Below are 60,948 nucleotides of genomic sequence, written 5' to 3'. Positions count from 1 at the left end.
CATCCAGGGTTCATTTATATGAGCATCAATTTATATATTACATTATTCTGTTCAGTATATTGGTCTTTAGCATTACGCAACTTTTCTAAAGAGTTCACTCTCGTAGCCAATAGAAAGCTGCCACATTATTGTGAGATGACACTGAGGCTTTCTATCGGTATATACTACGTCTTGCCGTTCGAGAAGCAGGGGGGTACCCAGCAGTAGGTCAACGACGGATACAAATTCTGGATAACCCAATTCATTTACTCTCTTTTTTTTTTTTTTAAATCTATTTAGAGAACTGCTGCTATAACTGACTAAATGCAGCCTTTTCAAAACTGGACAGTTCAAAAGTGTGTACAGTATGGAACCTAAACAATAATAAGTTAAGGGCTTTATGTATATTTTCTCTAAACTTGTAACCATGCTAAATTTCATTAGATGTACTTCCAATATTGAGACTTGTGTACACCTGCATTTAAATTTAAAAAAAAAAAAAACCCAGGTAGTAACTTGCCAATGCCATTGCACTGTAAGATTATACAGAGTACAACTACACACAGCCATCTATAAACCAAGAGACGTTATATGGAGCAACATGAGTTAGAAGTAGCGATTATAAAGAGCAATAGCAAGAACTCTAGGGCACACTTATAAGTAATAGGAAGAGCTCTAGGGAGATGTTATATGAACCAATAGGGTCTAGTGAGGCATTATAGGGGGGTAGTTGTATGGAGCAACAAGTCATTTTTAGCGAGGCTATATCCATAATCCCCCACAGAGCAGCATCAACACCCGCCAGTGCCATTAATTTCCCTCATGAGCCACATAAACTTGATTAATGTTTTTCATTTCATTGACAGAACTGCAGTGCATCACTGCTACCTTTGCTCTGCCTTTATAAGCCCTCATTCAACACAAAATGATCTTCCCTGTGCCTGAGAAACCTTCACTCTTACTTATTTGAATGGAGTTAATCCCTTGTTCAGCAGAGGGAAGCTGTGTCACTGCATATTCAATAGGGGCCACAGACCTTTCCAATGTGTTATTGTGTCAATGACAATAAAAGAGCCTGAAAGTGTATAGGCATACACTATGTCTGTATACAGTGCTGCATGAGCCCTTTTAGGGTAGAGCAATATAATAGGATGTGATAACCTTTTGTAAAATGAATAAACGCACTAAAGAAATTAAGGTGCAGGATACAGAATTCCTTAACTCTTTCCCTTAAATATGAATACAAAAAAAATAACATTTCACTTTGTCAGCACACACACAAAAAAAAAAAAGCATATTATGCCAAACTAAAAAAAAATTATTTAAACACAACAAAAAATACCCAGGGGGGTGGGAGGGAGAAAAAAAAATAAAAAAAGAAAGAAAAACCAGAAGTAGGAATATTCAGTTTATAACCAACAGGTTTTCAGTCTTTCAGAGGATCTCGCTCCTTTTTCAAGAGCAAAGTGTAAAAGTTTGGGGCTGGCCCATTTTCTCTTTCCTTTAATCCAGAAGGTCGTCAGTGTCAGCCGCTGTAGGAGTTATGTTATTCCTGCTCAGTGAATGAGCAGGGAGAGGAGAGAGGGAGGAGGAATGCAATATGTACATCACTATTTTTGTGGTTTAGCAGGAAACAAGGGCACTGACATTTCTGTATAAAAAAGAAAAATTACATTTTTTAAACTGTGTTTCAAATTCCGCTGCCAAATTCAGGCTAAACCCCTCAAGTGCTGGAAGGGCCAGCACCAAAGGGGTTAATAAGGGGAGAAGGGGAAGAAAAAAAAACTAAATAAAAGATTTTTCTTGGCTCATCAATATGATGAACCGTTATTTTCTCAGACATCCAGGCAGGCTTTCGGCCTAGTGTTTAGTTCAGGCTGATACAAACACCTAACCACACTTCCGGAAATAGATAAAAAATAAAACAAAAACAAAAGTATATTGTATTGTAAGGGAATCCAAAAGTTGTTTTTTGTTTGCTTTGTTTAAAGTGAACAGAGATCAACAGTTCCTGGGATCTCTGCGCCCACGGCGCTGCCTGGATTTCAGGAGCTGGTCTTGAGAAATCCTCGCGATGAAGAGAGAACGACGTGCCGTCGCTGGCATAGCCCCGGCTTTGCGAGACAGAACAGGGCGGCCTTGGGAGAGGGTTGGTGAGGAGACTCTGGGTGGCTGCTATGTGCTGGAAGCAGGTGGCCTGTCTCCATCGTCGCTGGTAGCTGGGACAAAAACAGTGATGCTCGTTAGGTTGTAAGCTCGGCGCGTGAGGCGCCCAAACTACACTACACTACGTGACATCACCAACAGAGGAGACAGAATTAAAGCAAGTATAAAAAATCATCAAGTCTTTCCTGGATATCAAAAAGTGAAGAGTCTACATAGTTATGGTAGGCAAATCCATTAAAAACTGGTTTAACCAATTTTGCTGCCAGGGTTAAGATTGTCTGCAAAGTGGATCTTGCCCCCTCAACTATCTAATTGTAGAATAGAAAGAATGGCGATTTTATACTTAAAAACACATGGATGAGGTTTTTAAAAACTTCCCTAGCACACCACCCTTATACTACAGGGGACTCCCATCTCCCAACCCCCTACACACACGCCCTTAGTCAACACCCTACAGGGTCCTTATCCTGCATCCCCAAAGGGCGCTATTACACGATCTCACCCTTTATGGGGCACACCCCCAAAGTCCCTACATGGTCCCTTACCATGCCACGGCACACCCCACAGGGGTTTAGTCCCACGCTAGTTAACCCACAATGATGCAGTTGGGGCAACAAAGATCTCCCTACCGCCAGCAGCTGCCCCCGAGCTGAGGACATCATCGTCGCTGTCGTCCTCGTTCGATTGGGTAACCTCCCGCTCTGGCTCCGGGAACTTCACCTCTAGCTCCTGCTCCACTCTGCTACGCAGGGCTTGAATCCGGTGATGCAACGCGGCGTAAAGCTGCCCAGTGTCTTTAGAGCTCGCCTGGGATTCAATAAAAGGAAGTGGATGAGCAAGAGCAGCGCCCCTTTTAACCACATTGCTCCCAGAGGGGCCTACAGGCACTTCTGGCTGCAAAAAGGTGAAAGATCAAGCCCTACCAGGTCTAAAGTGCACGAAAAGGCAGTTACGTGTTAAAGGGGTCAGTCCCTACTAAGTCAAAGGTGCTCTAATGACAGTAATGTTTAATGGGTCAGTCCCTCCTCGGGCCAAAGTGCATTAATGGTAGAAACATGTTTAAGGGGGTCATATCTGGGTTTCAACAAGGGTGATGAAACCACTTCATTCACCCCCCCCCCCCATCCTTCCCCATTCAGAGGCCACAAAGAAATGCAATTTGTAATTAATTTCCATCCAAAAATGAAAGCAGACATATTTGCTATTTGCACGATTAGATTTAGTCGATGACTACGTGGGATTCCACCTCCAAGGTAAACACTATAATCTAATAATCTAGTACCACTGCAGTATAATATTTTGGTCAAATTAGAATACGCTTGAAATTACAACTGTACAGATGTAGCCAGGCCCATTGTTCCTAGCGCTAACCCAATAAATCCCGTTCTAACGCAGAATATCAGAGTTCACATGGGATTTCAATAGCAGCGATTGCAGAATTTTCTCTGCGGTAGGAAGGACTTGAGAGGGTCCTGGTTTCGATCACTTACCGATATGAGAAAGACTTTGACCCCCTGGTCTTCGGTGTCCATGGCTGTGATCCGGATGCTCTTCTCGCTGGCTTTGTCGATCTGCATCTGTGCCCACAGTTTAGTGTTGAGGATTAGACGCAAGCTGCCCTGGGTGCGCATCACTGAGAGGAGACAGCAAAACCAGGCTGGTGACAAAACCCCATTTCAATTCCAAACAGATTTACAGGGACTAAGCGCGACCGCAGAATTTAAATGTGCAATCCCACCCGGTCCTGCCCTGCAGGGAGTGTGCAAACGCTTGTGTGCTATTGCTGTGTAACAAACAAAAAAGGAGCAGCCAGAGGAAACCAAACCGCTCCCAAGTCTCAGCTCACCCTGTTTCCAAATGGACAGTAAAAAAAGGATTTAAACAATATTTGCAGATATTTTCTAGACATATATTTATTTATTTTTAAACAAAATTATGAGTCCATCACCCAGTTGTGACCCTTTAAATCACTGCCATTAATATACATTGCTCCTAGGAGGGATTGTTCATTTTAAAGGTGCAGTAGCAATCAACAAGAGTGTTGATTGCTACTGCAATCAGTGTTGATTGCTACTCTAACAGTACATGAGAAACCATCCTAGTGCCAGCTACTTTGCACAAACCCCTTCATCTCAGGCATAAAAATAATAATTAAGAGTGTGTAAGTTCTATGGCAAGACTTGTGCATGAGCAACAATTGCGGGGGACGTTGCAGTACAATGGAAGAGAATACAGACAGAAGGCAGAGCCCACCACCAACATATTCAATATACAGAGTGTTCCCCGCCCACTCCCTGCTCACCCAGCCGAGATTGTAACATCCCATCGTCAGTGGAGGCCATGTCATTGAGACGTAGCAGCCCTCTGCCCCTTTCCACCCAGGACTGAGACACTTTGTCGAACACGAAAAGTTTGCATTGAATCTGCAAAAAAGAGAAATGCATATTTGTATTCTTCTATTACAATGAACATTCGTTAAGCAAGGGGGCACAAGGTCAACACAGGAGCTGGAGTGACTGGCTCAGTGGCAAGAACACTGCCTTTCAATTGAGTTAACACATGTTGGTTCTCCTTAGGGGACAAATTACTAATATTTAGAGCTTTTTGAATTTTGCGCGTGCGTGAAAATTCTATGTACAGCACTGTGCACTCTGTCAGTGCTATACGATAAACTAATAACCACATACGTTTGTAAATCTTTTTCCTAAAAGAAGTAAACATTACCATCATGAATTAAAACAATCCCTGGCCCAGAGAGCTCATGCTTCCTTCAGCATGTTGAACTACAGTGTTTTCCAGCCAGAGGGGCTGCTCTTTCAGGGGGGGGGGGGGCTTAGTTGAGACTAAACACTAAACTTCAATATATACAGCTTGGTGAGAGGGGGGGCGGGGGGAGATGTAACAAATGTCGAGAAACTGCAAATAGCAAAAATAAACAAGGACAGCGTGACCAAAAAAAAAAAAAAAAAGGGGGGGGGGGGGGAATAATAGAGATTACATTCACCGCTCCGTCACAACACTGGGACACCCAAAGTCGATCATCCTTCTGCACCATATGGGTTAATATATTCCACTATGAATAAGGACTTTATTCTTGGGGGCAATGCCTAATCTTAGGATTATGGGGTCCCAAATACAAAACAATTGGGGAGAAGTGTAAAGAGACTGAGGTCACACTAGTACAATATGGAGTCTTATTCCTCCTGTGTAGGTGCTTTTGACCGTCTCATTAAAGCTTAGCTTTGCTGTCCCCCTTTTGCATTGAAGGCATTAACACTGGGGGTGCAGTGCCCCCCCCCCTCACCTGTAACACGTTGCTCTCTGCCTCCTCTCCAGTGATGACCTCCACTTTCTCCAGTAAACACCTCTTTGCGGTTGCTTTTGTGTATGCGGCTGCAGACTCTGCCAGTGATTCGGAGATGTTATTTGCTGCAGAGAGAAACACCATTATTCTGCTGCCTGCTTCCTTTGAAGATGCAATCCCATGTAAAAACAAAAAAAGAATTAAAAAACGTTTGTAAACAATTTATACAGCTTCATTTAACCAATCTAACTGTGCAAAAAGCAAAGATTTAGCTGTTTTGATTCTCTTGTAAGAATTATATATTGCATTTTTCATGGTCCTATCAATGTAGGAGTGCGTCTATGAAGTTTTTTGTTGCATCATTATCAGCTCTCTGATAAGGACAGGATGGGCTAATGGTAGAGATTGGGAGAGGGGGCTTTGTCTGTGCAAATGGTTGTTGCACACTGACAGACATCAGGAAGGAAGAAAAAAAAAAAAAAAAAGTGCAGCCAGAGGAAATTAAATCCTTCGAAAGACTCAGCTCACAATGTTTATAAACAGACTTTAACAATACTTGTCAGATTTGGGTAAAAATGGCAAATCACCCACCCAGATGTAACCTCTTAAACGTGTCACTATTCATACACTTTGGCCCAAGAGAAATACCCATTTAAAGCAAGGGGAAGCAGCACCGAAGAAAAAAAATGTAGTCAGCGCCAACTGCTGCTTTAACAATTTAAGAGTAGGAAAGGATTGCCCCTTCAAAGGAGAAATTGCTCCTAGGACCAAAGTGTTCTACAGCAACAACATGTTCAAGGGGTCACATCTGAGTGGTCACTGCCTCTCTTATCCAAATCTAGCATTTTAATGTTGAGACTTGAAGGGTTGGACTTCCTCTGGCTGCTCCTTTTGTCTGATGTCACCGTGTTCAATAAGAGTTTGCTCAGGCAAAGACCCCTATCACTCACTTATCTTTATTGGGATACGGGTAAGTAAAACCAAAAGAAATTCAATTTGTCATTAACCCTCCCCTTTCCCCCAATTAAATATTTGCTATTAGCAGGGTTAGGTTGGTTTAGGGAAGCCAATGGAGACTTTATTTACAAGATCTCTTTGGTTATGTGGTTTTGCACCTTTGAAGGATTTTATAATTCTGTGTGCAGTGGGGATTAGAAACGGCCAAAATGTTTGCATGAGTATGCAAATCAGTTGGTTTTTTTTATTTTAAAAAAACGGGCAAAACATTTTGCGGCCTACTCAGAGTTGGCAAGTATTTCGCCAAGCATTAGGTCAATGTGCATTGCAATTTTGCTTCGTATACAACATTTTGCAGAGAATATAAAATTGGGCACACATGTTTTGCTCACTGTGATATTTCGCTGAAAGTTTGCAAAATCTAAGACTAATCTAGCAACATTATCAGCACTTTCATATACGACTACATATTGGATAGTTTGGGTCATCTTTAGTGGGGATATACATGGCCTTGCACGCCCCTCCAATGGTGGATGAAAGACTGAGCCGTTTACATTTCTCTGGCGTGGCTTCGAGTGAGGAAGTCTCTGATCCGGATTCTACAGTCGCGTTCTCCTTGTTGCTGTCCGAGCTTGGCTCTGTCGTTTTGGGCAGACTCTACGGCAGGGAGAAGAAAAGGTGCAGTTGAGTTTGTTCGTAAGCCAAGTGGAGGGAGAAAATCCGGCTCTTAAAGATGACCAACCTTAAAAGTGAGATGGATGGGATACCCTTTCAAGCATATCCCCAACCTGATTTTAATTAATTATTTTCCCTAGCTTGTGTTTATAAATACAACCAAAGGCCCCAACGCCTTCTGTAGAGTCCACATGACAATGTTTTATTCTCACTTGTTCCACACCAGAAGACAGCACAAAGCTGTTTCCCATGCAGACGTCAAACTTATCAGTGACGCTGTCTCATCCGGAGCTTCTCTGATAGGGCTCTTTGAAGTCCAACAATGTAAATGTGAGACGGGCTTAGCAGCCATTTTAATTTCTGTTTTGGGGTCATTATAGGAATAAAAGCGTTAAAACAAACAAAAAAAATGTTAAATTGTTTTTTTTTTTTTTAAATAGCGTTTTCCCTGCTCACTGAAATTCTATTTTACAATATGGGGAAGAAATAGTTAACAAAAAAATAAAACATGCAGGGGAATGGCTAGCTTTAACCCTGACAGTGCTGGAAGGTCTGCAGCATGATTGTACAGGCCCAACAGCACTGCAACCATGTGACCAGCTGAGTAGGTGCGGTGAACGGAAGAGCCTCTCTTGCTTTCCGATCATCCTGTAGAAACTAGCGAGAAAGTGATCCATCAAAAAGTCACAAACCAGATTGTGTAGTCAGTAGGGGTTGCCTTAAGGGCAAGTACAGCCCCCACTTTTTTGGTTTGTTTTGGAGTGGGATAGCAACTGTGATGGGTTTGCAGGAAGTGCTGGAGCCAGAAGCATTCAGCGTTGTTAACCCTTATGCCATTATTGGTCAGACATCGTCTAGAGCCCCGGGCATCCCTTTAGGGTTCCCTGCAATTTTCTGATCATTTGAAAATTGCATCAAATACAGAAGAATTTATAATGCATGTGATCTCAAAGAGTTGCATTTAGAGGGGGTTGCTTAGAATTTCATTTAGGGTTCCTTAACCAAATTTTTTTTGGGGAAACAACTGGTCTAGAGTACAGGGGTTCGGTCTGGAAACCCAATCTCCAGAAGCACATAAATAGAGGAGAGGTTGAGCAAAGAAGGGCTATTAAAATGGTGCATAGTCTACAACACGAAACTCATCCGGAAAGACTAAATTACCTCAATATGTATGGCCTAGAGGGGAGAGGGGGGATATGGTGAAAGTTACAAATACTGCAAGGGTTTCAGTAAGGTGCAGGAGGGAAGTATATTTCCAAGGAAGATGTGCTAGAACAAGAGGTCATGCTCTGAAACGGGAGGGTGGGAGGCTCAGTGGGAATGTGAGGACGTTCTTCACAGGAAGGGTGGGAGATTCATGTATTCATTTTCCCAGAAGTGGTAAAGACTAACACAGTAATGTAATTCAAAAAACACTTGAGATTGACATAAGGGGATCCTAAGTATGAAAGAAATCAAAATGATCTAATGGGATCTGAAGTTTAACAGCAGATCGGAAAATGGGCAGACTAGATGGTTCAAGTGGGTCCCAACTGCCATCAAATTCTACAATTGAAAGGGGCCTGCAACGCATCGCAAAGACCGCAAAAGGATTAAAATGACAATACCGCATTTCAGTCTCCAATACCTTGAGTGTCAAACGACATCACACAACCAATGCACTCACCAAAACTCTCTCGCTCATGTTCTGTCCGAATACAAACTTGCTGCTCGCTGCCTCTGCTTTGTGTGCCGAATTCTCTAGGCTGCAATGGAAGAGCCTCGTTAATCGCTGCCTACAGAGCAGCAAGAACTTGGGTTCACAATATTGCTACGCATGATGTATACAAGTGCTGGCTAATTGGTTTTAGGCTGGAAGGAGTAGCCATGGGGTATAAGCACCGATTTAATGTGGGTCAATCTGCTTTCCCTGCTTTCTTCAGACAACCATCTCCCTGGGAAAGACTGAAATGTTATGAGAAGCCAAGACTTTTTATGCAGGGAACAGCCTCACAGCAGATGTAGGGGACGTTAATAAAGTAAAGTAGTGGTTTTCGATCGGTGTCTAAAATGGGTAATGACATTTTAATTTTTATGCAGTCATTTGTTTTGCTATTTATTTAATAATTCAAAAAGGATCATTAAACGTTATATTAATTTAGCCCAGTAATTATTAATATAGGATATGAACATTGGTATACACACAGACCCACATGTACATATATTTAGATTTGTATTTACAAAAAGGAAGCCGTTGCCGCAACATAAGTTTTTAAGTATGAAGAGACTACAGCTCCATCTTAATTCTCTAAGGGTTCAAAGTGCCTAAAAAAAAAAAAAGTTGAAAAACCCTGCAGTAAAGGTAATCAAAGCTGCCTGGGAGAGAGACAAAGGTTTCGTGCGTATGTGTGTGTATATGTATATGTATATGTATATGTATATGTAGGCCTCAACAAATTGTAAAAAAAAAAAAAAATGGCACTCACCCGGAAAAAAAATAAAAAAAAATAAAGAGGTAATCGCGGCCTTCCCCCCCCAAAATGTAACCCTGCTCCCACTGTTGACTGCTTACCGGCGGCGGGGTCTCCTGGCATTCTCCTTCAAGTCCTGTGTCTCTCCCTGCAAATCGCATGAAAATGGCTGCGTAGTGTCAAATAATGCCGCGTTGCCATGACAACGGGATGCTACGTGACATCCCAACGTCATGGCAACACGGCAGCCATTTTCATGGGATTTGCAGGGGGGAGACATTGGTCTTGCAGGAGAATGCTGGGAGACGCCGCACCCCGCTGCCGGTAATCACTCTACAGCGGGCAAGTGCATTTGTCGAGATATAGCTATAGATATAGTTTTAAGATCGCATCAGGAAAAGATACTAGAATACAGAGAATTATAATACAATAAGTGCAAACACACAAGCACATGATTGAAAATAGAGTGTAAGCTCTGTAGGGTATGGATTCTAAGTGGGATGTTGAGAGACTTATAAACATAGATGGGAAAAGTGTAAGTGCAGTGAATGGCAGTGCCTGGTCTTGATGGTGGGTAAGTGCCCCTGAGTGTGGCTAGCAGCGATCAAGAGCCCAGGCTACAGAGATGTTTCATTCAAGCAGTGTTTTTAGGTTTGACTGTAAGGTGCAGAGAGAAGGTGCTTATATACAGTGTGAGGAAGTTTTACAGGTAAGGAGCAGTTACGGAGGACACGGTAGAGATGGAAAGGTTGGAAAGGAGATAAGGAAAAACAGCTAAGGATCCAATTAGGTCTGAAGGTTAATTTCTAGCATCAAATGCCATGTTATGTTTATAGGAAAGCCTGGTTCCAAATGTGTTACATTTACTTTGCTACCTCTCAACACGCCACTACCAGCTAAAACAGGCTCTGTGGCATCACAAGACTGCCTTCCAACAGATAGGAAAATGGGCTGATTAGGTGGGCTGTCAAGTTCTATGTGTCCCTGTTGAAGCAATGCTTCAAGAGTGAACCTTTCAGCACCAAAACATTACTCCTACACTCATCCCAGACAAGTGAGGGGAGTGTCTTCCACAGATCCCCAAACCGGCTTCATTCAATCCACTGACATATGCCAAACAGCGCTTAGGCTGCAGAAATGGTTTCTCGGTGCTGCCATGCAAATGAGTACCCTGGGCACATCACTTTGTAGCTTCCTACCCATTTGTACACGGATATTTCACTTGAACTTTTACCTGCTGCATTAAACATGTAAGGCCAAGTCTGGGACATGCTTACTTTCACTTCATTACCCAGAATCATAGTTACATAGTAGATGAGGTTGAAGAGACACATATACAGCCATCCTTTGCTAAATTTAGACAGATACTTTATCCCATATTTGTATATATTGACAGTGTATTGATCCAGAGAAAGGCCACAAAAAAAACAAAAAAAAAAAAAAAAAACGTGAAGTATCATCTAATGATCTCATAAGGTGAAAAATAAATTCTTTCCTGACTCCAAGAATTAGCAATCAGATTACTCCCTGGACCAACATCCCTCCCATGTTTACTTATTCGGTATATCGCTGTATACCTTTCCTTTCTAAAAAGATGTCCAACATTTTTTTGAATATATCTATTCCATCAGCCATCACAGTCGCCATGGGTAATGAATTGCACATTTTAACTGCCCTCACTGTAAAGAACCCTTTTCTTTGTTGCTGGTGAAATCACCTTTCCTCCAACCTTAAGGGATGACCCCTTGTCGTTTGTACTGCCGTTGCTATGAATAGTTCTTTTGAAAGCTCCTTGTGTAGTCCCCGAATACATATATATTGTATTGTAAAATTGTACTCCATATTCAAGGTGTGGTATTACTAAAGCTTTATGAAGGGGCATAATTATGTTTACTTCCCTTCCATTCATTACCCGTTTAATGTACGATAAGATCTTGTTTGCCTTTGCAGCTACTGCATGACATTGGGCACTATTGCCAAGCCTGCTGTCAACAAGCACTCCCAAATCCTGCTCCATCAAGGATTCTCCTAATTTGTCCCCATTTAATTTATAAATTACCTGTTAACTCGTTTCCCAAATGCATAACCTTACATTTATCTGTATTAAACCTCATCTGCCATTTACCCGCCCAATTTTCCAGTCTCTCAAAGTTCTTCTGGAGGGAAATTACATCTTGCACTGATTCTACTACCTTACACAATTTAGTGTCATCAGCAAAGATGGAGACTTTGCTCTCTATGCCAACCTCAAGGTCATTAATAAACAAGTTAAAAAGCAGGGGGCCCAGTACCGATCCCTGAGGTGCTCTACTCAACTTTAGCCCAACCTGAAAAAGTTCCATTTATGACAACTTTGTTATTTATCCTTCAACCAGTTTTCAATCCAGGTGCAAATATTTTTTACAGAGTCCAATTTGCTTTATTTTGTACACCAACTTCTTTTATGTGGAACCGATTTGCAAAATCTAAGTAGACAACGACTGCATTACCCTGGTCTAAATTCCTACTTACCTTCTCAAAGAAACTAATAAGGTTAGTTTGCTACGACCTATCCTTCATAAATCCATGCTGACTATTACTAATAATCGTGTTTTCCATTAGGTATTCCAGAACATTATCCCGTACTAAACTTTCAAGTGGCTTCCCCACAATTGATGTCAGACTAATAGGTCTGGCATTCCCCGGTTGTGATCTAGCCCCCTTTTTAAATATAGGCACCACATCTGCTTTACGTCAATCTTATGGTACTGAGCCTATGGAAATGGAGTACTTTAATATTAAATGTAATGGTTTGGCTATTACTGAACTTAGCTCCTTAAGAACTCTTGGATGTATGCAATCGGGGAAGGTGCCTTATTTACTTTAATTTTATCAAGCCACCTATGAACTTCTTCCTTCGTTAACCAATTATTCGTTAATATAGGAGGTTGTGGCTTCCTCCTGTGGCACTACTATTGAAATTGATTCTTCCCTGGTAAATAAAGAGAAAGAATTTGTTTAATACCTCTGCTTTTTCCCCATTTCCAACAATTTGCCTATCCATCACACTAAAAGGGTGGTATATTTTTCTTTTCTAATTTTTTTTTGTTATAGAAGGGTACTGAAAGAACATTTTAGGATTTGTCATTATATGAATCAGTTGGGTTAAAAAATACAATATTTGGGGTTTATGACATGTCATGAATCTGTGGGAGCTTCACAGGGGCTTGATTGAAGTTGGGTGCAAAAATACAAAGCAATGTTTTTTGGCCTGGTAACACCTTTGGCAGGCCTAGTGTTAAAAACGGATTAGAATCTAGAAATAGGAACATATGTTTTGACAGCTGGGAATAAAATATGGCCTTTGTGACAATTTTCTTAACATGATCTTCTAAGAGCTAGCTTCAAAGATATTCTCTGTAAGGTTCTGCGCGGTTCAGGGGGCATGGCTTAAAAAGTATTCAACATAAGAGTGACTTTATTAAAAATGAGAATATCATGTGGTCATCTCCTCTGCATAATAAGAGATACAAATCTGTAATTGTGTCTCAGAATGGCATGCTCTGAAATCACACACACTGCATGCTTAACAGGTACTGGGGGACAGATTTCATGTGTCGCTCAGGTTTAGGGGTAAGACAGTCATGCTTAGTCTGCCATGAGTGCCTGAATGTATTGATGTGACTCACGTGTGTGCAAGTATTAGTTAAGGAAAGTTATGAGTACATTTAGATATTGGAAAAGTTTAAACGTTGTCGTTTGTAACAGTGTTTTTTATCCTCTTATAAAACGGTCAATCCAACGGCTGATTTACGACGGGGTGGGCTTATGTTGTTTCCATGGAGAAAGTATGTATTTAAGTAATAGCGATGTATTAGGAATTTAATTTTCAACAGAGGTGTGTTTGGATCAAACACGTGGTATCTCATGTTCAGTACCAGTGACATCTCTGGGAGAAAACATATGACATCTGGTAATCTATAGGGTTTTCTTTTATTTTGAGAAACTGATCTGCATTTATTATAATTATATGTACTTGTAATCCTTTTTTCTGTAATCTGTCACTGTATTTTTATATATGTATTAAAACTTTGGGCTCTGAATGAACTGAACGCCCTGGAGAGTATTTACATTTTCGGACTCATTTTGCTAGTGTGTGTGTGTGTGTGTGTGTGTGTGTGTGTGTGTGTGTGTGTGTGTGTGGTGTGTGTGGTGTGTGTGTGTGTGTGTGTGGTGTGTGTGTGGTGTGTGTGTGTGTTAAAGTGCATAGTTTTTTTCCCATAATAAACAGGGACCCCAACAAATATTAATTTGACATCTTTTATTTGCGTAACTATCTCGGGTGGTGGCAGAGTACAGACATGATTGCAATTGAGTATGGGGCTAATATTAACTCATTGAAGGTACCTTGCGCTGGCTAAAAGGTGAGATGGCTAGAGTAGCCGTTTGTATTAACCTTGATTGCATATCTAAAGTCACGTGCCGACTTGTGTGCTGTTCGTGACAGGTGGTATATGGGGAAGGATTTAGGGGAGATGTTACTAATTTGAGGGACCTTTGCAAAGGTGAAAAGTGGGCCAGCTTGGGAGCTACGTATTAACCCTTTCCCATATGCAGGTCACGTGCTCACAGGTGGTCTGCTTTTGAGCTCAACTAGGCCTTCATCTTTTCTTCTTCACCAAGGTCAACAATTTCCCATTTATATTGCAGACACCTTACAATTTACACCGTTAAATTGCCCCCCAAGCCCACCCTCTTGAAATCCTAGTTAGAAAAATCTGCCTCCCCTTTTCTAAGTCCGACCTGATTGCTGGCATTTACCGCCCCCCTAAAGCCTCTCTACAGTCCCTGACTGATATCAACCAGTTTCTTGGCTCCATTTCCTCTCGATATGAGAGGAGTGAGCTGCTAATTCTTGGGGATTTCAATTACAATTGGCTCGACCCTAAAAACACAAAATCCAGATACAACTCAAGTCACTTAACCTAACGCAACTCATTTCCCAACCCACACAGACAAACCTGAAATCTCACAAACATTCCTTGCTAGGCTGGATTCTCTCAAATCCCAGCAGAATCCAATCCTCTGGCATCTTTTCTGACATTTTTAGTGACCATGCAATAGTGTACTGTGTAAGGAAAATTAAACCACCCTCAAGCCCTAAAGTTTTCCTCACTGGAAAATTTTGAAACTTTAAACACACAACAGTTTCTGGCTGACCTTACCAACTGCCCTTGGTACTGAATTGACTTAATTCTCAACCCTGATTCTGAGTTCGACTATTTCCAATCCGAGTTCTTAAAACTCTGTGATACCCATGCTCCACCACGTAGAATAAGAGTACAGAGGGCCCACCTTCCGTGGGTTACAACTGACCTTATTGCACTCTACCATTTCAGAAATGCCTTGTGGAAAAGCTACAAAGTAACTGGCACTACCAAGGATCTTAACTACAGATGCCTGCGGAATATGTGCACAAGGCAAACAAGACATGCAAAAGCACAATATTACTTTGACAATCATCGCCAGAATACACCAAACCTAGCTAACTTCTGGAAGTCATCAACAATATATTCTAGCCTTCAACAACCAAGTAATATCATTAAGGAGAGGATATTACTCTGACAAATCCCACCAACATTGCAAATGCATTCAATGATTACTTTGTGGGGTTTGCTACTAACTTATTAGTGAAACGCAACCCAAACCACAAACATGAACCTCATTCTAAGTACCTCTATAACCCCACCCTCTCCCAACACTGCCCACAATTTTCAATTTATCCCAGCATCCGAAGAGGAGATTACACAAGCGCTCCTCATACTAAAACTAAGCAGCCAATGTGGACCTGACTTACTGCAATCTAAGTTCCTAAGACTTGGTGCCCCAGCCATTGCCAAACCAATTGCTTCCATAGTCAACTCTATTCTGTCTGCAGGCCATATCCCTTAGGCTGCCTCAGCGTGCGCTGTGTGTTCAGGCACCACCCCCCCCCCCAGTCAGTCCAGTCCCAGGTATTACCTTGTCGCGCACATTTCCCCAGCAGTGCGCAACAGGTTTTCAGTAAAGACTGTGAAATTGATTTTACAGTGTGCGACGGAGGCGTGGCCACACCCTGCCACGCCCCCTCCTGTCGCAAACTCTCCCTCTGTCCCAGGACCGCAGACCACGCGCCCCCCTCCCCCCCGAGCCGGATGCGCGTGCTAGAGTGCTGACTGGGACCGCACCCTAAGACCTGGAAAACTGCCAGAGTTGTCCCAATCTTCAAAAGTGGGGACAAAAACACTGTCTCAAACTATAGGCCAATCTCTTCCCAAAGTCATGGGAAAATGTGTTCACTCCCTACTAAGTGATTACTATACCAAGACAAATTTCCCTAGCCAATTCCAATCTGGCTTTTGCCCCAAACACCCCACGGTAACTACACTGCTAAAAGTTTGCAATGAGATACAGTGTGGAATAGAACTTGGACAACTAAGTGGTGCAATATTCCTAGATTTTACAAAGGCTTTTGATACTGTTGATCATGTTATCTTGCGCAACAAACTCCAGTGCTCTGGAATAGGGAAGCATGCTTTAAACTGGTTTCATTCCTACCCATCAGGTAGATCCCAACATGTGTCCATCTCAGGCGCTAACTCCAACCCCTTGGATATCACCTGTGGTGTCCTGCAAGGCTCTGTTCTGGGGCCCCTACTCTTCTACGTGTTCATCAATGATCTTCCTACAGCTTTTAAGGGAGCTTCAATGGACATGTATGCAGATGACAATCTTATATGCACACAGCCATAGCCACCACGACCTTGAACACATACTTCAATCTGACTTTGGGACTTGAAAATTGGATTTCCCAAAACAAACTGTTTTATAATACTGACAAGACTGTAACAATGTGTGTGTTAAGACTGTAACAATGATATTTGAGACCAAGAATACATTTTAAAACTTCCAATGATTGAGCTCCAGATCAGAACCAATGCTAATACCACCCTAACTGCTGTTACTAGTTTTAAATACTTGGGCATATGATTTGACTCACATGTAACATTTGGAATGTACATTGATACCCCGATATCCAAAACCTATGCCAAATTAGGTCTGCTGGTCAGAAAGCGTATTGCACAGAAGATGCATAATGCCAATCATCAACTATGGGGACATAGTATACGGCTCGGCACCCCAAAACCACTGTAGCAAACTTTATATCCTCAACAATTCAATATGCCGTTTTGTTCTCCAATGCAACTACAACACACATCACTGCGAAATGTTCAAAGAACTAGATTGGTCATCACTAGAGTCTAGGCGCAAAGTTCATCTTTTCCGGTCTTGCCTTCAAATACTTTCTGGGCAAGCTACCCGCCTATCTGAACAAGCTCCTCACCCCTACCACATGCAGCACTTATCATCTGAGATAAGACTCCAAAAGACTGTTCATGGTCCAGCAAAGTATCCGGCCGCTCCTCCTCTTACCGTGCACCCCAAAACCGGAGACTCTCACAGCCACCACCAATCTAAGTTCTTTCAAAACAAAGGCCGTCTCACATTTTAATCTAGTCTAACGGTTACATACGCCTATAATATATATTATCTCTAACTGTGCATGCAATGTCTTGTATATAATGTATACCCTGTTCACTTATGTAACTATTTGTAACCATGTATTATTTGTTATCATAACTCTATGCCCAGGACGTACTTGAAAATGAGAGGTAACTGTGTATTACTGTCCTGGTAAAACATTTTATAAATAAAATAAATACAATTTGATCTTTTCAAGGTCGTTTTCCATTTCTTGCAGTGCTGCTTCACTGGTGCAGAGGTGAAAAGTGGAGCGGCTTGCGAGCTGTGTATTAACCCTTGTCCCGTAGGGGAGATATTAATTTGGGGAACCTTTGCGGAGGTGAAAAGTGGGGCCGCTTGCGAGCGAGTATTAACCCTCGTCCCGTATGCAGGTCACATGCTCACAGGTGTGCCATACGTGACGGGGTTGATCTTACTTTCTATTGCAATCCTTTGTTCATTAATCAATTTTTGCTAATTTGATTGCCCTCTAGCAAGTTTTCTTACATTCCTTATAACTCTGACACGATGCCTCCATCCATTCTGAATTTAAGAATCTAAATACACTACCTGCCTCTTCTTTTCCATCTCCTCACCTACTTGTTTATTTTGCCACATTAGTTTAAATTTGTTTCTTTTATATTTATTACCCAAGGGTATACACTGATAAGTGTGCTTTTCTAACAATGTTTAAAGACTGCCCATTTATCTTCCACATATTTCTCTGCAAAAACATCATCCCAGTGTATTACTTGTAGATTAGTTTATTAAAATCTGCCTAAAATGTAGTGTCTTTGTTGAAACCAAATAATATAGTTTGATCATTTATTTCACATGAGACCATGTTATGATCACTGTTACCCAAATGTTCCCGGACTTGAATATTTGTTATTACTTCTACATTGTTTGATATTACCAAATCCAGTATTGCCCCTCTCCTGGTTGGTTACTCAATAATTTGGGCCATGTAATAGTCTTTAAGCACCCCCAAAAACCTGTTTCCTTTTGTTGTAATGCTAATACCATTTCCCCATTCTATGTCTGGATAATTAAAATCCCCCATTATGCAAACATGACCTAGTTTGATGCCTTCTCCACTTGCAAAAGTATTTTGGCTTCCTTAATCTCACAGATATTTTGTGGTTTATAACATATCTATATTTACCTCCACTGCTAATTTCAATCCACAAGGTATCTACATTTTCATAACTCCCTTCACAAACATCTTCCCTTATAACAGGTTTTAGATCCAGTTTAACAAACATGCTCCAAAAAAGGAATAAGCCTCTAAGTTAACTGCCCAGTCAGTCATGAGTTTAATCCCACCATGTTTCAGTAATGCCTATGATATCATACTGCTCCCTTGTAGCTATTAATTCAAGCTCAATTTTATCTGTCAGGCTTCTTGCATTAGCAAGCGTGCAATTAAGTTTTTTTTCTCCAGTCTGTGCTATTATCTTATCTGCTCCTGCCTTTCTACTCCAATTGTATTTAGTCTTTAGAAGTTTTCTAGTATTATCTGCATTTAATATGGGTGTCTCGCTGCTTGCCAGACTCCCACTTGCCCCCATTCTACCTCCATGACCGCTTGCTATTTTATCATCCCTATTTAGTTCGTAATCTATTCCTTGTCCCTCCCCCCTCCATCCTATTTTAAAAGCTCCTTATTTTTCCCAGCCCTGATTAAGATGGATGGGTTGTGGCGCAAAAGTGACACATGCACAAAGCACGGACATCCAGTGTCATGATGACCTCACAAAGCATAGCCTACAGAAGACAAAGTCTCACCTGGAGCTGATATACTGCAGGAAGTAGTTAGTCTGTGCTGGCGCGTCTGCACCCAGCAGCCCTGCGTTTTCACCGTCGGCAGAATCTTTACTCTCCTCTCCTAGCTGTAATCACAAAGAGGAAACACTGTTTGTGCTATATACTCAAGAGAACTCCTCATTCAGCTTGGCATTACCATCTACTACACCAAACTCAGAGGTGGCACACGCAGAGAACAACCTCCCATTTGAGTTTATTTAGCACAGCATCTTAAAAATACATCTCTACCTAGCAGGTAACAAATATCTGCATCAGTAACTTGCTCCTTAGAAAGATTGGATCCCCCTTGAAGTAACTGTATAAAATTGTATCTTATGAAAAATTAACGTTTTGCTTATCCTCGGGGACACTGAATTCAAGCACATCAGCTACATCCATTTACCTTTTTGGTTAATGACAGTTTCATAATTACTTTGTAAACAAAAAGGAAGAGCAAGACCAAAAATTTTGATGACTAACAGTTTCATTCAAAAGACCGGATACAATTTGCACAAAAAAATAAAAATGCACCACAGAATATTTTTTTTTTTTAAAAAGGCCAAATTTAGCTGTAAAAATAATTGCTCATTTTTACAAACAGCTTTCTTGAAAGCTTGAAGCCCAAACCATGAGACCCCTGATGTATGCTGTGTGCTTATGTACGCAGGGTGATGAATCAAATCACATACTTTGACTCTGTCCCGCAGGTTCTGCCCAAACACAAAGGACTGCTGGGAGTTTTGCTCACTCCTGTCAGAGTCCTCGCTGCAGTCCTTGACAGTACAGGACTCCGTTTGCACATCGTTGTCCTAAAGCAAGAAAAGGCCATATGAAAAAGGCGCCATTTCCCTCTGGCGCATTAACCTTTGTGCTGCCAGAAGTCAAAATGTCTTCCCCGTACTGTCCAGTAGGGGTTTGTTTCCCCCTCCCTAGATTATTTAAGCGGTGCCATTTGTTACAGGAAAATTTGAGCCCAAACTGAAATTAACATGTTCCAAGGTCTCCCTCTTTGTCATATCACTGAAACATAAAGGGCCTCAGCTGAAGCTCAAGATAAGACAGCCTCTCTGATGAGGCCCTTTGAAGACTGCTTGGAAAAAAACAGGTTTGTGCTGCTTGTTTGAGTGTAGCAAACAAAAATAAACAGCAGAGGTTGTCATGTGGACACTACGGCAGGCTTTGAGGCCTTTGTAAAACTAAAATTGAAAACAAGCTAGGAAAAATAAATACAAATATGGTTGGCATTCGGATGAAAGGGCCTCACTATGAGCTCACTTTCAAGACAGATCATCTTTTGGTGGAACTGCACATTTTAAAGATGCCAGAGTTCATGCAGACTATCTGCTCAGCCCTAACAAGGGCGAGTCTAGAGATTAGCTCACCGTTTTCTCAGGGTCCGAGGTAATTTGATGTGCAGATGGGCTTCTGGCAGGGTCATCTGGGGGGGAGGCAGAGGGTTCTGGGGACATGTTGATACCGTTGGTTCCACTGCTGAGAACTGGAGGGGTAAAAACAGACCGATTAAGAGACAAATGGAGCCATCAACCCTTTGCATCAGTTTAGCAAAGACACAGAGAACCAATGAGTACCTGACCGTCTTCTACCTGCTTCATTCACCCGATTGTCACATGCCATGTGGTTAAGCTGCAGACAAGGATAATGCGTAGTGAAAGGCAAAGGTGTACTCTGGGCGTGCCGCTTCCTACTCATTTTTACATTACCTACATTTTTTACCTGCTGCAAGACACAGCTTTGACCTGCTGCAATACACAGCTTGTATATTTGCATGTCATTACCAAGAAACTCTTGCCTGCAGCCTTAACACTGACATAATAATGGGGTAAATGAAGCAAAAATACTCACCTGGCACCATAACATGTCAGCCCAAGTGGGGAGGAAACTAAATGCAGCTATCCCTTCAATATTTTTTCACATACAGGTGGTTTTTTTTTTAAATGCATCTTACATATAAAAACAGAACTCCAAGGCAGCTAAGAATCATAGTCTGCCCCTTCAAACTGATGTGAAACCTCAAACCCTACTGAGATCCTCTGCTTCCTTTCACACTTATGTCTATCCCAAACATTTTGTAATCCCTTTACCGTATTAACCTCAGTCTATCACCTCTGTTGTGAGGCTGTTGCACAAATCCACCAACCCTTCAGAGAAGTATTTCCTCACATCTCCCAAGCACCCACCCTCAAGCTAGCTTCAGAGCACAACCTCTTCTCTATGCACCACACATCTTGATACATTGATGCAGAGTGAGAGTCAAAATGGTGCAATCGGCATCATTTCTGGAACACTGTGCTCCACATAGTAGATAAAGTTGGAAAAAAAACATACGTCCATTAAGTTCAACCTATGCTAAATTTAGACGACAGATACTTTATCCTATATCCGTACTTACAGTATATTGATCCAGAGGAAGGCAAACCAAAAAAAACCCAGTGAATTTTCATATAATGATATCTCATAAGAGGAAAAATAAATTCCTTCCAGACTCCAAATTTTGCCTAACAGATTACTCACTGGAACCTCCTTCCCATGTTTACTTATTTGGTATATCCCTGTATACCTTTCCTTTCTAAAAAGATGTCCAGCTTTTTTTTATAACAAATCTATTGTATCTGCCATCACAGTCTCCATGGGTAATGAATCCCACATTTTAACTGCCCTTACTGTAAAAGAACCATTTCCTTTGTTGCTGTGAAATCTCCTTTCCTCCAACCTTAAGGTATGACCCTGTGTCCTTTGTACTGCCGTTGGGATGAGTAATTCTTTTGAAAGCTCATTGTACTGTCCCCGAATATATTTGTACAAAGTTATCGTATTCCCTCTATATACCTATATCGCCTCTATAGGCGTCTAGCCTCTTTTCTAATGTAAATAAATCTAATTTCGCTAGCCTCTCAAATCCGATTATTCATCCCCTTTATTAATTTGGTGGCTATTCTCTGAATCTCTCTAGTTCCATAATGTATTTTCTAAGGCGTAGTGCTCAAAATGGTACTTCCATATTCATGGTGTGGTCTTACTAATGCTTTGTAAAGGGGCATAACTATGCCTACTTCCATCCATTGCCTGTTTAATGCAAGATAAGATCTTATTTGCCTTTGCAACTACTGCATGACTTTGGGCACTATAGCTAAATCTGCTGTCTACAAGCACTCCTAAATCCTTCTCCATCAAGGGTTCCCCTAATTTATCCCCATTTAATGTGTAAGTCACCTGTTTATTTTTGTTTCCCAAATGCATAACCTTACATGCATCTGTATTAAACCTCATCTGCCATTTACCTGCCCACGTTCCCGTCTCTCCAAGTTCTTCTGGAGAGAAATTACATCCTGCTCTTATTCTACTACCTTACACAATTTAGTATCATCAGCAAAGATGGAGACTTTGCTCTCTATGCCAGCCTCAAGGTCATTAATAAACAAGTTAAAGCATGGGTCCCAGTACAGATCCCTGAGGTACTTCACTCACAACTTTAGCCCAACCTGAGAAAGTTCCATTTATGACAACTCCGTGTTGTCTATCCTTCTACCAGTTTAAAATCCAGCAAATATTTTGACCATGTCCAATTTGCTTTATTTTGTACAAGAACCTCTTCTGTGGAACCGTATCAAAAGCCTTTGCAAAATCTATGTAGACCACATAATTGCATTACTCTGCTCTAAATTCCTACTTACCTCCTAAAAGAAACGAATAAGGTTAGTTTAGCATGACCTATCCTTCATAAATCCATGCTGACTATTATTAATAATTTTGTTTTTCATTAGGTATTTCTGATTATCCCGTACTAAACCTTCAAGTAGTTTCCCCACTATTGATGTTAGGCTTAAAGGTCTGTAATTCTCCGGTTACGATCTAGCTCCCTTTTTAAATATAGGCACCACGTCTGCTTTACGCCAATCTTGTGGTACTGAGCCTGTGGAAATGGAGTCCTTGAATATTAAATGTAATGGTTTGGCTATTACTGAACTTAACGCCATAAGAACTTTTGGATGTATGCCAGAGGTGTGCAAACTTTTCCCCCTGCCAGCTCTGCTTACCGGCTTGCGCCCCCTCTTTCCTTGTCCTCTGTGTCAAATGATGCCGTGGGGTCACGTTGCCACGGCAACATGATGCCACGTTGCCGAAGACAAGGTAGGAGACAGTGCAGAGGCCTCACGCGATCCCCCGGCATTTCATTTAAATGCAGAGGGGAAGAGCACGGGCCCTCTGCACCGCACCTGAAAAATCTTGTGCCCCCCACTTTGCGCACCCCTGATGTATGCCATCGGGCCAGGTGCCTTATTTACTTTAATGTTATCAAGCCGCCTATGAACTTCTTCCTCAGAGAACAAATTGTTCGATAATATAGAGGTTGTGGGTTGCTCCTGCGGCACTACTATTGCAATTGATGCTTCCCTGGCAAACACAGAGGCAAAGAATTGGGACAACATACTTCCCCTCCTGTACCATGTTGAAATCCTTGCTATATCTGAAAGTGCATCATATCCCCCCACTCTCCCTTCACTTTTTGTTGAAAACCTCTAAGACAATATGTATTACGGCAACATCCTGGTCTTAAAAGATGGAAAACGTATTTCACAGCTCACTGCTCCCTTGGTTAAGTCACTTCTAGGTACCAAAACGTAGCCAGTCTTCATGCTCTTGCACTGCCCACTGAATTACACGGCAGGTGTAACGCAGCTCCGGCTGCTCCTCACTTACCAGACGATGAGAAACTCTTAGGCTGTGGAGCTTGCAATACTGCCGGACGTAACACGCTGCGCTGCAGCTCTTTAGGTTTCTGGCTGGGGAGACCTGAAATTTTAAAAAGCAGAGTATCAGAAGCTGGCCCTGAAGGGGTCTTTAATCCTTTTGAAGTCCTAGCTACCATGTCATGGGCTCTGGCACACCTGGGGCCACAAGCTACGTCAAACACATGGCATGGCGCTCTCTCCTGTGGAGCACAGACTGTTATCCAACAGGAAGAAGAATGGAAGAGGGGGACGACTGCTAAAGAAACTCATTCTCAAATAAAATCATTTATATTAAAACCCCGCTCCTTCCATACAACCCCCTCCTGATGTCACCAAATGGTCTCGTCACAGGCAGTTATAAATCACATCACAGGAGGTGACAGTGGCAGAAAACTGAACATGGCAGCACACCGGGAAATAATGAAGGTCATTACTAGGGAGGACGTTACTAGACTATTTTGTTGATACTCAATTTCTTGATATATTAAAACTGAGAAGTTATTACTTGACATGAAAACATACAGATTACATTTTTTCATAATCCAGGTGCAGCCAAACAAAGGTGTCAATCAACAAGTGATAAAGGATTTCATTAGAAGGCCAATCATTCTTGGAAGCAAAGTGACCTAATGGCAGCAACATGTTTAAGGGGTCACATTTTGGCGATTGACATTTTGTATCCAAACCAGAGTCTGGAATTTTGTAATCATTTTTAAGGTTCGGTTGCAAACATAGGCCCAGAGCCACAAAGGGTGCTACATTTTAACACGCTTTTACGCACAATCATATGTATGGGACCTGGTGTGTGCTAAAATGTAGCACTTTTGTGAATCTGGGCCATGAGCTTGGGAGGGCTTTGATTTCCCCTTTTGTCTGATATCATGGTGTTCAACAACAGTTTGCATAGACAAAGTCTCCCCCTCCTTATCTTTGTCAGATAAGGACCAGGAGGGAGAAGGGTAAAGAGAATTATTTTTAAACAACCATTCAAAGGCCCGAAGAAACGCAATTTATAATAGAAAAAAATCCAGTTAAATATAAACTTATATTCTTTACAAAACGGCTGTCTGACCGGCTATGTGGGATAACACCTTTAACAGGCACATTCTTACCTGCGCTGGGGGCTTGGCCGTGGATAAGCGTTGGGGGTTTCAGCCTGAATCCGCTGCATTTTTCCTCTGAAAGACAATTATTATTTGATCTTGCAACTAAACAAGAGGAAAACTCCTAAACCTGCAACATGTCCCCAAACTAAAATCATGTATCTGCTCTGCACAGGTGATAAGCATGTAGTTTCCTCCAAAATAACCTCCATATGATGTCCTCTAAAACAGATTACAACCTTAATTCCCCCCACCTGTTTTTTTTTTTTTTTTTTTTTTATTCTTTAAAAGGCCCAAAGCCTGCAGTAGTGTTCACATGGCAACTCCGGCTGTTAATTCTCCCTCAACCAGCTAGCACAGATCTGTTAGCCATGCAATTACAAAGGGTCTTCAGATTAGGTTCTTTGAGGTTTTCCAATGTCACTAAGCGAGAGGGGTCTAGCGGTCATATTCCTTTAGTTTAAGCTCCTCTTTTGGGAACAAAAATAAATAAATACAAAAAGGTCAGCGAGGGAAAAAAAAAAAAACTCCTGGTGTGAAAACAGACGCCATATTTACAGTACAATGAAGACATCTTTAAACAATACACATGCAGGAGAAACTGACTCTTTAATGACTCCAACCTTTTCAAGCAGTGCTTAGAAAAACAATAGGTTTGCTTCCATTTCAGAATGCCCTGCAATAATTGTGATCCATTACTAATCCTCCAGCTCGACCTGGAAGAGGATACACTGTCCTCCCCTCCCCTCTGTTCTTTTACAGCAGCAGCGAGGATTTGCAAGGAACCTCAGCTTTGAAGCGCCTCTCAACACTTGTGTATGTCTCTTTATTTTTACCACGGTTTGTAAAGGTCAGCAAGGCGGTACTCGCTTTGAAAACCGAGCAGTAGAAAAAGAGCTGCTTTCATCAGGGAAGGGTTAAGGGGTCTGGCATGAGGGAGGTAAGAATGCTACAGACAGGGGTTATAAAGCAGTCCTTACAAATGACAACTACTAAAGAGCAAAGAGACCTGGGAGTCATTATCTCAACTGACTTAAAAGTAGACAAGCAATGTAACAAAGCAATGGGGAAAGCCAGCAGAATCGGATTGGATGTATACTGAACTTGGCAGGCTCAGGGGAAATGTGAGGGAGCGCTACTTCAGTGAAAGGGTGGTGGATTTGCCAAATAACCTCCCAGTAGAGGTGGTAAAGACAAAATACAGTAAGGGTATTTACAAATGCTTGGAAGAGGCACAAGGGGATCATAAATATACTGCAAAAAACGAGAAAGTTTCCCGCTCAACCTAGAGAGAACAATATAGAGCAGGTAGGTGCACTAGGGAAAAGCATGAGCTAAACAAAAGAGAAGCGTCCTGTCGGCAAGAACTCACCTGAGGAGAGACAGCAGGAAAGTCCCAATAACATGCACTCAAACCGCTCGCTAGAGGTCTAATGATGGAGGGAAAACCGGAGTGGATGATCATGGCTGAACCGTACAGATAATCGCCAGTGATGGTGACACAGAACAATGTGTCTGTGGGAATACCAAGGAGAAGCCCTAGAGCAATCCAACCAATTAAAGTCTCCAAGAAACAGATGGTGTAAAGTAAAACATATTAAAATCAATTTAATAGAAATATATATATATATATATATATATATATATATATATTAAATACAAGGGACGATGAATAAAACGAAACTACTACAAAGCTGTATAGTAACCAACCAGGTATAGATGGCATTATTTAAGGCTACTTTGTCGTGATGACTCGTAGAAGTCCGACGTGCTAGTGTGCCACGGGGTAGCAAATGGCGATCGGGCGTTTAAATAACTTGCCCTAAACACCTACCCCTACACACATAGGAACAAATGGATAGGGAGGGGGAGGAGTAGGGAAGCAGGACACTGAGGCCAGGGGGACAGAACCCTAATCTCAATGACTCAGCTTGCCCTAAGTCCAAATCCCAACCCAAGAACAATGAGTAGTCTGCCAACTAGGGCTAAATATCCAGTGGGCAACGGTATCCCCCTGTGGGGTAAGAATCACCCCGCATAATGGCAATATGGATGTCTAATAGAATAATAGCCAGAGGAGTGATACATCAACAGAGCCGTGGCTAGCCACTAGTGGAGAATAAGACCGTAATATACAGCAGCAAGTATGTGTAGCTTCTGCTAACTGCAATCCCTGAGCGGCTCACCACATTCAGGTTTGACCTTGCGGCAGTAGGAAAAGCCAAGTCGTAGAGACTAGGAGTTTCCCTCCCAGCTTCCCCCACCCCTCCCGTTTTGTGTAGGGTCATGTAAGTAGGGTGAGTTTCTTCTGGGTCTTCTGTTCTGCATGCAATCTTGACTGCATTCATTTGTATTCATTTATGGAGAGGGAGTGGCTCAGTGAGTAAAGACACTGAAAACTGGCACTGAGAGCTTGAAGCAGGGTTCAATTCCCGGTGTCGGCTCCTTGTGACCTTGGGCAAGTCACTTTATCTCCCTGTGCCTCAGGCACCAAAAACATAGATTGTAAGCTCCACGGGGCAGGGACCTGTGCCTGCAAAATGTCTCTGTAAAGCGCTGTGTACAACTAGCAGCGCTATACAAGAACATGCTATTATTATTATACTGCACGATTCATTTGTTTTCATACAGTCGGTTGAATCCCTGGTCTAATCAGGTATATACAATACACATACTGGCTGCCTGTATATTACGGTCTTATTCTCCACTAGTGGCTAGCCACGGCTCTGTTGATGTATCACTCCTCTGGCTATTATTCTATTAGTAGACATCCATATTGCCATTATGCGGGGTGATTCTTACCCCACAGGGGGATACCGTTGCCCACTGGATAGTTAGTCCTAATTGGCAGACTACTCATTGTTCTTGGGTTGGGATTCAGACTGAGGGCAAGCCGAGTCATAGAGATTAGGGTTCTTTCCCCCTGGCCTCAGTGTCTTGCTCCCTACGCCTCCCCCTCACTTTGTTCCCATGTGTGATGGGGTAGGTGTCTAAGGCAAGTTATTTAACCGCCCGATCGCCATTTGTTACCCCGTGGCACACTAGCACGTCGGACTTCTACGAGTCATCACGACAAAGTAGTCTTTAATGCCGTCTATACCTGCTTGGATACTATACAGCTTTGTATTAGTTTAGTTTTATTCGTCCCTTGCATTAATTATTTATTTATTTATATATATATATATTAAATTGATTTTAATAGTTTTCACTTTACACCATCCGTTTCTTGGAGACTTTAATTGGTTGGATTGCTCTAGGGCTTCTCCTTGGTATTCCCACAGGCCCATTTACTTGTTGGGCATATATTGTTCTGTGTCACCATCACTGGCGATTATCCGTACGGTTCAGCCATGATCTTCCACTCCGGTTTTCCCTCCATCATTAGACCTCTAGCGAGCGGTTTGAGTGCATGTTATTGGGACTTTCCTGCTGCCTCCCGCAGGTGAGTTCTTGCCGACAGGACGCTTCTCTTTTGTTTGGGATTATAGAGCGACTAGGTGGGCCAAGTGGATCTTATCTGCCGTCAAATTTTATGTTTCTATGTTACAAATTTATGATGGTAGCCATATTTATGACGCCTTACAAAAAGGAGGTTACAGCAATAGTTCAACAATTCAAAATTGCTGGGGTATTTGACAATGAGAATCAAAATCTCCCAAATAAGATTTGAAGCATTTTATTTGGATTAAGGATCTTAAAGCATTAGATCTGACTGATCCTGGATTATAAAAAGACGAGGTAGACATGCACAAAACGGCAATACCCGTTATCATGCGCACAACTAGAAAATAAATGATTCACAAATTTGATGCTACATGTATACTGGGATTGGTTAGGCGCAGTCTTACAATCAGAAGTGAGATATTACTAATGTATAATGAATATGTCAAATCGTTGCATGTATAATGGATATATAGATATCAGTATTAACCCACACACGGGGCTTGCCACGGATTAGATTTAACATTAAAGGAGGCATGCAGACTGCCTGGGTATCACATTCTAACCGGAATTAAAAAACGATGCCCTTAAAGCGAGAAACTAGGGCAGATAAGTGGGACTGAAGCTCTACATTGAGCATCCCAGGAGAGAGAAGCTGTGCACCTGCATCACAGCTCCCATTAGGTCACGATGTTGCAGCTCACCTGGTTCGGAGTCGGAGTTACCGGTGGAAGGCTGACAGAAGCTGGATGGCATAAATACATTGTTCTTTGTTACTGCAGTCAAAAGGAGAATACGGTAAACGCACGGTAATGCACCAACAACAAGAATCAACAAATGCTGGACAATATAGTGACATCTCAATATAGATATATTTTTTTATTATTGTGTTTTTTTTTTTTTTTTTTAAATGGCCGCCAAGTCAATATTGACATTTTTATCATGGCAGTATTGCCATCAGTTGTGGGAGTCATTGACATTTCAGGGACTGCTGGTGACTGACCGTTTAAGATGTGTCAGCTTTAAATAAGACAGGCATGTGAGAGGTAAACGAGGTGTGGCAGCTCTCCTCGCTTGGTTAGGGGCACCCCTGCCTCAGTAATCGCTTTTCACTGCGTTTACCCTCTTCTGAAGCACTTGTTTGCATTGCAGTGCTGGTCCCTCTGGCAGCTAAAGGGCTAAAGATAGCAGGACATTTTAACACTAGCTACCAGCGGTGCCTCAAACATTTCTTTGCAGGCACCGTTGGTAGCGAAAGCAACCAAGCTTGAGGGTGGACAAGGGCTACATATTGCTGTAATTTCAGGATAACCGGAGATGTCCCCTTTCTGATTGTACAGTCATATCTCAGTCCATGTATAGTCATATCTCAGTCCATGTATTGGGAGAGGAGCGTCTCAGAGTTACCTGACTGTGAAGGAGGGAATTGTGTAAAGGACGATGTTCGTTCCCGTTTTATAGGTGGGCAGTAGCTCCCGTCCTCCCGGTCAGAGTCTGAAGAGGGAAAGCAGAGGTGTGAATGCGACATCAGCTCTGCTCAGGTTTTCATACACAGAACAAACTAATTAAAAAGGCAACAGTGTGTGTACACACACACACACACACACACACACACACACACACACACACACACACACACACACACACACACACTCCCTCCCCTCATGTACCAACTAAGTGCCTCTTGAGAGGGTCTAGGTAGCCCCACTAGTACTCAAGGGGCCAATACCACCTGATGTATATTGAAATGCAATACTGTTTTTTTTTTAATGTTGATATAATGGCTTTATTACTGTAGCTAAATTTGGCTAATTCCTACGTTAGGGGTGTGTGATGGGCAGTGTTCGACAAACCTATAAATTTGCTCGCCCCGGGCGAGTGGATTTAACCCCCGGGCGAGTAAATATTGGCCCAAGCAGCACACGTTTGGTACTAGGTGGCGAGTAGATTTTTTTTGTGTGGCGAGTAGATTTTTTGGTGATTTGTCAACCACTGGTGATGGGTATGGGGTGGGTGATCAGCATAGGTACCCAGATTGGGAGGTTGGCCACCTTCTCTCCCCCCCCCCCCCCTCAGGAAAGGAACATATGGGTTATTAGGTTATTGCCATAGGAACATATCAAGTCCTTGGTAGGCATGGGTCAACTAGTTATGGATTATTTATTTGTTTCTTCTATAGTTAGGGACCACTGGATTCAGTGACCCCAGTGCACTGGGGAAACTATATGGCCATGTTTGTAGCCCACCTCCATATTGGTACTGTGTGTCAAAACTGGAACTAGGGGGGTCTCCAGATGGGGTACCAGCCCAGCTCAGGTAAGATGGTGGGAGGGGGGGGGGGGATAAATAAATATGTCCCAGGCAGAATTGCGGCTTAAAAACAGTCTTTGCTGATACAACCTGGAATTTACACAAACTATACTCAAGTAGAAGAGAATAGGTAGTGAAAAATACACCCAGTGAGGAATTACACTTACATTCAACTAGTTCAAATAGATTGCAGTAAAGGGAAAGCTAAAGAAATATGGGTTCCAAGAGGACGAAGTCTTACCATTGTTACTAAATCAGGTCCAAAGCAACGCCCCCCCCCCCCCCCCCATAGTCAGACGAAAGTGATTAAGGCTGAGATTTAACTCAAGTTTCTCTGTTGAGCACAACGCAACCACAACCTTAGCCACTGTGCATTCCTCCGCAGAAACGTCTGCACATAACGGCAAACTCTTACCTTCTCCTTGTTCTGGACTGGAGTCATCCGCGGATCTCTGGAACAGAAGGTAGACGTCAATTAAGTTGCCTGCTCACCCACCTACCCAGCATGTCTGCCATCTTTTAGCAGTATACATCTCTCGTACACTATTTTCTATTCGTCATCAACTTTTAAATGCACATGAACAATGGAGGTCCCACCCTACAAATTAGCTCTTTTAACCCCTTTGGTGCTTTTACCCAGAAGGGTTTAAATATTGAATGTATACTGCAGGAGTTGCCATGGGGACCCATTTAAGGACAATATTCTTTTATTTTAATCAGAGACTGTGGCACCTGTTTCTGTTTCCTTTGTGCAATTCCTGGAAGTCAGAATGGCAAATATGCATCTAAGGATCTTGTGCAAAGAAAAAAAAAAATCTCTCCATGCAAAGCCTCTGGAAAAGATTTTAGCCCATTCAAAGGAGACAGATTTCTCCAGCACAGGGAAAGCAGCTTCCCAAATTCTTTTTTTCTAAAATAGGTACCTAAGAGATTCCACATTGGCCAATTCAGGACAGTGCACTGCAGGTCTCCTGGATTGAATATGGTAAAAGTGTTCCATAAACACCATAGGCCCTCCACCACCAAGAAAAAAAAACTGGACACAGAGTCAATAAACAGAACAGAGTTTTTATTAAAAAAAGTATAACTTACTGGGTCAAAAAAATTAAACAACTTATCAGTGGTATCTGCTCGGTTTTGACCTTACTAGAACCGCAGTAGCTAATCAGTGGTCCCCCTCACTTGCGGGAATCCACAAACTACAAACCATGCAACACACACACACACCTAAATGCTTTTATTTGTCCGAGCTTTAGAGATACACTAATCTCTTCTTCGGACGATATTACAATGGATTAAGCTAAATAAAAATAAATAATATATATATTTAAAAAATCTTTGAAATAGGGCATCTTGGAATGTCTGTGGGTGAAGCCTACCCCTCCCTCCTGTGCAGTCTGCGATTTACTACATAGGTGAGACTGGACTGGGGCTAAACAAGAGAATGAATCTGCATCGCCACAGCATCACACGCGGAACAAGAGACGGTCCTGTCGGTGAACATTTTTCTGACTCTTGCCATAAGACGAATGATCTAAAGGTGGCCATACACAAAGGCAATCTCAGAACATCAAAAGAGAGACGTTGCATGAATACAAATTTATGAAACGGTTCGGGACACTCACCGGTGGCCTAAACCAAGGCCGCAGCTTCATGAGCCACTACTCTTACAAGAGAATTCTCTTCCCACGAGTGCTTAGGCTCATATCTATAAACACTGCGCTATATGAACACACCCGGGGGGGGGGGTTTGGAGAAGGGTAGGTTTCACTCTCGGATAACATTCCAAGCTGCCCTGTATGGCTTAATCCATTGTATCATCGCCTGAAGAGATCGTATCTCGAGAGCTCGCACAAATAAAAGCATTTCATTAGCCACAGAACGGTAGACCATTTGTTTATGATATAGATATACATACACACAAAAAAAAAAAAAATACTTATGTTTAGCTATTTGAATAACGGTGGCACTATAATTATACAGGTATGGCAAACATAAGAACAGAGCTAAGATAACAATTTGAATGACTAACATTTGGTAATAAGTGTTTGCCAAAGACTGTAAAAACCCTGCAAAGATGTCTACTGAGGAAATGTTCAAAAGTTTAATACATTATTTTACAATGCCTATACTTTTTTTATTTCTTTTACAAAAAGTGCTAAATTGGATTTTAACATACTAAACATGTTTCAGTCCTTGGTATACCTTCAAAATGCTCTCTAAAGGAAACTGTCCCTTTAAAATGAGTAGGAAACAGAGCATAGCTATGAGTTTTTGGCCCCTCCGGTAGCATAGGTGAAAATAATTCAGAGAAATTCAGGGCCTTATGCTATAGCCACAGAACCGGCCGATCAGGTTGTTTCTGTCCAAAACACCCCATTGAAGTCAATGGGGAACTACGGCAGAAAACAGCCAGTGTCACCAATTCAGAGGATATAAACAAGACCCTAAGAATAAATTCTATGAGTGCCAAAGGGGCCCGAGCGGCTGCTTCAGCATACATAGAATTTACCCTGAAGGAATTTAACATAACAGAGAACACAAAAATATCTCTCTCCCGAGGTCAGGAATAATTTAATCTAGGAAATACTCGTCAGGTCAATTAAAAGCTATAGAAAGGCTACAATTTTCCCAGGATCAATACAGCTATGGGAACTATCATATTCTTAATGTTTTCATTTGTTGTATATCCTCTATCTTCTGAACATGATAATCTTAAAAAAAAAAAAAAAATTATGCATTGTTACAGTTCCATAGCGACTAAATTACTTTACTGGGAGACTGGAACTTGTACACATAAGGTTTACTATGCAACTATAGAACCCATGGAATCTTGTTTGCAAGATCAGAATAATATATTGATTTTTGTAGGAAAACATGAAAATATTTAATTAAAATACTGTGACATTCTGTACCCAGTTTATAAAAATGAAGAAAAAAAAACAAAATATAAAAAGAACACCCTGGGAAAAAAGTCTGTACTCTATACTCATTTATATATAAGCAATGTAGCCGCCTCTGGGCTGGTCCTGAAGCAGGGTTGCCCATGACATTCATTCTGACAGCTACAGGATAAGATTAACTTAAAATAGTTCCGGCAGGGCCAATCCAATTAAAATTGCAATCCATGACATTCCCAATACATTTCTGTGATGTTGCAACCTTTTGATGCCTTTTGTCAACTGATGTCCATTCCTCCCTTACCTTCTGTCCCTTGTCCTTTTGAAATACAAACACTGGAGGAGCTATAGCAGGTTTTTCTGTTTAAAAGAAAACGAAAAGTACATATTAACAGTATTATTAATAAATAATAAAACAGCAACAGATTACTTCTGCTAATCTATGTACGTACTTTAGTTTTATACATGCAAAAGAAGTCTTACTGCATAATAAGAATATATAGCCACAATCTTTGGGAAATGGAATTCTCACGTAAACATAATTATAACACTTTATTCAGCCCCTCTATAATGTAAGCAGGTTTCCTTCTTACGGGTCACTCTATACAAACACACAACCTCAGAGTACCACAATTTTTTGGGGTAACCAACAAATGTATATTTTAACGCTCAAAACAAAAACAAACCTTTAGGAAACCTTTTCCCCCTTCTATACGCCAAGCATAATTGTTCAGTAAATCTTCGGAAAAGTGCGGTCGGGAAAAGCCTTTCAACAATGTTACATAAATTTGGAATCATTTGAAGTCCGTTACAGTACATTTTTTATCTATTATGCGAGATAGAAACACACACACACTTTGTATTTATTGAACTATATATACATTTGCACACTTGGATATACGGACGCGACACACAAAAATATAAGTTAATAAAAATTCTTTACACTGAAATTACTGTACTTGTCAAGCATGTAGCATCTAAATACTGTATGGTTTACTTTGAAAACGGATCCAAGATGGTCAGGAAAGAGTTTAACTAGAACCATAGCACCTTATAAATATTCCCATACATGAATTGAAAAAGATTTTACAAGTTTGGTCCTGTGTGGCAGGTAAATAAAAAAACAAAACAAAAAACCATTTACACAATTTATAAGTGTTATCTGTTTCCTTAGAAAAAGTCAAATCATTCTAAAAATGGTCTTACCCATTTGTATCATGTGAAAAATAAATGTTCTCACAGGATTCCAGCAGATCTGCTACTTGTTTGCCTGTCTGAATAATAGTGGCTTAGAACAAAAAGTATTTACCAGTGCCTTGAAGAACAGTCTGATCACCAAAAGACATTAGGTAGACTGTAAAAACCATCTGAAGCGCTTACAATCTAAGGCAGAGTTTATAGTGGGGTCTACGGCAACGTGTGACATCATCCATCGCCGTCATACAGCGATTACTGCACTCCGGTGCTGAAGACAGAGATCGCGAGCGGGGGGCGTGGCCGTGAGCGGTTCGCCCTCATTGGCTTAACCGCTCACGTGCCGTCACCCCTTGATCGCTGGAAATTTCACTATCTTCTGGCTTCTAGCGATTGCGACGTCACGCGATCGCCATCGAGCCCACTATGGCCACCCGCGACGGACACGATGTACTGCGCAACGTCGCCGTAGCAAGTACTATACACGGCCTAAGGCTTGTCGATAGTGCAGGCTATGGCGCGAACAAACACTAGGACGGCAATGTAATAGTGCATAGTGCACATGTACTACAAGGAGAATGGCACTTCGCAATACAAACAAGTTTGTTTTGCAAGCGCCACGCCGGTAAGAAGCACGGAAGCTAGCGCTTCCTACTATGGAAAAAGCCTTATTTTGGCAAGTGAGGCACAGTGACATGCCCATGGAAAGCAGGCACTGGGGTTCCAACCAGATTCACCTACTTCCAAGGCAGTGCTACAACTAAGCTAGCCCAAAGAAAAAATAAGTTTCTCTGGATCCTGAAAAACTAAAGCTTTTGCAACTATAGGGTTAAAGGAGTAGTTAAAAACAATGATTAATTAAGTATTTATAACTCGTAGTGCTGTGTGAAATTCCATCAACAGCTTCGATGTCAGAGCGCAACTGTTGGCAGAGATGGGGTTCAACAGTGATTACACAATCTGAGCCAATATCTTGGAGGAATCCTTTCAAAGACCAAATCAAAATAACAGGTTTACCAGACAGTGAGACACCCCACGTTAATATCTGAGGGGGAAACAGTGTCATCTTATGATGCTAGAAGTTAATACTGTAGTTCCCTCGATATAACCTATATTAAAAAGAAGAGCTCCATGTGATGCCCTTTAAAGCAGAATAACCAACTGTATTTAATTTTTTCATGGCTGTATGCTATTTTTATTTTAAAAAGAACCAAACCCTGCAGTTGTGTCTCCACATGGCAACTCTTGTTGGGCACTCCACAAAGCCGTGGGCAATGAAAGGGTTTTTATCAGAAAAATAATAATTTGTATAACATCCTAGTGATTGTTTGATATCTGCCAGTGTCACTAAACTAAACAGTTACAGGCGGTCCTCTGTTATCCGACGCAATGCATTACTCAAAATGGCGTCGGATAGCGAAACGTCGTAAAGCGAATCACATTTTCCCATAGGAACACTTTAAATCAAATGTTCTGTTTCTGAAAGCATTTTTAATGCTAAAATACACAAAATATTTTAAGCAAGCAATAAGATATGCAGCAGACACAGATGTAAACATATTTATGGATTCCAGAACTGTATATAAAACTATTTTCTGTAAATTATGAGCAAAAAAAAACCATCAATTACTGGAGTAAGATGATTGGGATGGGGGGGGGGGGGGGGAGAGACATCTTCAACGGATAACGGACTTCTTGGAGGTGATGTAGGTGGACTTGAACGTTTGGGCCTCTTGAAGAAGTTCTTCAATGAAGTCTGGACAGATCCTTTCCTTTTCGGCCTGTAGATCTCTCTACAGCAGCTGATTTGTATTGACACCCCGCGACTGACTGTTGAACTCCGTTCAATGTTGGGTTCATTTTCCTCAAATATGGCCAGTGCGCTATCAATGTGCTTGAATGCCGCAGTGAACATTTTGGTTGATAAAGATTTACGTGGCTGTGCCTCTTCAGCAGATTGATGGGCCTCACTTAAACCATTTTTTGCTCTTCTAATTGCATGAGGTCTTCATTGCTCAACTCGTTAGAATGTGAGGCGATCAACTCCTCAATATCCTCGGTTTCCACCTCCAAGTTGAGATCTCTGGCCATTTGCACAACAGTTTCTGTAACCTCTGCAACAGTCTCTATACTGCCTTGGACATCTGACACAAAATCAGGGCACAAATTACACCAAACCCCATTTAAATTGGATTGTTTGACCTCATACCATACCTCTCCGATGTTTCTTACTGCATGGAGAATGTTGTAACCCTTCCAAAATTCTTTCAAGGTTGGATGGACCTTCTACATCAGTTGCTCTGATGGCCTGGACAAATGTTCGCCTAAGATAGTGGGCCTTGAAGGAAGCGATAACCCCCTGGTCCATCGGCTGTATCAATGAGGTGGTGTTGGGGGGCATGAACACCACCATGACGTTTGGATGGTGGTCATCCAGGTACACGGGATGGCCAGGAGCAGCAATACTTTAAAATCAAGGTTCTACCTTGTGCAATATAATTGCACAGTTGGGATAAAATGATGCTGGTACCAGTCCTCAAAAAGGCACCCTGTTACCATGCCTTTTCGGTTGGACTTCCAAATCACTGGAAGTGTGCTCTTTGCATAACCCTTGAATGCCCTAGGGTTTTCTGCATAAACAAGTAAAGGTTTTAGCTTGAAATCACCTGCATCATTTGATCCAAGCAGAAGAGTCAGCCTGTCCTTTGCAACTTTACAACCAGGCATAGATTTTTCCTCTTTTGCAATGTAGCTTTTACTGGGCATTTTCTTCCAGTAGAGCCCAGTCTTGTCTGCATTGAATACCTGACGAGTGCAATAGCCACCATCCTCTATAATTTTGGCTAATGTAACGGGGAAGGTTTTAGCTGCCTCATCAGCACTAGCAGCTTCACCGGTCACTTTAATGTTATATAAGTTTGCCCTCTCTTTAAACCGCATAAACCAGTCCCTACTTGCAGTGAAAGTTTCATCAGTGGACCCTTCTCCATGCTGGTGCTTAATGTCCTCATAAAGACTCAAAGCCTTCGCCTGAATTAAGACTAAACTAATAGGCACATGACGCTGGGATTGATCTTTCAGCCATATGATGAGGAGTTTTTGTACCTCAGCAATATGCCCAACACGTTGCCTTATTGTTGTACATTGCATAGGAGCTGAACCCTTAATCTGTTCCAAGATTCTTGCCTTATCTTTTATTATTGTCACAATAGTTGTGCGAGGTATATCCAAGGCACGTCCAATTTCTGTGGTAGTCTCTCCTTTCTCAGAGCGCTTTATTATGTTATGTTTGGTCTCTAAAGTCATAGATTTTCTCATCCTTTTTGGAGCAACACCACTTTGCTTTTTGCTTTTATCAGACATGGTTAAGGGCCTAAAATACACCACTAAACCTTCACACATACTGTTCAGAATGATTTCCCTCACATGCAGCCTTCCGATTGCTACAATTGCCCTATTTTGCAGAGCGTCGGTTAAGCCGTTCAGGCGTCGTAAAAACGGCGATAGGGATGCATTGAATAGAGCCGGATAAGCCGTTAGTCGTAAAACGAAGCATTGTAAAATGAGGACTGCCTGTATGTAGGTTTGGAGCTCGTTTTTAGGAATAAAATACAGAATTGAAAGAAAAAAAAATTGGGTGAAAACAGACAACCAGCTGTATAGTAGGAGGAACAATTATTTTTAAAAAATAAACACGTAGGCACAAACACCAACTTAAGTGGAATGGGCACGGGTCAGATATACACTGGTGCGTTTTGACATTTTGACATTTTGCAGGGCACTGCCAAGGTCTTCACATACTTTATTGCCCATTAGAGCAGGGGAGCGCAAACTTTTTGTGCTGCGCCCCCCTGTCACTCTGCCCCCGGCTCTCGCGCCCCCCTGTCTACCTTCATTCGCGTCAGATGACGCTGCGTGGGCGTGTGACGTCAGGTCACATGGTGCCGCGGCATCTATTGACGCCGCGTTGCCATGGCGACGCAACACAGACGGCTGAATCCCGGTAAGTAAACTGTTGCAGGGGCCTCACGCGATCCCCCGGCATTTAATTTAAATGCCTGGGGGAAGAGCGCGGGGCCTCTGCAACTGCCCGCGCCCCCCCAGCACAATCTCCCGCCCCCCCTGGGGGTCGCGCCCCCCACTTGCGCACCGCTGCATTAGAGAATACTTTGCTGTCTTCTAATAAAAAAATGAAAGCGTGAACTCAAAAAGTAATCATTTATCAATGTAACATACATAAACAAAATAATTTGGCCAACGTTTGGGCCCTTCATCAAGCTAAACAGGCCCAAAACATTGCAAAAAAAAAATTCTGTTCAAATACGTTGCATCAACACAAGACTTTTTTTTTTTTTTTTTTTACTTCACCCTGTGTGCTGTAGTTTTTTGTGCATATTTGATGGTGGTGATCGTCTGAGCCACAAGCACCCCTTTTTGCAAGGCACGATTAAGGAAGGAGAATGCTATTCGCGTTGTTTAATCTGGCCTTTTCCAATAAAGAACAGCCAAAACCAAACTTCTATAACAGGTATTTACAGGAATTACATTGGGGCAAAGAAACAGATCTCTCATTCGGAATCGGCTTGTATTGAAGCAGGCCGTCTTACTGAAATCTGGAAAAATTACTAGGGCTCAAATACTAGTGGCTCTATGATGTTTGACAATCTGAGCAAGTTTGATCCCTGTTGAGTGCTCCCAGACACGCTGGGGTTCATATAACTGAAGAGATATAACTTCCTCTTCTGTGTGGGTAGAACAGGGAGGGCCTCCAGTCATGTGACTGCTAGAAAAAAAAATCACATGATTCCAGGAACCAAAATGTCTGTGGCACAGCACACTTTACCAACTGTGCACAACAAAATTTAAAAGGCACATTTACACCCAGCCACAGTCAAAACCATTCTTAATTAACCCTTTAGCCTCAACCCTCGTCACTTTCAAGGTGTCAACTTACTTCCAAAGTTTACTTTACCACTACACTGTGGTTGCACACGTGTGCATGATTGAGATGTATGTATATATGTAAGTATAATATATGAGATGAGATATATATATATATATATAATACACACACACACACACACACACACACACACACACACACACACACACACACACACACACACACACACGGTCTGAAAATGAATTCACTTAATTCTATGCACAGCAGACTGAAAACTGTTTGCCATGTACATATAAATGCAATGTTCTTTATGCAAAATGCTGTGCGTTTTAAATACAATACATGTATACACACACAGCATAACAGATTTAGTATATGTATATATATATATGTATATATATATATAGACTACATATATATATATCTACAACCTGGAGTGTCGTAGAGAACCCAGACAACAGGGATGAGAAATATAATGTGTGTGTGTGTGTGTATATATATACACACACACATATACATATATACACATACATATATATACACACATACATATATACATACATGCACACACACGTATATATTTCTCATCCCTATTGTTACTCCGGGTTGTTGTTCCCTCAGATCTAGGATGTCAACACTGTTCAACTCTTTCCATACATGAGGAAGTCTTAGGTGTACAATACATTCTAATACAAGTTACCTCAATGCAAATCAATGAGATGAGAGACTTCCCTCATGTTGACCCCAGATCACCCTGTCAGATGTACCCAACTTATTTGGGGGCCCCGAGGACTTGACATTTGACAACCATGAGGGGAAATAGAGCTTCCTCTCAGAGATGGGGGTTGTACACAATCGTTTGGCCAAGGCTGGTCCCAGGGGAGGGTCTTGAGGGCTATAGGCCTTAACCACGCCGGGGCTCCCTGAGCCGCGCCCCCCTTGGGCCCCCAGGGGGAGGGCCTGGCGGACTTGCAAGCCGGTTCAGGCCTCTGCTACCACCAAATCCTTACTTGGCCCCCCCCCCGGTTTCTTAACGTTGTTTTGTTAACCCCGGAGGCCACCAGCAGTGTCCCGCCCTGGGTACCATCACCTACCTTCGTTCGCCAGGTCCGCCATTTTACTGCCTCAGCTGCTCCCACAATGCCTCGCGGCACGGAGCCTGCGCGCCGCTTTCACTGGAAGGGGGCGGAGCCTGCCGGGCGGGAACGGGGAGCGGCGCTACTGCGCATGCGCCACGCTCGTCCGGTGAGATCACTGCTGGAGCGCCACCAATGGGCAACTACGCATGCGCACAATCTGTTCTCATTGACAGCCTGGTTGTGGGATGGCGCGTATGCATACCCTGTGAAGTGGGGCAGAGCGGGAGAAGAGTGACGCAGAGTGCGCGCATGCGTAATGTGTCAGGTTTGGTGGCAGAGGCACGTGATTTTGGACGCCAACCCCAAGATGGCAGAACGGTTGCTGCTTACGACATGCAAAGTTGGGATTTGTTGAACAGTCACTCTCAATTGTTTTAAAGTACAGTATAATTGTATTAAAAGGCAAACTCACTTATAGTAAGGCAGTCTCACTCAATAAAAGGCAATCTTAGGGCTCGCTCAGGGCGCTATGCCTACTTGCTAGCGTTCGCACCCCCGCCGCTCGCTCCTGTAGCCCAGCGATCTGTGCTCAAATTACAGGAGGCAGATCGCGGCGTTTAGGGGAGTGTAATGAACGCGTCACAGCTGGTTCGCCTTTATTGGCTGAACCAGCTTGCATCGCGTGACTAGCCCGGCAAAATGTCGCGGCGACAACGCAGCACTTTGCCACCGGTGGAGGTTTCAGTTTGAAAACTCCCACCGCACAATCTAAATTTGCGATGGATGTGCGCGCGCACGTCGCATCGCCTCCTGTCTGAGCTCAGCCTTATTGAGGTAGCCTCACTATACAGTCTCGCTCACAATCTCATTGGAAGACAGTTTCGCTAACGTAACAGTGTTTCCCCCACACTCTGGGAGATTCTGCCATTACTGGTCGTGTGGTGCATGATACCTGCAGGTAAAAGGAGGGCTGAGCTATTCGCCGATAGTAGTGGGGACACAGGATCAGGTTTCTGAGGTATATTACCCACATGGTGCTCTAGCAGTGCAGCGCCTCCATCTGCTATAGGCTCCAGATAGGTGCAGATGATCTACAGTATCACCTCTCTCCCCCAGTAAGATCACACACTAGGCAGGAGTATAACAACAGGAACAGTTTATTCTCTCACTGTGAGAGCACAGTACACGGCAGGGTTCTGCCCAATGCAGGTTCCTGGACCTTCACTACAGGCCAAGGGCACCCGCAGCAGTCCCAGCTCTTCCTTGCCCCTCTAGCAGGGGCAGAGGTATGGTACACACTCACTCCCCCGGAGGGAAAAGAACCAGAGAAGGCCCAACAGCCAGGCTCTTGGCTGTGTGACCTGCCTCTCTCAAGTGGGTAGTGGCACTGCTAAATTTGTGTTGCCACTGCTAAATTTGTGGCGGTACTGCCCTTAAGTACAGCTAGGAGGGCACCAGGTCTGTCCCATGATTGGACATGCTCAGGCCTGATGTCACCGCCTCCCACTGTCACTCAAGTGCAGCACCAAGGAGGGGGAAAACCCAATGTTGACTACTGGTAGCCTGATTCTAGCAGGACTTACTGCCAGGAGTAGGGCATGTTAGTAGCCAAAGGTGGCATGGCTACACTTATAAGGAGACAATCTCACTCAAAATAAGAGTCTTGCTCATTAGGAGTCTGTCTAACTTATGGAATACAATGTTATTCATAAGGTGTCAGTGTCACTCATAGGGAGTCAGTTGTATTTCTTAGGTGTCTTTCTGACCCACAAATTGTGACAGAAGTGACCTCTGGGTCACTAAGTATGTCCCACTGAGGGTGACCGAGAGAGAGAAGGAACACAGAGTCCATTAAATATCTTACCCCTATTGCCCTCCCCCATCCTTTCTCCTCTCCTTCCCGTCTCCATTTTATCTTCCCCTCTTCCTCATCTTTATTCTTCTCTTTCTCCTTTTTTTCTTGTTTTGTAACAATAATTTCAAAATATAAAATTATATATATTTTTTATACTTGTCTTATACAGGCAGTCCTCGTTTTACAACGCTTCGCTTTACAACGAATGGCTTATCCAACGCTATGCAATACATACCTATATTAATTTTTACAACGCCAAAACGGCTTATCCAACGCTCTTACGATGCTTTGCAAAGTTGTTTATGTGTATATAATATATATAATCATATAATATAATATTATATTATACTTTATAATATATTATATTATTAAATTACATGATATATTATGTTATATTATATATATAATACAGTATATACACTATATAATTTATGTGTGTGCTGCATATCTTATTGCCGGAGTAAAATATTTTGTGTATTTTAGCATTAAAAATGCCTTCAGGAACGGAACCTTTCATTTAAACAGTGTTCCTATGGGAAAACGTGTTTCGATTTAAGACGTTTCGCTATCCAACGCCATTTTGAGTAACGCATTGTGTTGGATAACCGAGGACTGCCTGTATAAATTTATATCAATACAGATACATAGACGGAAGACGGAGATCCAAACACTTCCTCCCAAAACGGCCCTACTGTCCCCTTCAACATTACTGTTGGCAGTAGTGTCATATACATACAACGGGTATTCCCACTACCCCAATCGCAGATAGAGTGTATGTGAGGGGGAACCTATGTGTTACCAGGTGTGGTGCGTATACCTGCAGGTTCACAAGAGGCCTGAGCCTCCGCTTGCTTGGAACCTGGGGTGAATCCTCTGGAACGATCTGGTTTACAGCGCCTCCACCTGTGTAGGATTCTAGGAGTGTAGAAGGTTGCCTACACAGGACCCACATACACAATAAGTACATACACCGAAGTATATATATATGAACAGTTTACTGTATATGCAACATAACCATAGCTTCACAGATAACGTAATATATGTATCCCCTTTCTGACTAGGAGTACCACTGGCCAACGCGTCACGCAGGACGCAACTCTCCACCGTGTCCAATGTCCCACAACCATACAGTGTCCACAATAATTGGGTGCTCGGCACCAGCGTCCCAGTGTCCTGGATCCCCACCCAGATGTGTGGCAGCGCTGCTCACGTGTGTATAGTATATAGAAGCTGTATTGTTGGTGCACTTATGAAGGTACCTGCCGGGTGTTCCTGCACCCGGGCCTGCAGACAACTTCGAAAAGGATCCACCGTTCAGTGATCCAGTCTGCGATATCCAACCTTTCCTAGCACGAGGATCCGTCAGGGGCGATCCCACCCTGGAGATAGTCCTTCTCTCTTTGTAGCGTAGGCTTGAGCTCAAGCCTCGTCGCGGGGAGCGCAGCGTCCGCTGTGTCCCTAACTGACAATATAACTAATGGGGTAAAGTATCTAACCTAGGGCCTGTCCCTGTAGCACAACAAACTGTAATGTAGCTCAGGACCTGACTGGGGCCTAGGGGGCTGCTGGCCTACTGCAGTGGGTCACAGACCCCTGCACTCACCTCCTACCCCTAGCTCTTCCTGGTCCCGACTGCTAGCATGGGCTCAGCGCGCGAAAACGTATCTATCCCCCAGAGCAGGGAGATACTCCAGCCCTATTGGCTCACTGGCGTCATGTGGGGCGCTCCCGAGGCTCATGGGACTTGTAGTCCCGTCCAAGAGCCTTCCAAGGTAGGCTAGTGCTTCGCGGGCTGTCCTCACGCATGCGCAACTCGTAAGGGCCGCCGGAGCTCCACTGCGCATGCGCGACTTCGCGCAAGATGGCGGCGCCCTACATTGGAGCCGCCGGGAGTCTCCGGCAATGCGCACGCCCTGCGCACCCACCAGCTGTCCTCCCGTACCTCCAACAACCACCTCGCGCACACCAGAGGCGCACACACGCTCCCGTACCTCCCAGTGAGTACCTGGAGAGGGAGGTTCTGACCCGCAGAGGGGGACCTGGCTACATCTTCCCCCTGGTAAGAACTCCAACGACCTCGCTTGGGACACACACGACTTATGTAACTATATGCAGCAGTTATATAATGGAAAATGCACAACATCATTATATAATAAAAATGCAACAATCAACCACAATCTTACACGTTGTCAGCTCTATATCAGATTGTACATTTCATTGAACATCACTATTACCGACTGCACTTTGCTGCGAGCCCACTGCTGAGCCACATAATGGGGTGCCTGTGACAGTAACTTTGTGACAGGCTATTAATAATACACACCAAAAATATAACTGGGTTGAACTGAACGAGGCTTAGATATGATAAAATATAATTTATTTCTTGAAAAAGGTGAACACACGAGATTATACAAATAACAGACAAAATATAGGCACTTACTTAAAGGTTAGGACAAGAAAGCCATCAGGATACAGGATGGGCCATTTCTTCCATAATTCAGGTTCAGATGTAGACATCACGACAATACATGAAGACAATTGAGTAAGGGTGACTCTGACTTATATACCATTTCAGCCCTTTGCTCTTAACTTTAGGCACCGAGCTGGCTAGGAAAATCTCTATGAAGTAGATTTTAAGTGTGAAGTATGACACTCACAAACCACTCAACTTCCTTTGTTCCTGACCCTAGTATAAACAATCAGGGCAGTTAACTTTTGATCACCGGGCTATGCTAAATCTTCAGGATGCTCTTCCTGCCCTATTAGCATAGCAGATGGAGTCTGCATTTTCAGAGCAGATCCAAAATCCCATATACACTTTAATATTTTCACATATTAATAAGTTCCGTTCTGGTGGGTCCAGTGGGTCGAAATCTCCCAGTTATTAATGCCTACAGTGACCGTACATATTGGCCAAATTTCAACTCTCTGCAACCTCCAGAACCGGAGATACAGAAATGCACTTTAACACATTTTTAAAATACAGGATTCGCCCCTTTAAAAACGAATCCCTGCTTTTCACTCTTTCCCCATTGAAATCAACGGGGTCCGCCGCCATAGCGTTGAATGGCGGGCTCCGCCGTTGCCGTCAATGGGGTTTCCCGCCATAGCCTTTCAATGGGGTAACCGCCGCCATTGAAGCCTATGGGAAAAACCACAAATCTTTACATTCGCCCACACTCCGTCTGGTTGATCGGAGGGGGCTGGGAATGGCCATGCATTAAAGCCGGAACCTTGGCTACATGCCACCCAAATCCCATCCCTCTGGTCATTTCAGAACCGGAGATATGGACTTACATTTTTCAGCATTTCACACTTAGTCGTTTTTACGCCATGCGGCTTTTCCCCATTGGAATCAATGGCCGGCGCCGCCATTGACAATGCATGGCGCACGCCGCCATTAGATTCAATGGGACCTCCGCTCCGCCATTGAAGTCAATGGCGCGACCCTCCTTCTCTGCTCGACCCCTTACGGGGGTCTCTCATTCCTGGACCCGGTGTGGATCGTGTGGTGTGGGGGTTCCTAGGAGCTAGGGGCAAAAAGAACTTTATTCCCAGGGGCCCTAGAACCTAAGATTCCCACGCCAATTGTCTTTGAACTTGACCGAAGTGTTTAAACTCTTTTCAAAGACATTGTATCCGCTTTTGCGGTCTGCGGTTTGGATGGCTGCCAACCTGTTCCTCGAGGCCGGCGTTGAGGAATCTCCATTGAAGTCAATGAGCCCATTGACTTACAATGGGAAACCGCCGCTCCTCCTCTCAGATGCCACCTGCTGGTCGTCGCTGGAAAACAGGTCCAAAACCGCTACTTCTGCCATTAGAACGCATGGAGGCTCAATGGCGACCTATGGAAGGCTGCAAAATGGAGCCTGAAAAGGCGGGAAAAGGGAACAAAGGGCTATAATCACTAAATTAACATTAACCCCTTCCCTCCCGCATCAACCCTAGTGTATGTGTGAGTGCAAACACCAGGATAACACATTACATTTATACAGGGGAATAAACAGTTGGATACTGAAGCAAGGTAAAAAACACATTACTGGACCTCCGTCCAGTTAACCCCTTGCTTCCCAGGTGAGAGTAGAAGGTGGCCAAATGGGGTGTAACCCCTTTAATTCTGGGGCCAAATCCTCTCATGAGAGTGCCCCAATTTGATCATAGGTTACCCGGTTTGGAGGGTAGCTTACCTTTGGCTCCTATGGAGCTGTTCTTCAACAACTCCCTCTGGGGAGTAATAGGTACAGTCCTGAGGCTCAGCCTCTTCCCTTGATGGGCGAAATGTCTTTGAACAGTCTCTGTTTGGCACAAAGCACGGACTTTGTGGATCCAAAGGCTGGCCCGCTGGAGCCACCTTAGTAGGCGTTGGCCTACGGGGCCCTTTACCCGAAGCTCCTCCGGGAGATGCACCTTCAGTGGGAGGATTCCTTTGAGAGGGTCCTTCCATAGGATCTTCAGGAGTTTCAGAGATGGTATGATCATGTACAGTCTCTTGACCAATCTCTGAGAAATCGAACTCACCGTTCAGCGGTGTGGCCAGTATTTCTGCTTCCTCATCTCCCACTTGTCAAATGGGGAGAAGATGATTACGATGCCATACCTTTACCCGGCCTTCAGTGTCTTTGATGCGATAGACCGGGAGGCCAGGCATCTGAGATTCTACCTCATATACACCGTCTCTCCATCGGTCAGCCAATTTATGTTTTCCTGGGACTCCCAGATTGCGAAGCAAACAGCGTCTCCAGGACGAAGCTCCCGATATTTGACTTTATGGTCGTATCGTCTTTTATTGTCAGCATTCAGCTTAGCTGTAGACTTCTCAGCCTGTTGGTAAGCCTGTTGCAAACTGTCCCTAAGTCTTTGCACATATTTGAAATGGGTAGCATTGTGTATCCCATCCGTCGAGACTCGAAGACGTACATCTACTGGCAGTCTCGCCTCTCGTCCAAACATGAGGAAGTATGGGGAGAATCCAGTTGATTCGTGGCGGGTACAATTGTACGCGTGGACCAGGGCCTCCACGTGTCGACTCCATTCAGTCTTCTGAGCACCCTTTAGGGTTCCGAGCATGTCCAGTAAAGTCCGATTAAATCATTCTGGCAAAGCGTCTCCTTCGGGATGGTACGGAGTCGTCCGCGATTTAGCAATGTTCAGCATTTTAAGCAATTCTCGGATCAGATTGCTCTCAAAATCTCGACCTTGGTCGGAGTGAAGCCGGTTTGGAAGACTGTAGTGAACGAAGTACTTCTCCCATAGTATTTTTGCCACTGTGATGGCTTTCTGATCTTTAGTGGGAAAGGCCTGAGCATACCGGGTGTAATGGTCCGTGATGACCAGCACGTTGCATATTCCTCGGCTATCAGGCTCAATGGAAAGAAACTCCATACACACAAGGTCCATTGAGCCAGAACTCTTCAGATGGCCCATGGGCGCTGCTCTGGTAGGCAGGGTCTTGCGTTGTATACACCGAGAACAACGGCGACAGTGGTATTCTATGGCCTCTCACATCTTGGGCCAGAAAAAACGGTCTCAGACCAACCCAAATGTCTTCTCTACACCGAGATGTCCATGTTCGTCATGTAGGGACTTTAATATCATGTACTGCAAGTTCATAGGTAGGACTAGTTATCGTCTGTCCGGGTGGTTGTGGTACTGCACCACCCGATAGAATACGCAGTTATCGATTTCAAATTTGTCCGCCTCCTGCATGAGCAGAGCAACCAAGTCTCTGGGAGCACGCTTCAGGAGTGCTGGGTTCTTCTTGTCAACGGCTTGCCTAATAATACTAATTACAGGATCTCGTATTTGGTAGTCTACCAGATCTTTCCACCGTATTACTTTGTCGTGAGTTATGTTAATCCCCTTTGGATCGCAATAGGCGGCTGGGATAGCCTGCGACTGGCATCCTAAGGAGTCTGCAACCCGTAGTTCGGAGAAGGCCACTTGATCGTTGATGATGGCGGCGGTGCTACACATAGCTCGCATCCCTGGCCCCGGGATTTTTTCCCACTCATCATCATCTGGAGTAGCATTTAGTCCTGGTCGTCAGGATATTTATTCACTCTCTATTTAGCTGTTCGCGCCTTTTTGTTCACCTGTTCACAAAATTACTGAATTTATTCACTCTCTATTTAGCTGTTCGCGCCTTTTTGTTCACCTGTTCACAAAATTACGTTGGGATAGAGCGTCAGCTCCGATGTTCAAGGGCCCTGGCTTATACTTCAGAGAGAATTTGTAATTGGATAGGGCTGTCAGCCATCGGTGTCCTGATGCATCCAATTTGGCGGAGGTATTAATGTACGTGAGGGGATTGTTGTCCGTCCTTACCTCAAACGTAACACCGTAAAGATAATCATGGAGTTTTTCCGTGATCGCCCATTTGAGAGCCAGAAACTCTAACTTATGTACAGGGTATTTTTGTTCACTGGGTGTCAGACTGCTGCTGACGTAGGCTACGGGCCGAAGACCCTCGGGGTGCTTCTGATGTAAGACTGCGCCCAGTCCATTGAGACTGGCATCCACGTGCAGAACGTAGGGTTGTTCTGGATCAGCGTATGCAAGCACCAGTGCTTCCGTCAGGCTTTTCTTCAAATTCAGGAAAGCCTGTTCACACTCGGACGTCCACTTATCGCCAAACGGTTGACGGGCCGAAGTGGCTTTCCTTCCTCTATCTTCGGGATATATCTTCAAAAGATTGTTCAGGGGTTTAGCTCGACTGGAGTACCCTTCCACGAAGCGACGGTAATACCCACAGAAGCCCAGGCATGATCGCAGCTCCGTGAAATTCTCGGGACGAGGCCAGTTCACTACCGCTTCTACTTTGGCTGGATCGGTGGCAATTCCTTGGGCAGACACGATGTGTCCCACGTAAGTCACCGAGGTGTGACAGAACCGACACTTGTCGAGCGACAACTTCAACCCTTCTTTTCCAAGACGGTCTATCACCTTAAGCAGCCTCTCTTCGTGCTCCTCCAGGGTCTTCCCGAAGACAATGATGTCGTCCAGGTAGACTAGACACTCCCGAGGGTTCATGTCTCCGATAGTTTTCTCCATCAGTCTCTGGAAGGTAGCAGGGGCCCCACATATACCTTGGGGCATACGCGTAAAATGGTAGAAACCCAGGGGGCAGACGAAGGCTGTCTTTTCCTGGTCCTCTGCACTCATAGGTACCTGGTAGTACCCAAATCATAAGATGATAACACTGAACCATTGGCTCCCGTTTAGAGCATTCAGAATCTCCTCGATGCGAGGAAGGTTGTATTGGTCGGTTACCGTACGATTGTTCAGGGTTCTATAGTCGACACACAGTCTTACGGATCCGTTCTTCTTCCTTACCACCACTCTGGGTGCGTAAGGACTCAGAGACTCCGTCAAAATCCCAGCAGTCTCCATTTCTTTCAGGACGTTCCTTACATAGTCCACATCCCTGGGAGCGATGCGACGAGAGCGTTCATGGAACGGGGTATTGTCATTCAATCTAATGGTGTGTAGGGTGCTGCGACTGCAACCCACATCCATCTCGCTTGTGGAAAATACAGCCCGTTGTTCCTTCAATTTGGCTGTCAGTCGACCTTTCCACTCAGTTGGCAGTGTCGAATCTCCGAAGTTGAAGTCCAGGTCGACTAACTGCTCACCCACTGCAGTAGCATTCACCTGTGGCACTGTTTCCACAGGGCTGACCGGATATATGCGGCCCAAACTTTGTCCCGCATCAAGGTCCATTGGGAATGGGGAGATGTTCTGAACATATACACAGGTTCGTAGCGGAATTTTAGTCGTCCATTCTCTCACTTCAGGTATTACCCAATACCCTCTCTGAACGTCCTCCTCAGGGGTACTCTCCAGAGAGAAAAGATGGTCGGTCTCATCTCGATCAGGATAGCAGCACCAGACGGCCATACGTTGCACTCCCCCGGGTAAAATTGTCGTCAGTCCGGCTTGACGGTTGTAGAGGTCCCCGTGACGCTCTAAGGCATATACCCTGTTGCACTCCTCTCGTAGGATGGGGTCGAGGAGCGGGTTGGCCATCGGTAACTCGTTGGTCTCTTTCAGGTATGCTCTGATTACAGCTCGCACTATATCAGTATTCGTTCCCAAGATGATCGGATACCTGCACTGTTCTTGGGGCTCAGGGCATACCATTGCTTCCACATGCATGGGGTGTTTCTTGCCGGTGTTCAGTTGGAGTATCTCCAGTTGAACCCTTACAATCCCATCAATGGGGTAATCTTCGTTACTTAGCCCCCTCACCTTCATATGTTCTGCCGACTGCAAGAGGCAGTGTTTGAGGTGCTGGTCAAAGAATTTTCGGTATATTATGGTCACTTGGGATCCGGTGTCCAGTAGGGCAGCGGCATAGATCCCTTCTAGTACAACACGCACGATGGCCGATGGGCCTACCTGACTGTAAGCATCCCATGGTGAGGCGTCATCACTGGCGCTGGGATCAGGAGGGGCCTCATTGGACCCATTAGGGGTTTTTGAGTCAGAATCTGTCGTCTGTACGTGACAGACCATTGACCGGGCTGAATTTCCTCTATTGGGGTTTTTTCCTCTGGGAGGTCTTCCCTCTCTGGACAGTCACTGGAGAAGTGGCCCTTCTTACCGCAGTTATAGCAAACGACCTCACTGCGTGCAGGCCGCACCTTGTACGTGGGAGATGTTCTTCCTGAGACTTTTGGCTTGTACCCCTTGGACTGGGTGGCAGATTCCTCCTTCTTCTCAATAGGCCCCTTGTCCTTCGGTATAGATGACCCCTTGGGTTTCGCGGGAGAGTGTAACATGGCATGTGCTTCATGGACTTTCACCTGGCGCAACAATCCGGTGAATGTAGGAGTACTCCCTTCCATTAGATGGAAGCGGATCACATTGGCTATGGGGTGAGTGGGGCTTGATCCCCGCAGATACTGTTTACGAAGTGCCTCATCCATCCCAGAGGCGGGGATCAACTTACGATTGAGTAGGATTCCCAAGACCAGTTGCAGGCGGTGTATGAATGCCGACAATTCTTCCCCCTCTTTCTGATAGAGATTATAGTACCTCGTCCAAATAGCTCCTTCGTCTTCCGCCAACATTTCCAGCGGCGGCAGATCTGGGTGTAGTTCCCTGTGGATGGCTACAATGGTAGAAGCTGGTGGCCTAAGACATTCCATGATGCGTTGTCTTTTTACTGCGTCAGTACATGACCATTCCTCTACTAATTTTAACGTATTCTCCCTCCAAGAGTCTATCCCTTCTTCCCCCTGTGGTGTCGGAAGTACTCCAAAGAAAGGTTTGAGTTTACGGTAGTTTTGTGACTGGGATGCCATGGTAATGGCTTCTACGAATTGCGGCATGGTCACTCCCATTTCTGAGCCTTCGTTAGTTACACGACTGTCTCTGATAGGCCGGAGGTTCATCCCACGGGGAGTGGGGGCTGGTGAAGGGGGCGGACTTTCAGCCCAACTAGTAGCTCCGGTGAGAGCGCTTGGGGTAAAGGAGACTTTGGGTGGGTGAGGGTCTACCCTGTATGGGGTACTGGATACCGGTGCGGTAGGTGACCAGGTACTAGTGGACGGTTCATCTAGAACCTGGGGGGTCTGGGTAGTGTCCACTGATGAAAACATTGCCCTTATTTTTGGTAAGTCCGAGTATATAAGGGGGTAGCCTTCTGGCGGGGCCTCAGGGGCTGATAGGGTGACCGGAGCCGTCTCCTGGCATATGTCCTGCCCTACAGTGAATAGTATGGTGCTCCACTGGAGTTCACTCTGCCCCGGTACCTTACTTTATCTAGGCCCCGGAGCTTCCTCAGAGAGTTCCGGATGTCACTTTCCGCTACTAACGCTGGGACATTCCCTACGGCCACTACATGACTAGGTGGTTCCCGGACCGTGACGTGAGGGAGTCAACATGTTGCTAATCTTTTATGGCGCACACTTAAATTTGAACAGGGCACCCCAGGTCTGATCTCAGCAGCGCCTCCAAATGTAACGGGTATTCCCCCTATCCCAATTGCAGCTAGAGTGCATGTGAGGGGGAACCTATGTGTTACCAGGTGTGGTGCGTATACCTGCAGGTTCACAAGAGGCCTGAGCCTCCGCTTGCTGGGAACCTGGGGTGAATCCTCTGGAACGATCTGGTTTACAGCGCCTCCACCTGTGTAGGATTCTAGGAGTGTAGAAGGTTGCCTACACAGGACCCACATACACAATAAGTACATACACCGAAGTATATATATATGAACAGTTTACTGTATATGCAACATAACCATAGCTTCACAGATAACGTAATATATGTATCCCCTTTCTGACTAGGAGTACCACTGGCCAACGCGTCACGCAGGACGCAACTCTCCACCGTGTCCAATGTCTCACAACCATATAGTGCCCACAATAATTGGGTGCTCGGCACCAGCGTCCCAGTGTCCTGGATCCCCACCCAGATGTGTGGCAGCGCTGCTCACGTGTGTATAGTATATATAAGGTGTATTGTTGCTGCACTTATGAAGGTACCTGCCGGGTGCTCCTGCACACGGGCCTGCAGACAACTTCGAAAAGGATCCGCCGCTCAGCGATCCCGTCTGCGATATCCAACCTTTCCTAGCACGAGGATCCGTCAGGGGCGATCCCACCCTGGAGATAGTCCTTCTCTCTTTGTAGCGTAGGCTTGAGCCCAAGCCTCGTCGCGGGGAGCGCAGCGTCCGCTGTGTCCCTAACTGACAATATCACTAATGAGGCAAAGTCCCTAACCTAGGACCTGTCCCTGTAGCACAACAAACTGTAATGTGGCTCAGGACCTGACTGGGGCCTAGGGGGCTGCTGGCCTACTGCAGTGGGTCACAGACCCCTGCACTCACCTCCTACCCCTAGCTCTTCCTGGTCCCGAATGCTAGCGTAGGCTCAGCTCGCAAAAATGTATCTATCCCACAGAGCAGGGAGATACTCCAGCTCTATTGGCTCCCCGGCGTCATGTGGGGCGCTCCCAAGGCTCATGGGACTTGTAGTCCCGTCCAAGAGCCTTCCCTGGTAGGCTAGTGCTTCGCGGGCTTGTAAGGGCCGGCGGAGCTCCACTGCGCATGCACGACTTCGCGCAAGATGGCGGCGCCCTATATTGGAGCCGCCGGGAGTCTCCGGCAATGCGCATGCCCTGTGAAACCACCAGCTGTCCTCCCGTACCTCCAACAACCGCCTCGCGCACACCGGAGGCGCACACATGCTCCCGCACCTCCCGGTGAGTACCTGGAGAGGGAAGTTCTGACCCGCAGAGGGGGACCTGGCTACATCCAGATGTAACCAAGTCCTCTTAGTCTACTAATTCTCTGGCTCCTCTAGCACTGTAAGTCGCAGTAAAGAGTGGGCAGTGTTGGGAACAAATCTTGTAGGGCCTGGTTGTATTGTTATATGTGTGTTACCTAATAAAGTTCAGGAATAGCCTCGTATTAAAAGGGGGTGTTAGGTTTCGTTAAGATAAATAAGTGACGAGTGAGGCAGGAGTGGTAGGAAGTGACCTGCTTCAAAGTCTGCATGGGCCACACGCTAGGGGGGAGGAGGGTGGATCTCCTGGGCCCTAGTGAAGCCCTTTGGGTCAGGAATCTTGGGGGGGCGGCACCCACTCCAAGCCAACCCCGGACTGCTGGAGAGGAGTTCGGGAACCCAAGGCGATGACCTCGACGAGAGGGTTACCTCGTCAAGACGTCGAGAAATACTTTGTTTCATATTATGTTGTGTGTTGTCTTTGAATCCCCCGGTTTCCCCTTTTGTGTGCCCCCCCCCTTTGTTTCCTCAGGTGAGAGGGAGGTGATCCGTGACACAAGGAAGAGTAGAGGCTCCTCACCGGACAGAAACAGATTACGACAGACACGTCGACCCACGTTCTTCAATGAGTAAGGAACTCCGGCTAATATCCCACAACGTTAAGGGTTTCAACAGTCCGGCAAAGCGTAGAGTCGCCATCAGGGATTACAAACGTAAGGGGGCAGAAATTTTATTTTTGCAAGAAACACAATTTTCCCAGGGCAACTGTCCCAAGTACCTCGATAAAGATTTTAGGGTACACCTCCTGTCCTCTGCAAAGGTTAAAAAACGAGGGGTGGCCATATTAATCCATAACCGTATACCATTTGTACCCGATAGGACATTTAGTGATAGGGAGGGTAGGTTCCTCATCGTGCGGGGAGCAATACGAGGATTCCCTATCACTAGCAACGATCTACGCCCCTAACGAAAAGGCCACAGACTTTTTTGACAAATTCTTCGGGAAATTTAGCAAAGTGGCAAAAGGGAATATTATCGTAGCAGGAGACCTGAATAGGGCACTGAATGAGGACCTAGACAGATGCTCAACCACTAACGCAACACATAGACAAGACGTACTAACAATTAAAAAGGGACTAAAAGACTGCCAACTACTCGATATATGGAGGGAACAGCACCAGGGAACGAAAGAATACACCTTCTTCTCACACTCTGATAACAGCTACAGCAGGATAGATTACTTCCTTGTGTCCAATAGAATGGTCCCCGGGGTCTCTCGATCCGAGATCCATGATATTTCATGGTCTGACCACGCATCTATCGAGCTGCGATGCACACTAATACCACTAGACAGACCTGGAGCAAATTGGAAATTGAATGAGATCTTGCTGAAAATCCCAGCCCTACAGCTGGAAATAGGGGATCAACTCAAACAATATTTCGAGGAGAATGAGGGGAGTGTGGCAGCACACTCCACGCTGTGGGAGGCCCATAAGGCTACCCTCAGGGGGGGTACTAATGAATCTGTCCGCCAAAAGGAAAAGGGAAAGAGAGAGTAAGATTCAAGAATTGGAAAAACAGCTAGTGGAGCTCTCTTCCCTACACAAAATAAATAAGCGTGACCACACACTGAAACAGGTATTAGACACCAAAACTAAACTTAATCTCCTCCTTTCCGCCCAGGCTGAGAAGGAAATGGCCTGGTCTCAGCGGAAATTTTATGAAAAAGTAAACCAGCCTGACACACTACTTGCCAATAAGCTAAAAAATAAGCTTCCAAATTACCACATTCACGCAATTCGAAACCACAAAGGCGACCTAACCTCCATTCCTGGGAAAATTGTAGAGGAGTTCAAAAAGTAGTATGAAAAGCTATATAATGGAGATAAGGTGACCCAAAATCCGAGAACAGGAGAGTCGTTAAAGACCTTCCTAAAAGAGGCGAATCTACCGATTTTGGAGAGAAGTGAGAGGGGGGCGCTCCAATCGGACTTCACGAATGAGGAGCTCTCTGAGGTCATCAAAGCACTAAAACCTGCCAAAGCTCCAGGGCCGGATGGCTTCTCAAATTTATACTACAAGAAGTATATTAAAATACTAGCCCCCCACATGTTAAAGCTATTTAACGAAATCCTAGCAGGGGCCTCATTCCCAGCACAAATGCTACAAGCCTCAATCTCTGTGATCCATAAACCTGGAAAGGACCCGGCAGACTGTAAGAGTTACCGGCCCATTTCACTGATTAATTCAGACATTAAAATATACTCCAAACTTATAGCCAACAGGGTGGGTATTGTCCTTCCCAGGTTAATACATACGGATCAGGTGGGGTTTATCGGATGAAGGCAAGCGGCAGATAGCACCAGGAGAATTATTGACTTGATCGATCTGGCCCAAAAGAAAAACATACAATCCATGGTGTTAAGTCTGGACGCTGAGAAAGCCTTCGACAGGATAGACTGGCCCTACCTAACAGAAACATTGAGAGCGTTTGGCTTTGAGGGACGCCTCCTGCAGGCCATCCTTGCACTATACAAGAACCCTACAGCAAGAGTGAGACATCAGGGTTTCCCCTCAGACCAATTCGCAATCAAAAGCGGAACGAGGCAGGGGTGCCCGCTGTCGCCACTGCTGTTTGCCTTGTGCATAGAGCCCTTAGCAGCACACATTAGAAATAGCCCGGACATTTCTGGAATCCCAGTTGGAGACCAGATGCACAAAGCTGCTCTATACGCTGATGATGTTATTCTAACATTATCCAAACCTCTCACGTCTCTCCCAAACGTATTCAACATCCTGGGTAAATTTAACCAAATTTCGGGGTTTAAGATCAATCAGTCTAAATCTGAATCCCTCAATATCAACTTACCAAAAGAAGTAGAAAAACTGATTGACCTCAATTTTAATTTTAAATGGCAAACCTCCGCTATCAAATATTTAGGGGTTTATCTCACAAGGGACTACAAAACACTATATAAAGCAAACTTTCCCAGGGTAATAAAGACACTGGGGGAGGATCTCAGGACCTGGATGAAAGGGAGTATTTCATGGATTGGGAGGATACATAGCGTGAAAATGAACCTCCTTCCAAAGATGTTATATCTTTTCCAGAGTCTCCCTATCCCTTTGGTACAGGCTGACATCCTCTCCCTCCAGTCACAAATAATGAAATTTATCTGGAATAAGAAAAACCCAAGAACTGCTAAGGGTATTTTAAAGCGTCCCACCATAAGAGGAGGTTTAGCGGTGCCTTGCTTGCAGGCTTACTACAAAGCAGCCCAATTAGGGCACATTCTCCAATGGCACACGGACCCAAGCTTACGGAGATGGGTAGAGTTGGAGAGGAAGTGTTGTGCACCGATTGAACTCCAAAACTTAATCTGGCTACCCAAAAGAGGGGTACGCAAGATGGAAATGCCGCTGCAGACCATGGCCAATTCACTAAGAGTTTGGGAGGCCACTAAATTTAGCTGTCAGTTGACTACTAAAGGGTCATTGATGACGCCAATTGTGGGCAATCCAGACTTCGCTCCAGGACTGAATAGCAAGAACCTCTTAAATTGGACTCAAAAGGGGATAACCCGTCTTAAAGATCTGGAGAGTCGAACAACTATACAAACCTTTGAACAAATTAAATCCACTAAAGCTATCCCAAACAATGAATTCGTTAGATACCTCCAGATCAGAGATTTTTTACAATAAAACGCCAATCAGACCGGCACGAACTAATTTTGAGCAGCTGTGTTCTAGAAGTACGGACACAAGGGGACTTATATCTAGAATGTACAGGGAAGTGATCTGCCCAACGACGCCCAACGAAAACAGACTGTGCTACATTAGACATTGGGAAGCGGACTTAGGGGAGACATTAGAGGACGAAGAGTGGGACAGAATTATCCAGGCAGCAGCAAAAAGCTCAATCTGCACCACATTAAAGTAGAATGCATATAAAGCCCTTATGCGGTGGTATTACACCCCAACCCACTTAGCTAAATTTGTGAGAGGCTACTCCCCGCTTTGCCCTAAACAATGTGGGGAGGTGGCAGATCTGCGACACATGCTGTGGTCTTGCGCAAGGGTGGCCCCTATTTGGGAACAGATTAAAGACTGGATACAGCGGATTCTCGGTTTGGAGATCCCCCTGGACCCGTGGGTGTTCCTGTTGGGCAGGCGGATCCGGGGTTTGTCAAATGCAGCACACAAATTAATCGCGCATTTTGCAACAGCCACGAGGTGCGAGATCGCAGCACTATGGAAGCAACAAGAAATCACAATTATCCCTAAGATCAGAAACAGGATTTGGCATGTCTGCAGGATGGAACAATTAACAAGTTTGGTTAATGACTCCGGCACAAACTACCTAAAAGTCTGGGCACCGTGGTTGGCCCAGTTAGACATCCATGGGGTGGATGTCATCACGATCCTTCATTGATAAGATTAGATGTGTTCTCCTTTGAAGGTCGGAAACGCGACTCGACATAGCAACGAACTGGTAGCAGACAGCCCCACAGGTAGAGGTTAGGAAAGCGGACACAAAGGCAGGCCTCGCCCCAGAAAGCCAATCCATTAAGCATCTGCCAGGACGGCACAAAGACAGTAACGAACAAAGAAGCTTGACGCCTCCGAGCCCTTCGCCTCCTCCCTCCCTTCACCCCCCCCTCGCCCCCCCCCCCCCGGTTCCCTTGTCTGTTCCGTCTTGTTTGTGGTGTCGTCTGTTGGTTGATGTTGGTGGTGAACAAACTTGTGTGTTTCTGTAATTGGAAGTGATACAATGGGCTGTGAAACAATGTTTGTACTTGTAACTCCAATAAAAATTTAAGTTGAAAAAAAAAAAAAAGGGGGGCCTATGACTGATAGGAGGCCGGCTTACAAGCCACTCCCCTGGGAAGGAGGGGGTTTCCCTCTAGAGGTGTGAGCAAGGGTTCTGGGAGTTAGTTCTGTGCTGCCCTCCTTGCTATGAGGACGCAGCAGTAAGCCTTTCCTGAACAGGAGATGGCTGAGACCTTGCCCTGTTTGGGGGTAAGGTATGCTGAAGAGGGGTGCTGAAGGCCTCAAGCCTGGGGTACTGCCTTCAGAGAATGAAGACAATGATGACTGTATTGAACTAATAAAAGTCAGTTATATCATCTCTGTATGATGTCTTCTGTTTGAGACCACAAGAAGAGTTGTCTATGAGGTTCATCCTGGCTGCACCAGGATCCTCGAAGAACCATCCCTGATAGTCTGTCCTGATGTCACCTTATACCACCGCGGATATCTCAGGCCTTCTGTTCTACCTGTAACCATGAAGAGAAAAGAGCAGGTCCCAAAAGACAGGACTCGCAGAAACTAAGGGTATTTTATTTATTTAGTAGTAGTGCTTTTTCAGCCAACTTTTTTGTATACGTTGCATTTTTTTAAAACGTTTCTGTGAGTCCTGTCTTTTGGGATTTGCTCTTTTCTCGTCATGGTTACAGTAGTCTATTTGACTCCAGGGAGCACCGCCTGTATTATACATGTTTTGTTAGGGGTGTTTTATTTATTTGGTAGTAGTGCTTTTTGTATACTTCTGCTCTACCTCACAGGTATGCACCAGCACCAGAATACACCGGTAGCTACATGATCTCACTTAGGGTGGGGGAAAAGATGCTACATTTGGAGGCACTGTTGAGATAGCATCAGGGCAGGCTTTTATAGCAAGTGAGAAAAAGAAGGGACTCTCCTACTATCCCAAGTCACAGGACCCATGGGTGTGTATTGTCCATAAGGGGACCCTGTGGGATCTTAAGGACCGGGCTTCCCGGCCAAAATGGAGCTACCCCATGGACCCCTCCTCTCCAAGTACATGCACGTGTAGTGTGTGTAAGAACTCTATCATTACTACGAAGTGGTGCTGGGGCAGTATCCTCTAGGCTTCACCGAAGGAAAGCTGCGGTCCACACCGTGTTATTATAACCAAGAAGAGGTGTGGGGTTAGTGTCTCGAGGCTTCACCGAGGAAACTACGGCCCACCCGGTGCTACTATAACTAAAAAGATTTGCGGGGGTAGTGTCTTGAGGCTAAACCGAGAAGACTACGGCCCACCCGTGCTATTATAACCAAGAAGATGTGTGGGGGTAGTGCGTCGAGGCTTCACCGAGGAGACTACGGCCCACCCGTGCTATTCCATTTTTGTGTGAGCAGGTAGGTATCCGAGGAGGGGCGCTTGATCCGCAGGTGGCCCGAACCTCCATTTGAGGAGCTGCAGCCATGCTAACACAGCCCCTGAAAAGGGAGCCGTATTATGTGCTTTATCAATGTAAAATGGCGGTTCCTGATGAAAACGGGAGACCGCATGGCAGCTTGTGCAAAGTTGCAAGACTCTGTTGCAAATCTCTGGGCTTGGCACGAAGCTTAGCCATGCCCTCCTGGCAGAATTATCCGGGATTGGCGCAAAAGCCAAGTCACACCCTGTTCTCTGCAGCCGTACTATTGCATTACCAGAGGGAGGAGCTGAAGGCGTGTCCATCTGCTACCAAGCCGCGGATGTGGGGACTTAGCCACAGTCGCACGTGGTAGTATTGCTGCATAGACGCACTGTGGCGGTAGGGAGGGTTTGGCCCGGGGTTAACGGGGTTACCCCCCAAGGGCCCCCCTCTAACGTCGCCAGGGAGACAAGGGGTTAACTGGGCTGAGGCCCAGAAATGTGATTTTACCCTTGTTATAACCTGTAAATGTATTCTTCCCTGTTCCATTGTAATGTCTGGGTTAATCAGTACCTGCATAACACACACACTGGGTCATCAGGGGTTAATTGTGTAAGCCCAGTGGGCTAGTTAATGCGTTATCTGTGTATTCCCTTTGCCTCATGGGCCTGCAACTGCCTGTGTCAGAGTGTAAGTGATGTCTGGAACATGAGGGGAAAGGGGGGGAATATTTTGACCTGTCTTGCCTGCCAGCAAGGTATTCTGAGCTGGGGTCTTAGAGAAGAGAGGGTTTTAGCACCCCACATGATAGATGCAGATGGGGGACATATATTTTTGATAAAGTGACTTTTTGCAGTTTGTAGAAATGTCCAGAAACCAAATGGTTTGCCTCATCTGAGTCTAGTCACTTGCCTATGCACGCTTCCTCTCTCCCAGTGCATATCAAAAGGGAGGTGTGAATTGGCCAGATTGGAGCCTGGCTTCCCAGGGGAATTGTTTATGCGGGAAGCAGGCAAAAGGAAGGGAAGTGTTTGTTATTCACACCTTCCAGCAAAAGGTATTCCCCAACAGGATATCAAAAGTGAGTAACTTTATTAAATATAAGGATACTATGAGATGTCCTTGGCTGAACCGGCTAAGA

The 60,948-nt window shown here is 44.3% G+C and overlaps 1 protein-coding gene across 3 annotated transcripts; it reads right to left on the bottom strand.

Annotated features, from left to right (window-relative positions):
* Window positions 1-1,172: 1,172 nt before the first annotated feature.
* Window positions 1,173-40,702, bottom strand: RANBP3 (RAN binding protein 3). 3 transcript variants are annotated; one of them, XM_075611616.1, is made up of 17 exons: window positions 40,576-40,701; window positions 33,689-33,744; window positions 30,900-30,936; window positions 29,582-29,668; window positions 28,879-28,950; window positions 24,743-24,808; window positions 23,599-23,691; window positions 20,262-20,377; window positions 19,569-19,688; window positions 18,862-18,965; window positions 8,748-8,826; window positions 6,961-7,063; window positions 5,450-5,574; window positions 4,448-4,568; window positions 3,636-3,778; window positions 2,691-2,952; window positions 1,173-2,198 (listed from the first exon to the last, which is right to left on the bottom strand). In XM_075611616.1, the coding sequence occupies exons 1-16, from the start codon at window positions 40,595-40,597 to the stop codon at window positions 2,728-2,730; spliced, it is 1,569 nt and encodes a 522-aa protein (XP_075467731.1). In that variant the 5' UTR covers window positions 40,598-40,701; the 3' UTR covers window positions 1,173-2,198; window positions 2,691-2,727. The 3 variants fall into 3 exon arrangements, with proteins under 3 accessions (XP_075467731.1, XP_075467732.1, XP_075467733.1); XM_075611617.1 differs by having other exon boundaries at window positions 2,775-2,952; window positions 40,576-40,700; XM_075611618.1 differs by lacking the exon at window positions 19,569-19,688 and having other exon boundaries at window positions 40,576-40,702.
* Between the last annotated feature and the right edge of the window lie 20,246 nt (window positions 40,703-60,948).

The sequence above is a fragment of the Ascaphus truei genome, chromosome 8, assembly GCF_040206685.1.
Source record: "Ascaphus truei isolate aAscTru1 chromosome 8, aAscTru1.hap1, whole genome shotgun sequence".
Taxonomy (NCBI): Eukaryota; Metazoa; Chordata; class Amphibia; order Anura; family Ascaphidae; genus Ascaphus; species Ascaphus truei.
The sequence above is the reverse complement of the archived record's forward strand: the minus strand, read 5'-3'. Positions and strand labels throughout refer to the sequence as shown.

Coding starts and splice junctions, on each gene's coding strand:
- RANBP3 (XM_075611616.1), bottom strand. CDS start 40,597: ATGGCGGACCTGGCGAACGAAG. Junction 19,689..20,261: donor CCTCGGACCCTGAGAAAACG/GTGAGCTAATCT, acceptor TTCTTGCTTTAG/GACAACGATGTGCAAACGGA. Junction 4,569..5,449: donor CAGAGAGCAACGTGTTACAG/GTGAGGGGGGGG, acceptor TCTTTTTTGCAG/ATTCAATGCAAACTTTTCGT.